This window comes from Saccopteryx leptura, chromosome 6 (assembly GCF_036850995.1).
Source record: "Saccopteryx leptura isolate mSacLep1 chromosome 6, mSacLep1_pri_phased_curated, whole genome shotgun sequence".
Taxonomy (NCBI): Eukaryota; Metazoa; Chordata; class Mammalia; order Chiroptera; family Emballonuridae; genus Saccopteryx; species Saccopteryx leptura.
Window position 1 is genome coordinate 18,581,689 of NC_089508.1, and position 72,089 is coordinate 18,653,777.

The 72,089-nt window shown below is 37.4% G+C and overlaps 1 non-coding gene and 1 pseudogene across 1 annotated transcript; one reads left to right on the top strand and one right to left on the bottom strand.

The window, feature by feature from the left end:
- Window positions 1-8,280: 8,280 nt before the first annotated feature.
- TRNAF-GAA (transfer RNA phenylalanine (anticodon GAA)) lies at window positions 8,281-8,356 on the top strand. The gene has a single exon. It is a non-coding gene; the product is annotated as a tRNA-Phe (tRNA).
- An 11,474-nt stretch (window positions 8,357-19,830) lies between these two features.
- On the bottom strand, window positions 19,831-39,121 carry LOC136377013 (actin, cytoplasmic 1-like; annotated as a pseudogene).
- Window positions 39,122-72,089: the final 32,968 nt, after the last annotated feature.

The following is a 72,089-nucleotide window of genomic DNA, read 5'->3' on the forward strand; positions in this document are numbered from 1 at the left end:
AAAAAGTTTCTAAAAGTGCAGGGATTTTATCAATGTCAAATGCAGCAAATAAATCATGTTATAAAAAAAAAAAAAAACCCCATAGAGGAGGACTTTGGATCTATCACTTGCAAATTAAGGATGTTTTAAAAGAAAAATTTTAGAAGAATCCTGAAAATGACATTTATGTTTCAGAGCCATTAAAGGAAAAGGAAATAAAAAGGTAGAGATGAAGTAAAGGTGAAGATAATTTTTCTTTTCTTATGACAAACAAAACAAACTCCAACAATTTGAGCCCATAGTTGAATATCTTCAGTTATTTTAAATTCAGTTGTCTGTTCTATAAATAAAAGATTTTAAAGAGCATAAGTTTACAGTTGTTTCTAGATCCAAAAATAATAATATTAACAACAGCAAGAGCAACAATAATTTCTAACTATTTATTGCCAACCACATGCCAGGGATTGCACCTAATTCTTTCCTTGTGCTATCTAGTATATATTTATATTCACATTTTAAACATGAGTCTAATAATATTTAAATTAATTGAGTTGAGTCTAATAATATTTAAATTAATTGAGTTGTCCAAAGTCACACATTTCTTATGTGAATCAATTTTGATTAGATCCTAAGCCTGTCTACTTTAAAGTCATATTTCCTTAACTGTAGGTAATGGCAGATTTGATACATGCCATATATACATTCCATTTTTATCTTGACCATATATTTGAAATATGATATCCTTGCTCATATGTTCTCAAAATAATATTTATAATATTAATAGGTGATTAAGCAAGTGTTTTAAAAGCTTTTCGATCAATAAGAAACTAGAAAGAGACTCTAACATTTGACTCTGCTTTATTCAAATTTAAGTTTGTGACTTTGATGAACATAGGGAAGCATCCTTGTCTTTGTGAGAGAAACGATATATTTAGGTTGAGACTTGGTGAGGGTATGCAGGTAGAGAACAAAGGAGACTGGCTTTATTAATGTTTCTGCCAGAGAGTTAACTGATGGTGAGCTCAGAACAGCCCAAAGAGTCATGTTAACTAATGCATGGGTAGAACCTGAGAAAAGAGTACTTACAGTCTCACTGATTATAGTCTGAAATGACTAAACAACAACTGAATTTAGTACAGGGCCATACATTTTAATAGTAACACTAAAAACCCGTGCGTTGTTCCAGAAAGAATGACCAGAATCATCTAGGCACTGGAAGCCACATCAAATAGAACAAGACTAAAGACACTAAGTATATTTCATTTGGCCAAGATGAAACTCAATGAATTGTAAAGATTTGAAGGACTAACTAAATAAATATCTTCCTTCACTGAAATGAAGCATTGCACTCAGTAATTTTCAAGTTTAGTCTTTAATTTTTTCCTCTGCTGTTAAATAGAATAAATCAAACGTGTAAGTAACAGCTATCAATGGAAATAAACTGTCATTAAAATAACCAAAGTGTTTAGAGTATTTTATACATAAGATGGCTATTTTTTTTCTTTTCAAAAACTGGGTCAATTTGGAGAATAAAAATGGTGTTATTAATAATTATCCCGAGAATATAGCGAGAACATCTCAGGTAAACAAAATTTTTCAATTTTACTGAAGTTTCCTACTGACTTTATGTAGTACATATAATTATAATTCTCAACCTTTCTTTTTACAAACAAGGAATTTGAAGTTTAAGGGTGTGCCCCAAATCACACTATTAGTACGAGACAGAGTTCAAATCTCATTCCAAAGCCCAGGCTGTGCTAGTCTCATGTTATTGCCTTCTTCGTAATACATACTCATTCTGAGAAATTATTTTCCTAAAGAGTGGAAATCACTTTTTCTAGAAAAAAATGTCACAAGGATGTTCACATTCTGCTGAAAAGTTAGCTTAAACAATGCTACTTTTTTTGATATATTATCTAAAATGGGATTGTCTCATTTTAAAGGATCCCGTGGCTGGGCTATACTTTTTTTTTTTTTTTGTACTTTTCCGAAGCTGGAAACGGGGAGGCAGTCAGACAGACTCCCGCATGCGTCCGACTGGAATCCACCCAGCGCCCAACAGGGGGCGAGGCTCTGCCCATTTGGGGCGTTGCTCTGTCGCGACCAGAGCCATTCTAGTGCCTGGGGCAGAGGCCAAGGAGCCATTCCCAATGCCCCGGCTATCTTTTGCTCCAATGGAGCCTCGGCTGCGGGAGGGGAAGAGAGAGACAGAGAGGAAGGAGAGGGGGAGGGGTGGAGAAGCAGATGGGCGCCTCTCCTGTGTGCCCTGGCCGGAAATCGAACCCGGGACTTCCACACACCAGGCCGACGCTCTACCACTGAGCCAACCGGCCAGGGCTATACTTTCTATATATTTAATTATACATTAATCCAAGTGTTGCTGTGAAAGTACTTTATAGATGTGACTAAAGTTTATAATCAGTTGACTCTAAGAGAGGTTATATTAGATAAACTGGGTGAATCTGATTCAAACAGTTGGAAGGCGTTACTTAGAGCAAAACTGAAATTTTTGAGACTGAAGTTTCAGCTCATTCCATGAGTTTAGTCTGCTCTTCTTGAAGTTCTGCCTTCCCTATTTCAGACCTCCCTAGTTAGTACTCTCCATCACATAGCCAGTTCCTTACAATACTCTTAATATTTATCTTTCACTGGTTCTGTTCTCTGGTTGAACTCTGACTGACACAGGAGCCATCTACCTGTACTAGTAGAAGAGGTGAAATAGCAGAAACAGAAGGCACCCTATCAGCAAAGTTTCTTCCAGGTAAGAAAGTGAAATGATCAAAGACATGACCATTGGTGGTCAAGGTTCACCAGTTAGGGTGGAGGGACAACCTCTAGTCTCCAGAGAGAAAACATAAGAATACGAAGAAGATGGTTTCTAAATCCTAGAAAAATCTTCGTGAAGATGAACTAAAAGGTTCATGAGCAAGGCCCATGTATGTTTTATTCACCATTGACTATATCAGGCAATCGTATGTGCTCAATAAACATGTTTTGTAGGAGTAAAACATCACATAGGAACATAAAATTTACTTCTTGCACACTTGAATCCATTGGAAAGCCTTCTTTCCAGGGAAAGAACCATTGCTTCATTTTCATTAACTTGTCATGACTCACTTTTAATAATTTTATTGCTCATCTCTAATTCCTTTATGCTTTCTTCTATGACTTTTACACAGTAGTCTACAGGGTCTGTCATTATTCTGAGTTTATATCCATTCTCTGGCTCTTAAAGGATGTCTCACTATAGTCAATTTAATTACTCTGTCTGAGCTTCAGTTTACTCATTCATAAAAAGAACTATAGTAATGTAGTACCTACTTTTCAGAGCTGTTATGAGAAATAAATTGCTTAGCATATCATCTAGTACAAAGTAAGCTCTCAATACATGTTAACTACTCTTATTACACATATCTACATCTTCATTCTAAATTTTGTTTATGTACTTTCCCACTTAAATAAAATAGGTTCAAATTTCTAGGAAGTATGAGACATATGACTCTAGGCAGATAAAGAGATTATTGAACCCCTTCTTTTCACCTAGAAGATGTAAAGGAGCAGTGTGCCATTTCGATGTTAGATGTGAGCAGAGGCTGACTCACCACTGAATTGATCTTAGAGCCAGGCTCTTACTGCCAATGCCTTCTAAGTCAGATACGCTGTTTCTCAAGAATTCTTTTGTGGCTGAAAAAAAATGTTCACAAACTGAGAAGGGAATAAATGTTTCCTTGTTTGAAATCATGAGCAGGTATAATTAGGGAAATTTCTGGGGAAATTAGGAGTTGAGCAGGCCTTGAAGGTGGATAAAATTTGTATTGACAGAGAGGAGAAACTGAAATTTCCAGTGTTCTTTACAAACCGAGTGATTTGAATACTGGCAATAGCAAAGAGCCGGTGGTATCTCTTATCTCCTTCTCTCTATATACTCCTTCAGATTCTTCTTGATTCTACGATCAGTCTCTCACATGAAGTTCTCTAACCCAGGGGACATCTATATAGGTATATGTTATTTGAATATTTAAAAAAATTTTACTATGTACTAAATATAAGAACAAATATTGAAACTACACTACAAAATAGTTAACAAGGAATAAGATAAAATATCAACAGAGTATTTTCTTTTCTTTTTTAATATTAAGTGACAGGTGGGGAGGCAGAAACAGATACTCACATGTACCCCGACCAAGATCTACCCAGCAAGTCCCCTACAAGGCAATGCTCTGCCCATCTTGGCCACTGCTCTGTTGCTCATTAACCAAACTATTTTAGTGCCTGAGACAAGGCCCTCAGCATTTGGGGCCAACTTGCTCAAACCCTTCAAGCTATGGCTGTGGGAGAGGAAAAGAAAGGAGGCGGGCAGTGCAGAAGCAAATAGTTGCTTCTCTTGTGTGCCCTTACTGGAATCTAACTTGGGACTTCACACACTGGGCTGACACTTTATTGCTGAGTATTTTCACTTTATTGATTTTTCATTTAACTTGACTAACACTTTAGGATTGCTCTTCATTTAGGGATTGGATTTCAAGGTTAGAGATACCTCTTCCAGCATAAACCAACTCCTAATCCTGGAGTTAATTATCTGGTTTGTAACCTTTTATGTAATTGTTACCAAACATGATTTGAGTGTTTATTTTATTGAATTAAGTGTTGATATTTTTCATTTTTGTCTTTATAGCTTCAAAACCTGAACTTATGCAATTGTATTGTATTTTATCTTAAGCACTGAGCTATCAGCAAGTTCTCTTTATGTATAAATAATCGGAAAAGGAGAAGATTTGCTTCCCTGGATATCCTGGGTAATATTTTCATCTGTGCCTTCAAGATCCAGTTCATCGGCTTATAATTAAACTAAACTGAGTTACAATAGATTTTCTTGTTTTCATTACTTTTTCTGACAATTCTTCAAAAGTTTATAGGACCTATAAATAATATTCTTCCGTAAGTCTATTTCTTCATTACACACTTTATTTGTATTATTAAATTTTTGCTTACTGATTTTAGAGAAAGAGAGGAAGATAGAGAGAGAAAGACAGGAGAGAGAGGAAACATCAATTTGTTGGTCCACTTATTTATGAATTTGTTTATTGATTCCTGTATGTGCCCTGACTGGGGATTGAACTTTGCAACCCTGGTGTATCAGGAAAACACTCTAACCAACTCAGCAACCTGGCCAAGTCTTCTTGATTATGATTCAGCTGTGCTTATTAATTTGCATCTCTTTTCAAATTTGCATTAATTTGCATCAGTAAGTAAAAATTTATATTTTTACTTTATTTTTTTAAAGAAATTTTAATGGAAATTACTCATTGATGACAGGTCCCTAAGCCTCAGCTGATAATTTATAATGATGGAAATTTCTCCAGGGACCTCAACCCCCCCATTCCCTGGGGCTAAAATAAACTCAGGACTCAGCTGACAGGATCATAATTTCAATCACACATCGTTCTACAAACTACAGCACATTGGCTGCATCCCACATGCCTTATGTGTTCTTAGGGACAGTGATCTAAGAATGCTTTTTACATATTCACACAGATTAGCTATGAAAGGAGATTAATGTTTCATTTCACATGAAAATTATACAATGCCCAGATTTCAGTGTCCACATATAACACTTTAGAGTAGGACATAGCTACGCCCATTCATGTGTGCATTGTCTGTGGCTGCTTTTTGTGCAGCAACAGGAAAGCTGAGTAGTTGCAACAGAGAACATATGACTCACAAAGCCAAAAACATTTACTATCTGGCCCTTTACAGAAAAAGCTTGCAGATCCCGTTGTAACGTAAAGGACACTGAATTTGAACTGAACTCAGGACCTCTTGGACCTCATCCTTGATCTGTTTCATGCTAGACATGTAGCTTTGGTGAAAATAATTACTTAACCTTAGTGAAACTCAGAATTCTTATTCATAACATGAGATAAATAGCAAATAGAAAATGTAAGAAGAAGACTGATGAATTTGCAAAGAAATGTCAAATGGAAGACAATCACATTTAATTTGACATACGCATCCCTTTGTGCCAGGCAATTCAAACAGTGACAATTTGGCCAAGGTTTTCCCCTAAAGATATGTATTTAAATTTAGAAAAGCAATTTGGGTGCAAGGGAAGAAAATGAGAAGATAATTCTTGCAGATTACCAAGTTCAACTCTCTAGTTCATCTACAGAACCAACCTTGTCATTTTCTTGATCTGGCCAAGGAATCTGCAGTCAACTTATTATAAAGTGAAATAAATGTGTGTAAAGGTTATCTTTACCTTTTCACTCCGGATATGACAACAGATATATGTGTACACATAGCCAGTGTGCATGGACTTTCTTTTTAAATATATGCAGATAAATCTGCAAGAAGAAGAGTGCCAAAGGGACCCACTTGTCCTTGATACCTTCACTGTCCTTGTAAGAAAAAAATCCCTCTAATGAATAAAACTGTCAGTTCAAAAGCGACCAAGCTGGAAATAAATCACAGGAAGACTCACTCTTCAGCAGAGGCTGAGGGCCGGTGTGTGTGTTTCAGTGGGCACTAAAGTCCATGCGAAGACAATTGAAGGAAGCTCCAGGAAGCCTGGCTGCAGGCCCTCGGGCGGCCCTCTGGCAAGAGTCAGACAGACAGCCAGGCATTCCTCACAACAATCACAGCCTTTCCGGTGACATTCTCCTTTACAGAATGATGCCACTTCTGTCAAAGAGCCAAGTTCCCGGCTCACGAGCACCAGTGTGCGCCGAACAAAGCAGAGCACCCATGGCAGGCGTGTTTAGATAGCCGGCCCGGCTCCTGGGATGGCTTGGGTCCAGGGAGGATGTGGACCACAATGCTTTCACTTGGATCTTGGGGGCGTCATAAAGGTTGAAAAAGATAGAGACAAGAGAAACAGTATCTCTTGGGTTAGCTATTAAACTCAAGGCAAAATTGCAGGATTAAAGACTCATCAGTGGGTCAGAAGTGACCCCTAGTGGGGTCTGCAGCTTTATTCTGTTCTGTTAAAAATAATCTCAGCCATAATATATCTCATAAGGTACTGCTTGATGAAGGGGATAAAAGGGAGGGGTAGGGAGAAAGAGAAATAAATTTAGAAATCAACAACATAAGACAGAAAAACAGAAGAAGAAAAGTGAAAGATAAGGAGAAAGAATACAAAAGAGAAAGTAAAAATGCAAAATAAAAAAAGAGAAAGGATGAGACAAGGCATACTGCCTGTCTGAGAACTTATCTGCCGTGGTGAAAGAGGCATTGATTACAATCACTGAAATAAATAAGATTGTGCCATTCTCCAATTTCAAATCCCCAAATCCCTGCCATTGGACGTGAAAGTAGAATGTGAGCTCCTTTGCAAAGCCTCCTGGGCCCTGTGTGGTCAAGTCACTTTTGTCAGCCCAACCCTGTCAGACGTGTGTCTTTCTTGGTTACTGATGACACCGCCTCTTTTTAAGTTCCTCTTACAGGTAAGCTTCTTCTTTCTGCCCTAAGACCTTTGCACTCACTGCCCCTGCAGCCTGGAGTCATCCTAGGCTGGCTCCCTCTTGATATTTATATCATAAATAGAACTAAGCAATTTACATTTGCCTACTACTCTCCTGTGGATGGAGTAATCCTTCCCTAGAATGAAAACCATATGAGAATAGGGTCCTGGAAATGGGCTCATCTTATAGCAGGTGCTCTGTATTCATTAGCTGAATGGGGAAATAAATAACTTGCTCATGCAGACTCTTTAAAAAGTTGGAATTAGATGTGACCTGAAGGTATTTTGATCCAATCCTTTCTAGGTATATTTTGCTGTTGAAGAAATGACAGCCCTTTGAATTTAAGTGACTTATACAAGATCATACATTTTGTTTGTGGGAAAGATAGGTAGAACTACCAAATTCATAACATTTGTCTGATTATGTACTGAGTTTCTAGTTGTAGCAGTAACACCATCTGAGTGACTTTTTACAAAGAGACATGCCAAGGTGTAAGGATAAGGGTCAAGAAAGCCTTTATACCACTTTGTGTCCTAGTCTAGACAGAATATGAAAGAAAAGGAAGGAGATCTAACTAAATACATAACCAAGAGTTACAATTCTTTATTTCAGACCAGATTTGGTGACTGTAGAAGGCTGGAAATGATGGATGGCATGCTTCTAAAATCAATGAGTTTCTGGGGAATGGGTTCTACCTTACACAGTCAGGAGGCATGACACCTCCGCATATCTAGGCAGATTTATTTGCAAATAAGTCCACATTCCAAGGTACTGGGCATTAGGATTTCAGTGTAAAAATTGGGAGGAGTCACAATTCTACCATGAAAACAAGGTTGGGGCCCTGGCAGGTTGGCTCAGTGGTAGAGCGTCAGCCTGAAGTGCAGGAGTCCCGGGTTCAATTCCCAGCCAGAGCACACAGGAGAAGCGCCCATCTACTTCTCCACCCCTCCCCCTCTCCTTCCTCTCTGTCTCTCTCTTCCCCTCCCGCATCCAAGGCTCCATTGGAGCAAAGTTTGCCCGGGTGCTGAGGATGGCTCTGTGGCCTCTGCCTCAGGCGCTAGAATGGCTCTGATTGCGGTGGAGCGATGCCCCAGATGGGCAGAGCATCGCCCCCTGGTGGGCGTGCCAGGTGGTTCCCGGTCGGGCGCATGCGGGAGTCTGTCTGATTGCCTCCCTGTTTCCAGCTTTGGAAAAAAAAATAAATAAATAAAAAAAATGAAAAAGAAAAAAAAACAAGGTTGGTTTGAACCACTCTAGGGACCAAGTACCACAGAAGGACAATTTTACTACAAAGTTTTATCTATGTAGAATTTGGGGGGTAGTAGTTTCAAAGACTCCCTTTTATACTGATTTTAATTCCAACAAGAACTTTTCTACTATACATTATTGTCCTTATGTTGTAGAAAACAATTCAGTCAAATAATGTTACTGAGACCCTGCTTATGGCCAGACACTGTTCTTAAGCACTAGAAACCTATCCAAGGAACAAAAATAATTTCTAATTTAGTTGGAAGCAAGATGCTCTCCAGCTCCTTGCCTCTAGCTAAATATTTAAATTCAATCAATACTTTTTTGGGGGGGCTATGATGACAATATGAACAATGAGGTTTTCCTAATGAAAGTGGATGTTGGTAAATGTTCAGAGAGAAAAGAATGTACGAGCTGAATATTTGAGTACCAAAAAGCATTTAGAATGCTCCTTTGTCTAATTTTTGTGTTGATTGAGAAATACGTTTTTAGTAATCACCAAAAGCATAACCTATCATGTATGAAATAGAGTGATCTTTAGGGTTTCAACCCCTTGAAGAGTAACTTTGAAATGATGCTGCATTTGAAAACCACGCGTTGCGTTTGCACCGTTCCCTGAGGCTGGAAGAGGCCCTGTGCACCCCCGTGAAGCGGCTGCTGGCTGGGTTTTGTTATATCACTAAACCTGCTGTGCTCCTGAGCACAAAAAACCTTTTCAACTCTTACTGTACATGTCTATCTAAAACTCTCCTCTTTCTAGTGAAAATGGCAGAGTGTAATCCTGAAGGAAGATTGTTTGTGCAGGTTTAACCTGGATCGAAAACATGTTTTATCTGGTCTCATGAGCCATTTGTCTCCCTGGGCTCCTCAGAGGACTGAAGTAATAAGCCATCACTGGGTCACCCAGCAATAAAGAACGCACCTCCCAGGGATTTAAAGATGTGTTTCAAAACCCTCAAGGCACAAGTGAGTGTGGTGTACTTACCAGATCCCTGCAGAAAGCCTGCCAGACGCTTTGTAAGTACAGAGAATGTCAGAGTTGAGTATACACAAGAAACAGCTCATACTGAGTTCCTTGAATCCTTGTAGAGGCAGAAATGGGGACAAGAGAGGGTTCTAAGTTGGGAGAGAGAATCCTTGCACGGTTGGTTGTTGCTGTTATGGCCTCTGCAGCCAGTCATTTCATAACTCCAGCTACAGCTGTTCTTATCAATGAATGGCAAGTGTGAGCTAGATACACTTTTCAAAAGATCCCACCATCCACAACCACATATATTATTTCCGACTCCCACCCAGGAAGTATCAAAACTAGAAAAAAAAATTTGCTGAATTATAAATAAATATGTATTTATTGATTGAGATTTAAGTCATGTTTCAGTTTTATTTAAATAATAATCAGAAAGCATATGGCTACCAGTCAGAACTGTTTGTTGAGCAAAATATTATAGGTATAAGAAGCATTACCATACGAAGTTCTGAAATTTTAAAATAAAGTAAAGGCTTTTTGTTAGCTTATATCACTAACAGGGTTTTTGAAACACGGCAAAGTTTTATAAGTCACCAAGGTTTCCAAGGGGAAGGGAGGCATCCCTGGGAAATGAGCTCTGCGGTTCTTTCCCTGGTGCCCAGAGATTCTGAAGTTGTTCACATGCTCCCAGTAAAGGAACCAAGAGGAAAAGTAGCAGTACATGTCAACTATTGCCTTGAGAAATAGGTCACTTCGAACACCCACCCTGGATACATGAACGAATGAAATCATCTAGACCTTCTTACTACTCGAACCTGCTCTACATTAGGGCAGGGGGAGGTCACCTACATGGCTTATTTGGAGAAATTATAATCAAATCATTACATTCAGAAAAATCTCCATCCCCCAACATGGTAGAGAACACTCAGGACCCCTCTTTTCCAAGGCCAATGCTTTAGAGTGCAGCCCGTAACACGTGCATCCGTCCTGGATCATCCTTTCCATATACAAATTTGTTACTTTGCATAACATATGACTACTTACAAATCTGAAAAGCAATTGTAAGAATCTTTTGGGGCCCTGGCCGGTTGGCTCAGCGGTAGAGCGTTGGCCTGGTGTGCGGGGGACCCGGGTTCGATTCCCAGCCAGGGCACATAAGAGAAGCGCCCATTTGCTTCTCCACCCCCCCCCTCCTTCCTCTCTGTCTCTCTCTTCCCCTCCCGCAGCCAAGGCTCCATTGGAGCAAAGATGGCCCAGGCGCTGGGGATGGCTCCTTGGCCTCTGCCCCAGGCGCTAGAGTGGCTCTGGTCTCGGCAGAGCGACACCCCGGAGAGGCAGAGCATTGCCCCCTGGTGGGCAGAGCATCGCCCCTGGTGGGCATGCCAGGTGGATCCCGGTCGGGCGCATGCGGGAGTCTGTCTGACTGTCTCTCCCCTTTTCCAGCTTCAGAAAAATAAAAAATAAAAAAAAGAATCTTTTGGGGACCAGATTCTGCATTGGTACCAGAAACAAAAATGTCTTTATCCCTGTCTCTGGGAAGTTTAACGTCTAGACAACTCTACTTCACCCAAGTGAAAAGGAATTGAGAATTAAAACCAATGAGAATGTGGAGGAGAAAGAATTAAAGTTCAAGGTAAGGAATAGCTGTGATGAGAAGTAGAGTAAGAATGGGGTAGAGTGAACAGGAAGTATGCCAAGAAAAAGAAGATAAAAGAGTAAGGGAAACAACAGGGCTGGAAACAATTCTACATGATCCGTTCCTTTCGTATCCCTTTGGAAGATGCTTAACTATTACCTTACTCTCCCATGCTGGGTCATGACTATCCCCTGAGTGTCAGCACAGTGAAAATGCCACAGATGCACTAGCTGTTTGAAGTGCACACTGCTGAGAGAGTAATTCAATTAGGGAAATAAATTCAGGTGTTTAATGAAATAAATATTCGTTCACTGTAATTTATTCAACGCACACTCACGGAGTTGGGTCCCCTGGAAATTTTATCCACCTTATAGTTTCTACCACAGCACCTAGATGTTTGTGTTATAAATCTAGCAAAGACAGGCGACAAATTGCCTCATTTTCTCCTCCACTGGCCATATTTTAAAATAACTCACACTCTAGAAAATGAAGAGGCAACGTCGTTCAGTGAGGGGGAAAGAAAGTTTCGGATGAAAGTGGAAATATCTCGACCCCGGTCGTGCCTCTGTCAGCAGGATGTTTATAAAAGTTCTTAAAAAGTGAGTTAGCATTTGTGCCCTAAGTTTGTTTTCTGAAAAGTGACTGCTGAGGTCTGATTTTGAAAGCTCCATCTAATTCTCTCCTTCTGTGACTCAGGTTATCTAAACTTGTAGTACTCAGCTAGGAATATTCCTAAGCATTTATCGAGGGCCTCTCCATACATGGAAGTATGCTAAGAATGATATCAAGACAATCAGATAGAAAAATTTTAAATCCTTGCTTCCTCGCATTCTTGGAGTGTAATCTATATTGGCAGCATCTACCAAAATATATATATATATATATATATATATATATATATATATATATATATATATATATATATATATGCAGCAAGTTGAGATAATTATAGAGTGCACAATGATTTAATTCACCTGACTATGAATCATTACAATCCACATGATGTAAGTCCAAAGGTGTATGAGTTAGGATAGTGGAAATGTTTCCTGAAATGATGTGTGAGGACAAGGTGGAAATTGAGCAAAATTAATCTTTTTATCCAGTCACTCTGAGAGAAATGGTATGAAGAGATGAACATTCCAAAGCTTCTTTCATGAAAGTAGGTTTTACCAGTAACGGAAGAGCTTTCACTAGGACAGTGTAAGACCCTTGGAGGTGATGAAGTCAAGTGACATCAAGAAAGTCTTTCCAACAGGAATGGATAAGTCCTGGCATGAAATAAAATAAAGAGAGATAGAAATGATCACTCCCAACTTTGGCACTGCATTAGGAACTGGAACTAAGAAAGTTATTGTATTCAAATGATCCTTAATGTCAGATTTCAAAGTGATTTGGATAAATTCCAAGAGAAACCACTTACTGAACAATTGTTTCAACATAATACCTGATCTATAATATAAAAAGTAAATTTATTAATTAAATATTTAAATTCAGGCAACAGAATAGTACTACAAAGAAGAAAACAAACGTTTTAAAACAATTCTTTTACTGACTTTACTAAAACCTTTTCTATCTGAAATCAACAAACAGAAAATAGAAAACCTAAAAATTTAATGTTGTGGTATATAAAGTATAGGTAACCCTGAAAACTAACTCATCTACTCACCTGTAACACAGAAGATATGATGTTACATATATTTCTGTATGTTATGTGTATAAATATATATGTATGAACATATAAATATACATATATACATACACACACACACACACACACACACACATATATATATATATATATATATATATATATATAATGTTGTTATGCATAGCACAAGTCATGGCATTACAGTTTTAATAGAAAACTAAATAATCTGGGAAAAGTATGGCCCATAAAAATGAGAGATAGTCATATTAATCATAAGGACAATTTCATGGATTAAGAAAAATCCTAAAGGAAAAGAAAATAAATGGTTTTCTTGAGAAACCTTTCACCTTGATTAAATAATTTAACTTGTTTCAATAATTAAATCCTCATGAATACAAACAAAAGGACTTGGAAAAAAGGTTTGGAAGAAGGACCAGAGGAGAAAATGTGACTGAATTGAAATAAAAGAATTTTGAACAGAGGAGTATTATATATTGAAATTACTACTCTGTTGAAGTTGTAGTTTTCTCTTCCAGGGTATGTGGCAAGAACATTTGTTAGTTCATCTGATCAGAACTCTTCCTTCTTGGGGAACAGAAGTCTCTTGATTTTGAAGAAGTTCTCCCAATTCTAAATATGAGAGTGGAGGGGGTGCCCACCAACACATTATATACCATGCACTGAAGTGGCTTTTTGAGTGAAGGTTGGCCAATCAGAATTTGTTTTAAGAATTTTCTTAGCTGAAATTAAACAAATATAAACTTTTAAACAGACTCCACAACTACGTGACTTTCTGATGATTTTTAATGGGATACTGCCCAGATTCAATTTAAAAATTATTAATATTTTATTTAATGTTCTTTTTTCTCTTAGGCCATGTGGGACTCATAGCCTATCCTCTCCCATCCCTTCCAGTTGTAAGACAGGTGATGAAGAATTGGAGAATAAGACAAATGCCTGTTTCATTAATTGGTGCCATTGTCAGTTGTCTTGGTTGAGAGCACTGTAAGTTAAAGGAGCATTCTTCTAGGGCACATACATGTATGGGTTGTGCTCAGGCCTCTGCACATTGGAGTTTATTGACCTGTGAAAGTCTGAGAGGTTACTGCCTCTCTTTCTGTATCTATATCTTCTTTTCACAGATCCAGCAGCCTATGAAACTTTGGTTTTATAGGTGAGGTACTAGAATCTTTGCTCCAGCCATTTTTTCCTTTCACAGAGATAAAGATTGTGCATCTCCCCCGTGTTACACTGTGATAGTAAGGGACCCACTCCCACAATTATCCCTGTCCTCATTCCACCACAGTCACGCCAGCCAGTCTGCTCTTGCCAAGGAAATAGCCCTTGGTTGGTTTACATACAAAACTTCTCGGTATGTATAAATATATCAAATTCTCCTACAAAGCCTCCTTCTAAACTCATGGCGGGAGCAAAAGGTAGGTCTCCAGGTTTCTCAATTCAGCAAGCACACAGCTGAAAAGAGAAGCCAACTCCACAGTCAGGACACTTCTCCTGCCACTCATCAAGTTCCACGAGGATGTGTGTAGTGACTCTCAGCCTTGAGGATTCAGCAGGGAATCTGAGAAAATGGAAGTCCATCTGCAGAAGGAGAAAATGAAACCAAAGCACAGGAAAAAGCAGGGTGGAAAGAAAGAACGGAATTTTTGTTAGGTTCTTGTGTCTTTTTCTGATTGGTTAGAATCAGTTTTGTCTCCGAATTCCCCTGGCGTAGTTACACAAAGCAATAGTTTTACTTTTACTTAAGTAAGCTTGTAACTTTTAAAATAGTTGAATGTTTCTTCCTGGGAACTTGTTTACGTGCGACTCTGTCCATAATAAAACCAACTGTAGACAAACATTAGAATTGAAAGAGAGAGAGAGAGAAAGAGAGAGAAAGAGAGGGAGAGAAAGAAAGCACACCAGCAGGGATACTATCTCAGGTATAGGTAGGTATAAATAGATTTTAAAAAATGATTTCAAGTGAGGATGGGGGCTTTGTATCTACTCTTTTAAAAGTTTTTTATATATATATAAAGTGTAGAAAGACTCAAAGGATATTTTAACTTAACAAATTCATTTTTGACAATAAGTGTATTCACAGCAATTTATTAATTTTCAAGATAAAAAATATAATGCATTTTATACAAATATCGACACGAGCTATAATCTGTAAGCTGTCATTTTGTTTTAAAATACACACACAACCTGACCTGTGGTGGCGCAGTGGATACAGCGTCGACCTGGAAATGCTGAGGTCGCCGGTTCGAAACCCTGGGCTTGCCTGGTCAAGGCACATATGGGAGTTGATGCTTCCAGCTCCTCCCCCCTTCTCTCTCTCTCTCTCCCTCTCCTTTCTAAAATGAATAAAAAAAATTTAAAATACACACACATGCACGCAGAAATCAAATTCATCCACCTGGAGGTCAGAAAGGATATAAGGATATTCTTGGCTATTAAAACCATTATGGGATAAAATATATTTCAATGCCCTTAAAACATTCGGGGTAGTTATTTATCTAGTCTGGCCTTGGGAGTCTCCAGAGATCAGACTCCTGCTGCTGCGTTTTCCATAAACTATATCAGAGAGTTTGCATTCATTTTGGCAGTAGAGGAGGTGGAGCAGGAAAGAAGAAAAAAGTGCTTTTCTCCTTATAATGTGGACATCACTTTGTTCCAGTAAATACAGGTATTATTTTGAAAGCCTAACCCATTACAGTTTGCTCAGTTTCACTCACTTCCTAAATGCTGAGCGACAGGGCAGGTGGTTCAAGAGTGCTGACAGTTAGCTTGTGAACACTGAAGTCATATCAAATTCTGTAGGACTCCCATGGTTAAGGTGTTCACATATTTTTTTTCCTAAAATATTTACTCAGATTTAAGTAGAGTAAATAAATGTAGTAAACAGAAATGCTTTATAAACAGAACAAAATGTAGTTTTAAGTAAAAGGACTACAGGTCTGACGAGAAGCTCTTTCTTTAAGTATATATGGGCATTCAACAACAGCTTTTGTTCCCCTCTGATGCGGAATGAGCCATGGACAGGTCCCCCATTGGATTATCCATGCCCAGTCACATTGTGTTTGACTCTGTGAGCTTGATGCCGGGAGTCACCCAGGAAGTCCAAAGGGAGACTCAACCCAATCCAGATTCTGTCACAGAACAAGAAGGAATTTCAGAGCACGACAGAAAGATTTAGCAAAGCACAATAAATGTATTAAAATGCTAGGACGTACTTGAGAAGTGACAGCGGAAACCTTGAACAATGAGAGGCATGGATGGGGGGGGGGGTCTGGGTGGAAGGTGCTCATTAAGTTAAACATGGACAAGGGAGGTATTCTGGAGGGGAACTGCCGTGTGGCTCATCCTTGTGTCTTCTCTCCAGATAGTGATTTCTTTTTGGTCCTTTCAATTACAAGAAAACGGGAATGGGGTAGGGGGGAGCAGGTGGTCTGCAAAGGTAAAGTCTGCGATGTCCCAGCCCAGATGTTAAAGGGGAGGGCTAGAGCTTGAGGCCCTTGGTCCTATCCCACCTTTCCTTCCTCAAGCCCACTCGGGTATGAACGGTAAGTGCTCTGTTTCTTCCTTCAGACCCTTTCGTGCTTATCCACCAACACAGACAAGAATTTATTAGTTTTATTTAAAAAATCAGGCCCAAAATGGCATCACTTATGCTGAAAGCTCATGATAACAAACCTAGATTTAAGACTTGCTCTAATTGCAGTGTCAGTTTCTCTTGGGAGCATAATCTGAATCCATTACCATGGAATTTTCTGGGCAAGCACCTGTAAGGTAATCTGTCATGTGGTTCCACTCCATCCTCCATAGAAAAACAAGGCAGTTTGTATGATAAAAACTGTTTCCCATCTCTTAAAAAAGAGAGAAAGAAAGAAGAAAGAAGAAAGAAAGAAAGAGAGGGAGGGAGGGAGGGAAGGAGGGAGGGAGGAAGGAAGGAAGGAAGGAAGGAAGGAAGGAAGGAAGGAAGGAAGGAAGGAAGGAAGGAAGGAAGGAAGGAAGGAAGGAAGATGAAAAAAGAAAGAAAGAAAGAAAGAAAGAAAGAAAGAAAGAAAGAAAGAAAGAAAGAGAAAAAGAAAGAAAGAAACATGGAAAAACAAAAGAGAAAGAAAAATGATACGGGTCTGAAAATAATTTTTTGTGAGTGTGACAGAGACAGAGAGAGGGACGGACAGGGACAGACAGACAAAGGAGAGAGACGAGAAGCATCAATTCCTCCTGACTCCTTCGTCTCCTTAGTTGTTCAGTGATTGCTCTCCCACACATGCCTTGACAGGAAGTGGGAGTGGGGTGCACCAGCGCAAGTGACCCCTTGCTCAAACCAGCAACCTTGTGCTTCAGCCAGCAACCTTGGGCTTCAAGCCAGAGAACTTTGGGCTCAAGACGGTGACCTCGGGGTTTTGAACCTGGGTCCTCCATGTCCCAGTCTGACGCTCCATCCACTGTGCCACCATCTCGTCAGGCTCTTTTCTTTTTTTTAATAGCTCTTTTACACTACCCTTTTCTCTGTAAAAACCTTTCATTTTTGTACATCCCCTAGGTGGAGAGCCCTTCTAGTTGGTAGATGGAATGCTGTCTGAATCATGAACAACATAGTAAGGCCAATTAGATCTTCAAATTTATTCAGTTGACTATTGTTTTAATAATAATTTTAAAGTAAATACTTCTTACCCTAAAGAGGATTATGTTTTCTGCTACCAAAATCTGTGCCACAGAATTCTTGCTTCTCGAAGCAAATCGAATTACCTTCATTTCCAATTTGCACTATACTGATAGAGAATCCTAACTCTTTGAGGTTAAATCTTAAAAAATAACATGATATTCTCACGATGAAGAATATGACTAGATTTGCAATTTGGATGAACCCGATATCAGGTCGTAATAAAACCCAAACTTTACAACAATCCCAGGATTTAGAAAAAACACTCTTTTCTTATTTCTTTGTATTAAAACATTAAGCTTAAGCACATAAAAGTATTCCCATGGTTGATGGAGAGGCTTGAATTCAGAGGGCATGTCTGGTTCCATGAAAGATGGGAAGTTAAAGTAAATAATACATGTAGAACTTCAGTACCTAAAAGCTTTCTCATGGAAATGTAAAGTAACATGTGCTCTGGGTCAGAATGCTTTCTTTAATGGATCTTTTAGATAGTAAGACAAGAAATACATTGTTACTGGATGAGGTACAAAATTTGTAAAAAAAAAAAAAAAAGTCTAGAGGAGCAAAATAATTTGCATTTTATTTGATTCTCTAATCAAAGGATGTTAATGATGGAAAAGGCCCTTAAAATGACCAAGTCTGACACCTTCCTTCTTCAAATTTTGAAAGTATACCCAGAAAGGGGAGCTGTCCATCTATAAGATCTGTGAACAAGTTGGACCTATTAAACTAGAGAACTTGTTTTTTTCTTAAGACATTGTATTTCTTAAGACACACAATGACACCTACCAAGTGCATTATCTTGATCAGATATTACAGTATCCTAAGAACAAGAAAAGTGTTTATGTAACAGGCTAACAAGAATTAATTAACTTTTTCAACTGGTTTCTCCAAATTTCATAGGAACTTAGATATGCTAATGATATATTATTGATTATTTATCTATAGAAATCATAAGTAAATTTTAAAAAAAATGTAGACCAAAGTTAGATTTTTGATTTAAATAAGACTTAAGTTTCCAAAGATCCAATTAAGATCATCAAAACAATTAGTTGGAATTTTTCTTTTCTCTTATTTCTCTTCATCTTTTCTTTTTTTGAACAATTTTTATTCAATGCCACTGGGTCTGACCAGTCGAGGAAGACATAGAAGAGTGCAGTGACACTATGATGGCCCAAAATGGAACATAATGTCCAATGTGAGTGAGAAGGGTTTCCACTTGGGGCTGGTGTCAGCCTAGCACATGGGTGTGTTGGAGCCATCTGCGGTGGAGAAGACAGCCACATAGGACGGCAGCCTGACAATGAGTAGTAAGAGACCACGCAAAGTGACCAGAGTGTCTATGTGTGTATGAGGGGGTAGCAGCCGTGACCTGGTCCACAGTGGCAGACTCCGAGTAGAAAGAGGAGTTTGTGCTCAAAGACGGGTGTTCTGAGGAATCTTGTGCCCAAATGTGTGAGAAAAGCATCCCCACAGAAGAGTAGTCTAGTGTGGGAAAAGAGAAAGGCTTAAGGCAGGGGTCTCCAAACTACGGCCCGCGGGCCACATGCGGCCCCTTGAGGCCATTTATCCGGCCCTGCCACACTTCCAGAAGGGGCACCACCATCTCATTAGCCAAAAGCAGGCCCATAGTTCCCATTGAAATACTGGTCAGTTTGTTGATTTAAATTTACTTGTTCTTTATTTTAAATATTGTATTTGTTCCTGTTTTGTTTTTTTTACTTTAAAATAAGGTATGTGCAGTGTGCATAGGGATTTGTTCATAGGTTTTTTTTATAGTCCGGCCCTCCAATGGTCTGAGGGACAGTGAACTGGCCCCCTGTGTAAAAAGTTTGGGGACCCCTGGCTTAAGGGATCTTGTGGTGTTGGACTGGAGTTGGAGTCATATTACTCAAGATATTTAGCTCTACCATATCGCATAAAGATAACCCAATACATAGTTTAGAAGAATCAGACTTTTACTAGATCATGGCTGTTCTCTGAAGCTTCTAGCTTGAAGGAGAAAAGTTCTAGAGTACATCAACGAGCAACGCTAATTTTTCTTGTGTTGCTCGTTCTTCCCTTGGTGGCCAATGAGAACACAGGCCAGCCCACTGATGATGTGCTATTTGCAGATAGTATATATAAATGTTTCCCAGTGACTTTACGCACAGACAGCCTCAGTTCTGTAATTAGTACTGTATGTTTCGCTCAGGGTTATAAAAACGATTCTGAACCTCATGCAGAATCAACACTCTGCCCGGTGGCTTCTACCCTCTCCTGGCCAATCCTTTCCAAAGCTGCTGCTCGCACAGGTAGGAGCCGTGCAGTCGGACAGGGGGGAGGGATCAGCAGCTTCCTCTGCTTTTCACCATGCTGGCTGCCCCCCACCTCGCGTACAAGTGCTTCCCTCCTGATCAACAGCTGTGTTCCGCCCATGACATGGGAAGAGGCACGGATTGTGCAGAAAAAGAGCTGAAGAGAAGAAAACGGATTTACTTCACACTTTTGCGAGCCTGGAGATCTCCGGGCTAGACAGTTTTGAAGCTGGTCCATTTCTGTGGCGTGCTTCGCGGCTTCCACGGAGCTCCTCCCGTTTCTGGAAAACTCTCTGCAGATGGGACGCACTCTGGTGCTCAGGGCAGTCCCTGTCGCTTTCTCCTCAGACCACTTCCACGGAGCCTTGCTCTCCTGAGGCCCTGTACCCTCCCAGGCAGCTTGCTTCTGCAGAGGCACTTGAAGAAGACTCTAGAATGACTCAGTTGCGCTTGCACTCCCCTTCCTCGATTTCCGTCTTTCTGTTTCTCTCTCGATCTCTCTCTGTCTGCCTATCTTCTCTCTTCCCACGGGAAATGTTTATATTGACCCATAATTGAAATAATTGCCACTTACTTTGTAAATGAAGCTGCAGATTGCTCGGGGGTGACTCAGCTGGTCCCCAATTCTAGAGGATACAATCCAAGCTCTGTAATTGGTCCCTGAGATTTTAGGTGGAGAAAGTGAGCATCTCTGACCTTTCTCCACGGAAGAGGGGAAAGAAAATGGTTAGTATATCACAAATTTCTTTTCTAAGGGTGTTCTCATTTCTCTGACCATTATAATCACACACTTTTAGATCACTGAGTATGTGAAGGGTCAAGGATTTAAAACGGCGTTTCAAGCTTCCTGTCTGTCGGGACAATTACTATAGTTTGGACAGTCTTTCGTTTCTCTAACTTATTCTGCTCCTCCAACTTCCTTGCATGGTTCTCTCTGCTCCAGCCCTTTCCACACATGTGGCAAGGTTGTCCTGGTTACTGGAAAGGGGGTTTGGCCTTGTGGTCTCTGCCTTGGGCCAGCAATAATGTGTGGGTCTTTGTGCAGAGAAGATTTCACAACACAAGTCCAGGTGATGTTGAGAGGAACTTTATTAAAGCTGGGGACAGGGAAACACAGAAGGGCCTAGAATACAGTAGAAGAAGTGGCAGGAGAACCTAGGGCCTTGGAGACAGGTTCAGGGGTTAGTCCTGGATGAGTTGCTGCCTATGGCTCCCTTGGGGTCAATCTCCTGGAGTCCCTTAGAATTCAGGAGAGGAACCCCTGCAGGAGAGGAAAGGAGGGTGGGAAAGACACAGGTGCACGCTGAGAAACCCATCAGGGTCTCTTCCTCTCTGAAGTGACAACCTGCAGTGTTCTGGATAAAAGCAGGGCCGCCAGCCCGGGTCTCAGAGTAGAGATGCTGAAGGAGAGGTCTCAGCCCGCTTTTGGCTGCTCACAGCTTGAGTGAGAAACTAGCCTTGTAGTTGCCACTTGGCGGGAGGGTCACTCTTTACTGCAGCATACCTTAATAAACCTTGCTGATTTAGAATTTTGCCCAGGAATGTGGGCACTCTTGTACTCATTTTATTTTATTCTTTTACTGTGGAGATCTCTGCTGAAACTGAAGCAGAGTCCATATAACATTGTTCAACACTGATCTTTGCGGTGGACCACAAGGTGACAACTGAAGACACAGTGCTGGCTTCCAATCTCCAGCACATTCCTTACGGCTGTGTGTCCTTGGGTAAGTTTCTTGACTACTCTTTGTCTCAGTTGTATCATCTGAAAAACATTGGTAATTATAGTATCTATCTCATAGATTGTTATGAAGATGCTTATAGTGTGTATATATATATATTTTGTATTTTTCTGAAGCTGGAAACGGGGAGAGACAGTCAGACTCCCGCATGCACCCCCCGACCGGGATCCACCCGGCATGCCCTCCAGGGCATCGCTCTGTCGTGACCAGAGCCAGTCCAGTGCCTGGGGCAGAGGCCAAGGAGCCATCCCCAGTGCCCGGGCCATCTTTGCTCCAATGGAGCCTTGGCTGCGGGAGGGAAAGAGAGAGACAGAGAGGAAGGGGGGGGTGGAGAAGCAGATGGGAGCTTCTATGTGCCCTGGCCGGGAATCGAACCTGGGTCCCCCGCACGCCAGGGCGACGCTCTACCGCTGAGCCAACCGCCCAGGGCCTAGTGTATATTTTTAGTGAGCTTGGATTAGTGCCTGCCATATAGCAAATCATTAGTAAGACTGGTGAAGTTTTTAACTTCCCTTTCTTTCTCACCAGCTGGGTACCGCAGAAAGGCCCCCAGCTTGCTGCCGTTCTATCTTCTGCTCACTGCTTTGCTGAGTTGCTCAAGTCTGGCTCTGACTGTCTGTACAAAAGAGCCATGTCCTTTAGTCAGAGCTGTTATTACTACCTGTAGACAGTTCTTCATTTCTTTATCCAACAACTATTCACAGTTTCAACCTCAAATAGTTCTCAGTTCTCATCACATCTATTTCTAGAATTCTTGCCACTATAATTTCTGTTTAGACAGATCTGTACAAGGCAGAGGGATAGAAAGCTTCCTTGTGGTGTGACCTGAAAAACGCCAGAGAGAGGTGCTTTATTATGGGAATTGAACACGCTTTTAAAACTGTGTTGCTGTATCTATAATCCATCCTTGTTGTGAACACAGGAGGGGATAAATTGCTCCAAAATTTGGGGGGTCAGGTTAGTGTTGGAGCAAATTTCTGAATTGTTATGATGATCTGAATAAAGTGTTTTTATATTTCTATGCAGTGTAATCAAACATACATTCTTGATGCATCTGACTGGTGATGTGCCTATCTAACAATTTCCTAACCTCTCCTGTATGCAATGTAGGTGTGCTTCCAGTTAGGTGGGGTTCATTCAGTGCCATGGGAATTGGCAGGGAATTAACTAACAAGAAAATGGTAAGTCTCATCATGGATATTGGGCTTCTGTTTAGGATCTATTGTGCTATTTGTTGTTTTTATCCATTTCCCAATTTCCCTTCTACTGCAAAGACCCTTAGAATCTCATGATTAGTATATTATACTTGAAAAAAAAAAACTTCTTGGCGATATTACAGTAATTTAAGAGGAATAATTTTTTTTCTGTGAAAAGTTAAAACATCTTTCTCTTTCTCCACTTTTAATGGAGGAATTTAATGAGACTGTTCCTATGAAATCTGAGATAACCTTGGAATGAGTCTACTCTCTTAGAGTATATGTTCTCCTTGGACATTTATTAGGACTCTAACCTTTTATTCTGCTGTAAATTGTAGTTGCTATCCCAGTCTTTACAACCAACTTTTCAAGGTTTAATGTCAATTCCTAATTTGACTTTAAACTTGGCAAGTTTTTGAGTGCATGTGATATAACATGAGCTTCAACTTCCCTTGTTAATCTCTCCAGCTTTTGTGGAATTGCTTTGAGAAGCAACAAAGACATGGTGTGTTGACATCTATTGTAATTGTTATTTGTGGAAAGGAGAATTGCTCTGAGTCTTGCCAAAAGCCAATACTTTATAGTCCTAGGTGAGGAACAGGACAGAAAAATCTGTGTGTGTTGGAGGTAAACCTCAACAGTTTGTTCAAGTCAATGGTTTGTATGCTTTCTGAATAAGAGAGTTCATTTTATTTAGTATTATCTTCTATATGCAAGCAAAGAAAAGTTAGGTGACAGGGCTAAGTTTTACGAAAATATTTCAGTAGGAAATTTAGATTATCAAAGATAATACTGAGGCTTCTGAAATAAGTAAGATGTCTTGTCTGCTTTTGGTTGAATGCCTGAAATTTGCAATAGGTCAGAATCACCTAACCCAGTGGTCCCCAAATCCTGGGCCGTGGACCGGTACCGGTCCATGGGCCATTTGGTACCGGTCCGCAGAGAAAGAATAAATAATTTACATTATTTCTGTTTTATTTTTATTTAAGTCTGAACAATGTTTTATTTTTAAAAAATGACCAGAGTCCCTCTGTTAAATCATCTAAGACTTACTTTTGATGCTTGTCTTGGTCACATGATACATTTATCCATCCCACCCTAAAGGCTGGTCCGTGAAAATATTTTCTGACATTAAACTGGTCCGTGGCCCAAAAAAGCTTGGGTAACACTGATCTAACCTATACCTGGGATTCCCTTTAGAAATAACTTTACATTTTAACAGAAACAGGAATAAAGTAGTATTCAGCATAGAATTAACACAAGTAGCATATTTAAAACAAAATCAAATGTTTATATTGTATAGCAATTATATCATGTGAAAAGAAGCTATTAAACAAAATACAGGTTTTTAGCAACCATAAACCATCTCCCCCCCCCCTCTTTTAAATTTAAGTGAGAGAAGAAGAGATAGAGAGACAGACTCCTGAATGAACCATGCCAGGATCTACTTGGTGACCCCCATCTGGGGTGGAGTCTCTGCCCATCCAGAACTCATGCTGCCAAACGAGCTCTTTTTAGCATAAGTGGTGGACGCTCCACAGAACCATCCTCAGTGCCTGGGGCCAATGCACTGGAATCAATCGAACCATGGCTGCAAGAAGGAAAATGAAAGAGAGAAAGGGGAGGAAGAGAGAAGAAGACACAGATTGTTGCTTCTCTAGTGTGCCCTGACAGGAAATTTAACCCGGGACTTCCACATGTCAGGTCGATGTTCTACCACTGAGCCAACTGGCCAGGGCCATAAACTATATTCTAATGTGAGAGTGTATTATAGTTTAGGATGAAAAGATCTTATATTATTTCTTTATAAATCTGGCTTCAATTTCATCATAGTAAATCAGAGAAATTCTTCAATCAGGGTTTAAGAATTTCAGAAAAGATTTTTTTTTTTTTTTTGAGAGAGAAAGATTTTGATCAATCTCCTTGGCAAAAGTTGGGAAGACTGAAGAGCATAAAACAATGGTCCAATTTGATTCCTTTCTGAGTTACTATATATTAATCTTTAGAAACCAATGTGTGTCTTCCTAAAGACCATCAACTTAATCTGCCACCTCCCGTGTTCTTGACTTCATATCCTACTTGTTTTAGTATTATTACTAATATTTATTAAGACCTTAATTCTGTGCCAGATAATTTAAGTCACTGAACATTTCTTCTGAGACTCTGAGGTAGGTATTATCATTATCATTATTTTACCAATGGGGACCATTATCTTTGAGTCTCTACACAACATTTCTAAAATCTCAAAGCCAATGATGAAGCTTATGCTCAAGTTCAGGTACACTTGCTGCTGAAACTTATTTTAATGCACTATTTGTATAAAATCTGAGAACTCTGGAATGTCCAAATAAGATAACCTGGTCTTTTAATATGTTTTAAATTATATGCCACGTTAATGAAAATGTCATTGTCCTCTCTCTCCAACTGGCTTACTTGATAGTTTCTCCTTCTTGCACATTTGGCTTTTCTTGAGACTTACATAGGACTGTATCCTCTAAACCTCATAAACTAATTTCTTATATGTAAGGTTTGGTGAAGCCGTGTGTAAGCTCTAGCCTGGCTATCCAGGTCTGCTGCAGAAACCTGGGGTCTAGGACAGAAACAGGGAAGAAAGTGCCTCTGAGTCTAGTGTGGGGGTAGCTCTCTGTGCCTAGTGATGGTCTTTAAGTGGCAGCTGAACCTTAGAGAAAATATCTGGCTTGTAAATTCTATCATCTCACTGTCTGAGTGGAGAGTCTTTGTACCCACCTGTGGGTATAAAGGTGGGAGGTGATTATTATCCCTATCCCTATTTTTCACATGAAGAAATTCAGGCTCAGGTAACTATTGAGCTCATATAAGGTCACTTGGGTGGTCTATGGCAAAGCTGAGTTTCTGTACCATTTGCTGATGAATTTTAACAAAGACATTAAAATGAGCAACTCAAGATTCAGAGAACATAAAAGAGATTGTAGAAACTATCCCTACACTCCTAGGATACACCACCAAACCTAGGAAGAGGGAATGGATGATAAAAAAAAACTCTCACCTACACCTGAACAGTCACATGCTTATATTTACTTTATGCATTGTTCTTATACTGTTTATATTTACCTTAATGCAGTAATTCATTATAGCCTTATTCTTGTTAAATCACTACAGAAGACAGCAAGGATACTAATGGCATTATTAATTATTCATCTGGGGGGAAAAAGGCTAAATTCAATCCAATTACAGATGGAAACAAATGATTTTCTAGAAAGTCTGGAACTGCTTTTTTAAACTTAAAATCCAAGCTGTTTTGGCCTTTACCATTACTTATATGAGTTTCTATTTGTTTATTCATAAAACAGCTATTCATGTGAAATCTACATCCTGTGGAGTGACTGCAGGTGCTTAATTGCTTGCCCGCCAGCAAACCATTACTGCACCATAACTCCATTATAGTACACAGAGAAAATGCTATGAGTAGAAATAGCTTTTAAGTAAAGTTTTACATCCTTTTTCTTTTGCAACCAATTCCCCTTCTATAGTAAATAAGCTTATTTTATCTAACATTGCTATTTTCTCAAAAGACCAGTAGATACTGTATAACCCAGTTACTGTACTGGAGTTATCATGCGTGGTTAAAAATGGGGGGGAAAAAGGAGCCCATTTTTACACATAGGAGTGCAGAATAAGCTCATGAATACTTAAACAGACTGGCTGTGAGCATGAGTCATACAGATGTCATTAAATATCAGGTAATACTTAGGGTGGTGCTATACTATTGCCTGAAATGTCAATATGTTTGTGGTCTCTAACTTCATTCATCATATTCTTTCTGCTCAAAATAGTCAGCTGCTATCATTTCCTTAAGTTCTCCTGTAAAGTATTCATGCTTCAATGTCTCTTTCTATCATTTTATCTTGGAATCAGTAACAGGGAATAACTATTTTCAGATAATCATCGAAAATCAATTTTATACATAAATACATTTTTTCTTATCATCTGAGTGTTATGATTGAAGATAAAAAAGGGGAAAAAGTGAAAGAGACTCAGAAGCAGGTAATATCTAAATTTTCTGTTTTTACTTATTCTTCCCAAGGAAGTTACAGCAATACCCTCCTGCCAAAGGAATTCTAAAATGTTTATCTTCTTGAGGCCAAGGTGGTTGTTAACTAGGGCCTGTGGGCTGCATGTGGCCCCCTGAGGCCATTTATCCGCCCCCGCTGCACTTCCGGAAGGGGCACCTCTTTCATTGGTGGTCAGCGAGAGGAGCATAGTTCTCATTGAAATACTGGTCAGTTTGTTGATTTAAATTTACTTGTTCTTTATTTTAAATTTTGTATTTGTTCCCGTTTTGTTTTTTTACTTTAAAATAAGATATGTGCAGTGTGCATAGGGATTTGTTCATAGTTTTTTTTATAGTCTAGACCTCCAATGGGTCTGAGGGACAGTGAACTGGCCTCCTGTGTAAAAAGTTTGAGGACCCCTGTTGTAGACTAAAATGAGAGTCCAACTGCATCAAATTTAGATCTTTCACTTTCCTTGTTGCTTATTAAGCAATTTTTAATGAGCCAGGACTAAATAAAATAAGACAAAAATAAATTTGGCAGTATGATTGTTTTCCTAAGTGATCCAAGTTTTAAAAAAAAACAACAACAGGGAGTGATGTCAGAGAAATGACGCCATGAGGGGTGCTCCTGATATCTCCCCTTGAAATTTCAAGAAATTCAACCACTAAAGACAGAGAAAAAAATATCTCAGAAGCATCTGAAATATACACACACCAGACAAAGGTATGATTGGGCAAAAAGGTGGTTGAATATTTAATCCATTTTGAAGGAAATAAGATGAAGAATGGGGTATTTCACTTTTCTCACTGATCTAAGGAAGGAACACTTTTGTCTGAAGTTGAGAAGCAGAGGGTCTGGGGCAGAGAAATGGAACTGGGATAGGATGGATGATCAAGCAGAAGAAAGACCACACTAGCTCTGCCGAAGATTGCAGATGAGGGGCACAAATGGGCAACAAGCTCTGACAAAGTAACCAGTGTGGGGTGCTTGTGGGGGCTGGCACTGGCATCAGCAATTGTGTGTGCTCCCGGCTTCATGTGGGTGTGGCTCCACCTGACACCGCTGGTGTGGGTGCATGCACTCTTGGTGGGCTGCAGAGCTTAGCCTGAGATTATCAGCGATAGACATCTGCATGGGCTGTTGCCAGCATCTTTATGCATTCTTAGCTCTAGCACCAGCATGGGATATGCACAAATGCCGCTGGGCCTGAGACTGTCTGGGCAAGGTGCCTCCGTGAGCCTGCATTCTAAGCTCCTACTGAGATCATAGGCGCTGTCTACATAAGTGGGCAGATACAGGCCTCATGTGCACTGCTGAAGTCATGGGGTCCGGGCACACGTGGCTTCCTGTGGGCTATCAAACAGTGCACAAGGGAGAGGACTGTGGAGATTAGACCCATGGAGCGCTGAATCATATTAGACATGCCCAGGGGCCCAGAAAGGCACTAGATTGGCAATCAGCTCCTAGCCCTGACTGCTCTTGCTGGTGGCTCTGGTTGGCACAGCCTTACCCAGAACTGTGCTTTGAGTGGTACTGAAGGAAGAACCTGGCTTCTCTTAAAGCCTCCTACTCTTCAAACAGCAGCTGGGGTGAACCTCACAGCTAAGTCCCCAGGCTGCTATCTGAGGTAAAAGAGATGTGGGGAGAGGCACCTGGAAAACAGAGTCTCCCATTGTCAAAGTCTCCAAGCAACACAACAGCAAACATTTGCCTGAGAGCCCATGGGGCAAAACATGTAGTACAGCACCACCTGCTGAAAAAAAGAAAGAAGATACCTATCAAAATCAGGAAAAAATTACATTTTTATAACTTTTTTTTTTCTTTTGGTCATTTTACCTTATTTCCTTTTTGTTCTTCCTTTTCCTTTTGAAGTTTATCATTTATAGCTGTTACATTTTTCGTTATAGTTTTTTATGAGGGTTTCATTTCAAAAACCTTTACTTTTTTTTCTTTTCTTCTTTTTCTCCTACTCCATCATAATTTATCAACAAATTATTATATTTTGGATTCATATTTTTCTTTGTGGCATTTGTGTGGTTTTTACTTCATTTTTTAAATCTCTTTTTTCATTTTTCCTCAGTCCCTGCTTCTTGTTCTCTGTAGTTTTTGTTCCACTTATCATTATAGAATTTTCAATTTTTCACCATATCTTTTCAATTTATATTTTATTTTTTAATTATATCATATTAGTGTTATTAACAATACCACTCTTAAATGCCATTAAGAAAAAAGAAATCAAAATTATGGATACAAAAGACAAAGATGTAGCTCAGATAGATGAAAAATCTCTAGAACAAAATTTCAATTGCTTGGAAACCTTAAAGTTAAAAAACAGAGAATTAAAAATCGAAGTCTTAAAAATACTCAGGGAAATACAGGAAAACATGAAAAGAGAATTCAGAGAGCTCCAAAAAAATTAATGAACAAAAAGAATACTTCACCAAGGAAATTGAAACTATAAAAAGGAACCAAACAGAGAGGAAAAACTGAAATACATGAACTGAAAAACAAGGAAACAAGCTTAGCTAATAGAACAGGCCAAAAAGAGGAGAGAATTAGTGACATAGAAGACAGGTAACTAGAGATACTACAGAGAGAAGAAAAGAGAGACTCAAGAATTTAAAAAAAAATGAGGAAGCCCTACAGGAATTATATGGCTCCATCAGAAAGAGCAGCATAAAAATAATGGGTATATCAGAAGGAGAAGAGAGAGAAAATGAAATGGATGACATATTCAAACAAATAATCAATGAGAACTTCCCATGCCTATGGAAAGAATTAGAGCCTCAAATCCAAGAAGAAAACAGAACACCAAGTGACCTTAACCCAAATAGACTTACTTTAAGTCACATCATAATAAAATTATCACAAACCAATGACAAAAAAAAAAAAATCCTCAAGGCAACCAGGGAAAATAAGAATACAACATATAAAGAAAGACCCATTAGACTATCATCAGATTTCTCAGAAGAAACTCTACAACCCAGAAGAGAGTGGACCCTAATATTTAAAATACTGAAAGAGAGGAACTTCCAGCCAAGAATACTATATTCATCAAAGCTATCCTTCAAATACAAAGGGGAAGTAAAAACATTCACAGATATAGAAAAAATGATGGAATTTATCAACAGAAAACCCCACTTCAGGATATATTAAAGGCAGTTATCCGACTAGATACAAAGAACAAAGCAAAACAAAATCACAAATAAAAACTCCAACAAGATCACAATAAAAACAAGATTAATCTTTGACAACAAAAACAAAAATGGGGAGACGACAAAGATTAACAGTAGAAAAGAAGAATGGAGTGAAGAAGCACTTATAAGATAATATACTAAAATGAATATGATATATATCCTTTTTATTACCTAATGGTAACCATCCCTGAAAATACCACTATAGAAACAAATGGTTTTAAAAAAGAAGAAATAGAGGAAAGAAGTATGGAATACAACCAAACAAACAAATGACAGAAAAACAAAAGAGATGAGCCAAACAAGATACAGAGCTATCAGAAAGAAATATATAAAATAGCAATAGGAAACCTTCAAGTGTCAATAATTACATTAAATGTAAATGGATTGAACTCACCAATAGAAAGATACAAAGTAGCAGAGTGGATCAAAAAAGAAAATCCAATTGTATACTGCCTTCAAGAAACACATCTAAGCTACAAGGATAAAAACAAATTCAATGTGAAAGGTTGGAAAACAATTCTCCAAGCAAATACTATACAAAGAAGAGCAGTTGTAGCCATATTCATATCTAACAATGCTGACTAAAAGACAGCAAAGGTAACCAGAAACTAAGATGGTCATTTCATAATGATAATAAGAGACATTGAATCAAGAAGACATAACACTTCTTAATATATATTCACCAAACCAAAGAGCACCAAAATATATAAGACATCTACTAACTGATCTAAAAATAAAAAACGACAGAAATACAGTCATACTTGGAAACTTCAGTACACCGCTGACAGCACTAGATCATTCATCCAAGCAGAAAATCAATCAATAAATATTGGCCTTAAACTAAACACTAGAATAATTGGATGTAACAGACATCTACAGGACATTTCATCCCAAAACGCCAGACTATACATTTTCCTCCAGTGTACATGGAACATTCTTAAGAATTGACCATATGTTGGGCCACAAAACTAATAACAAATTCAGAAAGATTGAAATTATACCAAGCATATTCTCTGACTGCAAAGCTTTGAAACTAGAATTCAACTGCAAAAAAGAAGTAAACCCACAAAAATGTAGAAATTAAACAACATACTTCTAAAAACTGAGTGGATCAAAGAAGAAATAAAAGCAGAGATCAAAAGACATATACAGAAAAAGAAAAATGACAGTACGACATATCAGAATCGCTGGGATGCAGCAAAAGCATTAATAAGAGGAAAGTTCATATCACTACACCCTTATATAAACAAACAAGAGAGAGCCCAAGTAAAGAACTTAACATCACATTTTAAGGAACTATAAAAAAACAAAAACAAAGGTAACTCAAAAGCAGCAGAAGGAAGAAAATAATAAAAATTAGAGCAGAAATAAATGAAATAGAGAACAGAAAAACTATAGAAAAAAATCAATAAAACAAGGAGCTGGTTCTTTGAAATGATCAACAAAATTGACAAATTCTTGGCAAGACTCAGGAAAAAAGAGAAAGGACTCATATAAACAAAATTCAAAATGAAAGAGGAGAAATCACCACAGATATCTTAAATATACAAAGAATTATTGTAGAATACTATAAAAAACTATATGCCACCAAATATAACAATCTAGAAAAAATGAATAAATTCCTAGAACAATACAATCTTCCTAGACTGAGTCACAAAGAAGCAGATAGCCTAAACAGACCCATAAGCAGGGAGGAAATAGAAACAACTATCAAAAACCTCCTCCAAAATAAAAGTCCAGGGCTAGACAGCTATTCTTGTGAATTCTATCAAACATTCAAAGAATATTTGGTTCCTATATTTACTCAAAGTCTTCCAAAAAATTGAAGAAGAAGCAATACTTCCAAACATTTTATGAAGCCAACATAACCCTCATACCAAAACCTGGCAAGGACAACACCGAAAAAGAAAACTATAGGCCAATATCTCTAATGAATACAGATGTTAAATCCTAAACAAAATACTAGCAAATTGAATACAACAACACATTAAAAAGTAATTAATCATGATCAAATGGGATTTATCCTGGGATCACAAGGATGGTTCAACGTATGTAAAATGGTTAACATAACACACCATATCAACAAAACAAAGAATAAAAACCATAAGATACTATTAAAAGATGCAGAAAAGACATTTGATAAAATACAACATCATTTGATGTTTAAAACATTCAACAAAATGAATATAGAAGAAAAATATCTCAACATAATAAAGGTTATTTAGGACAAACCATCAGCTAACATCATATTAAATGGCAAAAAACTGAAAACTTATCCTCTAAACTCAGGAACAAGACAAATCGCTCTACTCTCTCCACTCTTATTCAACATAGTACTGGAAGATTTTGCCAGAGCAATCAGACGAGAGAAAGAAATAAAAGGCATTTATAATGGGAAAGAAAAAGTAAAGGTTTCACTTTTTGCAGATGATATGATCCTGTACATTGAAAACCCCAAAGACTCCAGAAAAAGACTATTAGAAGCAATAAACCAATACAGTAAGGTTGCAGAACACAAAATTAATATCAGAAGTCTATTGCCTTTTTATATGCCAACAATAAAACTTCAGAAAATGAAATCAGTAAAATAATCCCTTTTATAGTTGCAACAAAAAAATAAAATAAAATACTTAGAACATAACAAAGAATGTAAATGACCTATATAACCTATATAATGAAAAGTACAAAGCATTGTTAAGGGAAATAAAAAAAGATATAATGAAATGGAAAGATATACCTTGTTCTTGGATAGGAAGAATGAATATAGTTAAAATGATGATATTACCCAAAGCAATATACAGATTTAATGCAATTCCCATCAAAATTTCAATGTCATTTTTTAAAGAAATAGAACAAAAAATCATCAGGTTTATATGGAACTATAAAAATCCCGAATAGCCAAAGTAATCCTAAGGAAAAAGAACAAAGCTGGGGCCATTATAATACCTAACTTCAAATTATATTACAGAGCCATGACAATCAAAACTGCATGGTATTGGCAAAAAAAATAAACACTTAGACTAATGAAACAGAATAGAGAGCCCAGAAATAAAACCAATGTATATGGTCAAATCATCTTGATAAAGGAGCCAAAAACACACAATAGAGAAAAGAAAGCCTCTTCAATAAATAGTGCTGGGAAAACTGGAGAGTTACATGCAAAAGAATGAAACTCAACTACAGTTTGTCCCCTTGTACCAAAATTAATTAAAAATGGATCAAAGACATAAATATAGGATCTGAAACAAATTACATAGAGGAAAACATAGGTACTAAACTCATGGACCTTGGCCATAAAAAATATTTTATGAATTTAACTCCAAAGGCAAGGAAAGTGAAGGCAAAAATAAATGAATGGGACTACATCTGACTAAGAAGCTTTTGCACAAAAAAAGAACAACAACAACAATATTTAAACACAAACATGACAACAAAACTAACAGACAGCCAGCTAAATGGGAGATGATATTTTCAAACAACAGCTCAGATAAGGGCCTAATATCCAAAATATACAAAAAACTCACAAAACTAAAAAAAAAACAAGAAAACAATCTAATAAAAAAAGTGGGAAGAGGACATGAACAGACACTTCTCCCAGGAAGAAATACAAATAACCAATAGATATATGAAAAGATGCTCATCTTCACTAGTTATTAGAGAAATGCAAATCAAAACTATGAGATACCACCTCACACCTGTTAGATTAGCTATTATCAACAAGATAGGTAAAAGCAAATGTTGGAGAGGCCGTGGAGAAAAAGGAACCCTCATTCACTGTTGGTGGAAATGTAAAGTAATACAACTATTATGGAAGAAAGTGTGGTAGGTTCTCAAAAAATTAAGAATAGAACTACCTTATGACCCTGCAATTCCTCTACTGGGTATATACCCCCCATACTCAAAAACATTGGTACATAAAGACACATGCAAACCCCATGTTAACTGCAGCATTGTTCACAGTTTCCAAGACATGGAAACAACCAAAAAGCCCTTCAATAGATGATTGGATAAAGAAGTGGTACATATATACTGTGGAATATTACTCAGCCATAAGAAATGTTGACATAAGATCACTTACAACAACATGTATGGACCTTGATAACATTATACTAAGTGAAATAAGTAAATCAGAAAAAACTAAGAACCGTATGATTCCGTACATAGGTGGAATACATAATTGAGATTCATGGACATAAAAAATAGTGCAGTGGTTACCAGGGGGAGGGGAAGGGAGGAGAGAGAAGGGGTGGGGGAAGAGGAGAGGCATAAAGAAAACCAAATAAAAGATGACAGAGGGCAATTTGACTCTGGGGGATGGCTATGCAACATAATCAAATGTCAAAATAATCTGGAAATGTTCTTTCTGAATCTATGTACTCTAATTGATCAATGTCATCCCGTTAGAATTAATTGCCTAAATAAATTTTTTTTAAAAAAGAAAAGAAAATGAAAAGAAAAAATCATGGACAGCAAAAGTAACTGGGTTAACACGTTTTCCATCATTATTATTATTATTATTATTATTATTATTATTATTATTATTGAGTGAGATGTAGGGAGGCAGAGACAAGACTCCTGCATTTATCCCAACCGAGATCCACTTGGCAAGCTTCGTATCAGGCGATGCTCTACCCATCTGGGCTCCAGTGTTCCATTGCTCAGCAATTGAGCTACTTTTGCACCTGAGAAGCCATTCTCAGTGTCTAGGGCCAACTTGCTCAAACCCATTCGAGCCATGGCTGTGGGAAGGGAAGAGAGAGAGAGAGAAGAAGGAGGAAGAGAAGTGGAGAAGTAGATGGTCAATTCTCCTGTGTGCCCTAACCAGAAATCAAACCTGGAACTTCCGTAAGCTTGGCCAACACTCTATCATTGAGCCAACTGGCCAGGGTGGGCTAACATTTCTAAAGAGACAAGTATTTAGTTTGGGAATTGTTTCTTTACTGTCTCCCACCTCTCCAATTTTTTACTCATCTACAACCTCTGGCAAGTTTCTAGCAACCACTGCCTTCACTCAGGAATTCATCAGCATCGAATAGCCTTTTAAGTATTCCTGAGTTCCTTTTACTGGAACTCTCAGTCCCTGCCAACCCATTATAGGACCCACTAAACTGTGTTATATCTTTACCACATCAAGAACCCCAATACTATGTAATTGAAACTTTAAAAAGTTGATGGAAATAAATCACAGATATAAATAATAATAAAAGAATCAATAAAATTTTAAAAAGTATGCCTTCATAGTATTAAAAGGTACACTTAGTAGTCCTGATAATTTAATGATGACAGTCCTGATAATTTAATAATGAACAGTTGTGATATAACCATTTTCATGGCTGTGAGAATTGGTATAATCATTCAATAACTCAATTTTCAGATGTTCTAATACAGGAATCCTAGTTCCTAAAAAGTAATGCAAAGAACAAGCTATTACATTCATTATGTCGTTTCTATAAAAATAGTTGAAAAAATATATAATGAAAGAAAAAAAATACACAATGACAATGTTTGCATGAGTTTTGAGGCATCAACTTGGTTATATATTATACATTTTACCACATGGAAATAAAGTTTACTTAGAATTGTAGGTTTAAAGATAAATTTAAATACTTATTTGATAAGCTGTATGCTAAATAATTCATTTTTATATTCTTATGTAGTCATTAAAATAGCCATATGAAATAAAAATTTCCCAAACTAGAATATTCACTAAATTTTATTTTCTACTATGGCAAAGGTTATGTACCTATTTGTTTGTAAAAGAGAGAGAAAAGCAATCTAGGTAAATACAACTAACTTTGTTCTGTGATACTAAAAATGTGATTTTGTTGTATTTTTTTTCCTCTCAAAATTTCCTTTGTTATAATTCTACCTTTAGATTATAAGGGAAAAAATAGAACTAGAAAAGTATAAACCTTTCAAAAATACTACTATTTTAAGGTCTAAAATAACAATTGAATAGTGTTGGTAATGACAGCAGACATGAATACCTAAACCAAAAATAATAAAAAAACTTTCTGTTTTAGAGAAAATAACATAGCTTGGTTAGAGAGTCATCTTATACAATATTGATAAATATAAACAACCACTTAAAGATTTCTTTCTGCAACATGCTTGAGAGCTTGATCTTGTTTTGTTATCCGTTGAAACAATCAGAAAAAAAACAACCCCTGAAAATTTCAAATATCACAAGAACTTTTGCCTTCACAAAAAACTGGAACAACTCACCTGTCATAAGCATATCTCCAACTTTAGTTATTTGCTTGGTTTCTGTGTAATATAGTTTCTTAATTTAATTTCTAACCTAAGCTGCTGGGTTCAGTGGAATAAAAGAAAATTTGCTCTTTGGATTTTAAGAGAATGTTCTGTTTGGCATACAGTGGAACTTCAGCTTTTGAGGTCAAAATCTTGTTTCTCATCTGGACCTTAAATGAGGCAAAACATCACCATATATGTCAAAACCTGGCCGTGGCAATGGCCAAAATGGAAATCAACTATGGAAGTAATTTGAGGAGAATGCCAGGTGTTAGAAAATAAGAACCACCTTGTAATCACAGAGGAAAAATTAGAAACGAAAGCCTATTTTTACAGATTGCTCAGTTGTAGTTGAGATCAGTAGAAAAAGAAAATGTGAACAGGGTGTTGATTTTAATACATAGCACTTTCTTATTCTTGATAATTGTCTTAGAAAGTGCATTCTTCCTCTTAAATGAATAAACAAAAAATAGGAATAGCCTTTTTTTTTTTTTTTTTTTTTTTTTACAGAGACAGAGAGAGAGTCAGAGAGAGGGATAGACTGGGACAGACAGACAGGAATGGAGAGATGAGAAGCATCAATCATTAGTTTTTCGTTGCGCATTGCAACACCTTAATTGTTCATTGATTGCATTCTCATACATGCCTTGACCACGGGACTTCAGCAGACTGAGTAACCCCTTGCTCGAGCCAGTGACCTTGGGCTCAAGCTGGTGAGCTTTTGCTCAAACCAGATGAGCCCTCTCTCAAGCTGGTGACCTTGGGGTCTTGAACCTGGGTCTTCCACATCCCAGTCCAATACTCTATCCACTGCACCACAAGAAACAACCAATGAATGCATAAATAAGTGGAACAACAAATCAGTGTTTCTCTCTCTCTTTCCTTTTCTCTCTCTCTCTCAAAAAGCAATAAATTACAAAAAGAAGAAAAAAGAAAAGAGATTACTGATTGGCTAGTATTGCTCAAAGGAAAATCTATACTGTTGGGAGGGAAGAAGGTATTGGGTTTCAAAGAAATAAAGTGTGAGTCCAGTAACAACAGTACCAGCCTGAGCAGTGGTCATTCAGAACTTCTGGAGAGACAGACAAAATAAGGAGGAAGAAACTGAAGAATGTTTACCATCTTCCAAGACACCGAGCAAGGGCCACTAAAAGCAGAGTTGAATTTTGACATCAAGTAAAAGTTTTGATAGAGATGAGACTGTACATTCCCACCCATATCCCTCTGGTAATGAGGTTGCTTCCAAAGTGCTAAAATGACTAGATCTACATTAAATGAAGTGAATACTATTTTAAAGCAGAGCCAATGGAGCCATGGAGATTCTTTTTGATAACAATTCCGGGGAATAGTTTACATTTTTTTTTCCTTTAAGCAGTGCGCTTTATTGGACTGGTCTCAAGTTCATGTACAGGTAAGCCTTGGCTGACTCCACACCTCAAACTAATCCGCAGTGGACCAAAAACATTCATACATCTCAAGTTGGGGACACAAAAGAGGGCCATGATGGCTGACAATTCAAAATAAAACAAACATCAAGAGCAAGTATTAAGGCAAAAATTTTAAACTTTGGATTGCATAATTTACACCAAGTAAGGCAATGCTATCCTCCTTCTCTGCGTGGGCAGCTTTTAGATAGGCAAGGGACTTTCTTTAACAATGCATCCGGTAAATTTTAGAATGGCTATTGAAAAGAAAGAACGATGTGCAATCAGAGTACTCAGCCACATTGTACAACTTTGGGGATGCTCGCTCCAACCAACTGCTATCCCCTTCACCAGTCAAGTTTTTAAATCCTGAGTCAAGCGCAAAAATAAATAAATAAATAAATAAATAAATAAATAAATAAATAAATAAATAGATAGATAGATAGATAAATAAATAAATAAATCAGTAAATCGGTAAATAAATAAATAAATAAATAAATATAAAGTCATGCCAATCTCATCTCATTTTCTGCGCAAGTCAGATTTCTCAAGTAGGGTGTAACCAACTACATAAGTAACAGCCCACCAAGACTTTTTGCAGTTTACAATGGAAGAGAGACTTTAGACAATGGACCCACTCATTGCCCGTGATGACAACCTGATGTTCAGGCAGCTCCTAGCTCTTTTCCAGGGAGAAACCTGAGGTTGCAGAGGCTATTTCTTGCTCAAAACCTAGGGCGACATAGTAGGAGATTTGCACTAGGCTGTGGTGGTGGAACTGTAGCCATGCTCTGTGAGACTCTTCACGAGGTAATCCGTCAGTTCCCAGCCAGCCAGGTTCAGAAGCAAGATGGCATGAGGAAAGGCATTCCTATCACAGATGGGCACAATGGGAGTGACCCCACCACCAGCCTCCATTACAATGCCAGTGGTACAGCAGAGGCGTGCAGGGTCAGCACAGCCTGGATGGTCACGTTCATGGCTGGGGTGTTGAAAGTCTTAAACATGATCTGAGTCAATTTCTCCCAGTTGGCTTTGGTGTTCAGGGGGGCCTTGGTAAGCAGGACAGGGTGCTGCTCAGGGGTCACGGTGGCTCAATGTAAAAGATGTGATACCAGATCTTCTTGTCATCTCAGTTGGTGACGATGTCTGCTCCATGGGGAACTTCAGGGTCAGGATGCTTCTCTTGCTCTGGGTCTCATTGTCCACACAGGGGTTCTTCTGGTCAATGCCCATCATCATGCTCTGGAGTGGGGGATGCTCCACACGGACAGAAAGATGGCCTTGGGGGCATTGTCATCAGGGAAGCCAGCCCTCCGCATTCTGGAGACTTTGTGGACCAGAGCACAGCGATATTATCATCCATGGTGAGCTGAAGGCATGCAGATGGGAAGGCAATGTAGACCCATGAAGGTAGAGGAACAGGGAAGGGGAGAAGCCTGTGCTGGCGGTGGACATGATCTCAGCCTGGGAGATTGCCTTGTGAGAATCTGGGTAAAAGTTCATTTGTGATTTTAAGAATTTCTGGGTTCAATCAATAGCCCATTTGACCTTACCCTCAGTCCATGCAATGAACAATTTCTGTAACTAAGACCTGCCTGTGCTGTCTCACTTTGTCTACTTATAGACATCACCACCTGGAAACTATGACAGACTGTTCGAAAAAGTAGGCCTGACCTGACAGATGTAACAAAACAAAATTATAAAAGAAATATATTCTGCACAATATTCACATAAACAATGAATATATTTGTAATATATGTATGTTCTTAATATAGCATGGAATGCATTTACACTAAAAACCAATTTCATTGTTTATCTGAAATACTGTTTTAACTTGGTGTCTCTGTGCCATCTGCCCACCTTCAAAAGGACATGTAGAAAATGGCCTTGGTCCAGGAATCCAGGTACCCAGCTTGCCCTGACAGTAGCTGCGGGTTCAGGGGTTCTGGTGTTTACACACCAGGAACTGGGGCAAAGCAAAGTTAACAGATCATCTGAGAGAGAGCACTCAAGCATTAACGAAATGAAAAAATCCCCAAGGTCCCTCCCATGAAAGGTGTGTCTTTAAGAGATTCTGATTTGATGAGTCTGGGGCAGATCTGGCATCTGTATTTTCATTAGCACTGCAATTAAATCTATTACAGAACATTTCAGCCTATGTTTTGAAAAAAAAAACTAATTCAACTTTTCTTTTTTAAAAAAATTATAACAATAAAAAATTTTCCCAAAGAAATAAAATTATGCTACTCACAAAAAATAAAGGGGTATTTAAAAATGAATAAAAAGGGCCCTGGCCGGTTGGCTCAGTGGTAGAGCGTCGGCCTGGCGTGCAGAAGTCCCGGGTTTGATTCCCGGCCAGGGCACACAGGAGAAGCGCCCAAATGCTTCTCCAAACCTCCTCCTCTCCTTCCTCTCTGTCTCTCTCTTCCCCTCCAGCAGCCGAGGCTCCACTGCAGCAAGGATGGCCCGGGCGCTGGGGATGGCTCCTTGGCCTCTGCCCCAGGTGCTGGAGTGGCTCTGGTCGCAACAGAGCGACGCCCCGGAGGGGCAGAGCATCGCCCCCTGGTGGGCAGAGCGTTGCCCCTGGTGGGCGTGCCGGGTGGATCCCGGTCGGGCGCATGTGGGAGTCTGTCTGACTGTCTCTCCCCGTTTCCAGCTTCAGAAAAATACAGAAAAAAAAAAAATGAATAAAAAGGATAAAAAAAGAAGTATTTGATTTTTTTTTTATTAAACAAGAACATCAAAAAAGCAAACGATGAGTCAGAGAAAGTTGTTTGATTATGTAAATGAGATCCCAAAGCAACTTTTATTTCATTGGTGCAAATGCACTATACAAAAGGCTGAAAGTACCGGAGTATCTGCACGTTCCCTGATTCCATAATTTCTGTGAGCAGTGTACTTATTGTATTATACTGCAAAACAGAAAAAAGTTATTTAATGATGTATTTGAGATAGCAAAAAGGCCACTGATGTAAAATAATGCATATATTTAATCTAATAACTGTACTTCCCAAAATTAAAAAAGTAATTTTGTATGAAAAGTTGATTCATAGTTTTTGTTTTCATTTTTGCAAATTTCTTTAATGCATATATTTCAATAAAGGCAACTCTATTGCCATATCTTTTTCTGCATTTAATGTTTTAATGTTGTTTTGGTCAAGATATATGAAGAGAATTTGGCATACAAGGAAGTAGTTAAAAAAAGGGGGGGAAGACAGTTTAAAGCCCTTTTCAGTTAATAGTGGATATTCTCTTTAAGAAAACTAAGTGGGCAGCAACCTTTCTAGTAACTCTACAATAACTCTGTTTTATCATGATTTTCTTCCAGGTGACCAATTTTAATGTAAAATGTGGGAAAATGTTAAACAATGCAATATCATTTTATAAACTTTTGCCTAGGACTTAAAAAGAATAAAAGGTGTAAATGTTTAATGGGACATATTAACAGCAAAGTATCGTTAGATTTTACTGATCTAATATTCAAGTGTTGATTGCTCAGATAGATTACCCAACTGTTGCAAAAATAATGCTGTAAACAAGTATAACTTGCCTATAATGAAATATTAATATATATGTGTATATATATAAGACTTGCAGAGATGCAAGTCTTTCTTGAATGCATATATGGGTATATAGTTTTAATATTTTATATATATGTGTGTATATATATATATTGTGTGCATGTATTTGTTTAAATTAAAACAAGTTTTTTATGTTCCTTTTTTTCTATTCCCCAAAGAAGTAGATTCTTATTCTTCAAACCAGATTCTTTCTAGATATAAGATAAAAAGTAGTAAATTTATAGGAAAGAAACACTTAAAAAACAACCTATCATTTTATACCACAATACTTAAAATGTTGTAAACATGTTCTATATATGATGTTTCTGTTCTATCATTTTATAAAGGAAAAACAAAAGAGCCCAGATGCTGGAAACTATATAGAGAATATAAAGTTCAAGAGCTGATTCCTCAGATATATTACCCTATCATTGCAAAAATTATGCTGTAAAATACTGATGAGTTGGTCGTTTCTTTGCACTGGGAGAAATGAGGCTTGGCGAGAGAGAGGAAAGAATTATGAAAATCACTCAGAACGAGTTGTGATAGATAATTATGCCCTATCCTCTGTTTCCTAATCCATACTGGTCTTTCTAGGACCGTGACGGGGAACCTTTTTATAAAAACAGCCCACTTTTACAGTGTTGGTCAATCTGGTCCCTCCTGCCCACTAGTGGGCATTCCAGCTTTCATGGTGGGTGGTAGTGGAGCAACCAAATAGCCCCACAATTGGCCTACTGTGAAAGCTGGAATGCCCATTAGCGGGCGGGAGGAACCAGGTTGACCAGCACCGCAAAAGTGGGCGGTTTTTATAAAAAAGTTCACCATCACGGTTCTAGGAGGAGAAGAAAGACAGGTAAGGGCAAATTTGTCACCAAGAAATATCTAAAAGCATCTTACAGAGCACAGTGTCCTTCTTCTTATTCATCCCTTCTCTTTCCATCTGCTATACTTTGTTCCCTATTTTGGTCCTTTTTTATTTTCTTACACCATTCTTGTATATAATTCTGTTCTTCATCTATCTATCTATCTATCTATCTATCTATCTATCTATCTATCATCTATCTATCTTCTTCTTCATCATCATCTCTACCTACCTACCTAGGTATATATGTTTTTTTCCAGCTCTCTTTTGCCTTGGGTCCAGTTGTGTTAGTGTTCACGTATAATGGGACTTAAGTCTGTCTCACCTATAGTAGGTACATGTGACCAGTAAAGATTACATATGGAAGGTGAGCATCATAAACATATAGCCACCCACACAATCACCTGATTTTCATGCATGTATGTGCTATCTATGTCAGCAAATACTGTGAGTACTCAATAAATACACAGGTTGTCTTAATGTACCAATTTTAAAACATGTGTCTTTAATTTTAATCATAACCAGAGAGTCTAGAAAATTTTTAACCGCCAAAAATTTTTTGGGAATCAAAAATATCATGAACGGATAGTTATGCATATGAATATGTGTATTTGTTGTAATATACTTATATTCTTTATATCAGCACTGCACAAAAAATAACAACTGGTCTTACAAGCTTGATTGAGGTTTACATACAAAGAAAATGCTAGATTGTTCACAATAGCGAAGATCTGGAAACAGCCCAAGTGTCCGTCAGAGGATGAGTGGATTAAAAAGCTTTGGTACATATATACTATGGAATAGTACTCAGCCATAAGAAATGATGACATTAGATCATTTACAATAACATGGGTGGACCTTGATAACATTATACAGAGTGAAATAAGTAAACCAGAAAAAACTCAGAACTATATGAACCCATACATAGATGGGACATAAAAATGAGACTCAGAGACATGGACAAGAATGTGATGGTAATGGAGGCGCGGTTGGGAGAGGGCGAGGAAGGAGAGAGAGGGAGTGGGGGGAGGGGAGGGGCACAAAGAAAACCAGATAGAAGGTGACAGGTGACGGAAGACAATTTGACTTTGGGTGAGAGATATGCAGCATAATCAAATGTCAAAATAATCTGGAGATGTTTTTTTGGAACATATGTACCCTGATTTATCAATGTCACTGCATTAAAATTAATAAAAATAAGATAAAAAAAAGAATGAAAATGCTAGAAACTGTATTCAACTAGTTCAAAGAAATGGATAGGAATCTTGATTCATAACTTTGAAAACTGCTGTTTACATTAACCACGTACATCCTTAAGAAAATCAGTTTAAACAAACATTCTGAAGAGTGGTTGGGAAATATGTATTAAGAGTACAAAAGGTGTCAGTTTTCTTTGACTCAATTAAATCTATTTTTAAAAATTTTCCAATAGCAATATTAAAAGTTGGCAGATTTCTGTATGGGGATATGAATTATAGCATTTATTGTAGTAGTAGAAAAAAGAATAATTGTAAACAACTTAGTAAACAAATAATGATAAAGTATGGAATATCCATTTGATTGCACATTATGCTGGTTTTCAAAGATAATTAAGAATTAAAAATAAATAAATATACAGCTATGTGTATAAATATATATTTATATGTATTAGAATGTATATAATAATAAAAATATCATTATTTTTTGCTCCATAAAATACACCTGACCATAAGACACACCTAGGGTTTATTTATTTATTTATTTATTTATTTTATTTATTCATTTTAGAGAGGAGAGGGAGAGACAGAGAGAGAGAGAGGAGAGACAGAGAGAGAGAAGGGGGGAAGGAGCTGGAAGCATCAACTCCCATATGTGCCTTGACCAGGCAAGCCCAGGGTTTCGAACTGACGACCTCAGCATTTCTAGGTCGACGCTTTATCCACTGTGCCACCACAGGTCAGGCTACACACCTAGGGTTTTAAGGAGGAAATTAAGAAAAAAATATTCTGAACCAAATGGTGTGTTAAAATATTTAATAAAATACCATATTTTCTGCTTTATAAGACACATGGACATTTCCCCTCCACTTTTTGGGGAAAAAAAGTGCGTCTAATAGAGCAAAAAATATGGTATATATGTTTGGTTAAAGTACATATTACTTAACAATGTAATTTTTTACAGACAAGTTGTGTATGTAGACACAATTTTGCATGAAAATAAGGCTGACAAAAATACACCAAAATGTATGTCTGGGTAACCTTCTGGGTGTCTAAGTTCGTATATTTTCACACTCTAAATTCTTTATGTAGATCTACTACTGTCTTATCATGAAAAAGTAAAATTGCCCTTAGAAAAGCCTCATAACTACGGCAATTATATTCCCAAACTCCATTGCTAGTTTTTATCAGTGATTTCTGATCTCAGTGCAGATCAGAAAATGAGTGAGAATGTAAAGGCCACTTTCAAAGTCACCCTTTCAGCTACATCTCTAGGGATTTAAAAAGGTGATGAATAACTTTGGCCAAAGCTACTGGTCAGCAACATTCTCAGCAAAATCTAATGATATTGTTACTTTTGTTTGTTTAGGCACATGAAGCAGAGGCTCCATGTGTTACCCCACACTGCCCCCCCCATTGTTCATCCTCATACTAAGAGTGGGTTTTTAAATGAGCTCAGGAGTGTTTTAATAACCTAGGGATTGGGCACTCTTTTGCACCCTTCCCAAATCCAGCATGTTGCTATATATCTTGGCAGAGGCCAGCTTGTTTCTGAAGAAAGAGAACTATTTCCATTTTTTAATAAGTCATTCCAAGTTTCCTGTAATGTAATAAATAATTGAGCAAACAGCCGGTTTTATTCTGCTTAATTTGACATAGCAGATATCAAATGTTGAAACGTTCACTCTCAACATAAGCCAAGCAACTGGACTCTGACCAATATTCTCCTTCCTGATGGGCTAACCTCGATCATCAAGTCCACTCAGAGAGGCGGCCGAGGTCTTGCCTGGTCTTCCAGGTGCTGGCTGCTAGAGAAGTCTGCATTGGTTGGGTGTGCAGCAAGCATGAGGTCAACCCTTCCTGACTGTTCCCTGGGGGGCAGACAACTAGCCTGACCAACCTAGATAAAACACTTCTCATTCAAGGGCGGGAAGAAGGAGACCAGAAAAGTAATGTGAAATTAACCTGTGAGTTATTGAAACTCAATATTAATTCCAGGGAAACATCTCTATTGAAGAGACATATTTCAGTCTCTCTAAAACATTTTGTGTCAAATGTTCTTTCAAAACCAAGATCAAGGTCTGATTTACATTTTGGAAGTCTGCAGTGAACTAAATTCTGGGAGAACAAATTAAGGTCACCTGACAACAGTGCTGAAAGATAAAACTACCATAAATTCTGATGATTGGCTGAGATTTTAAATCTGTTAAAAGAGCGGAAAGGGCATTTTGCCAATTAGTCTGACTTTTAGTAGGATGTTTTTGTTGTTTTTATTCCTTTGCTCTGTATTTGCGAATCAAACTTACACTGATGAAATAGCTCAAATGTGGTTTGCATTGGTTCAGAAATGAGTTATTTATTTAAACAGAAAAAATTATTAAACTTGACTTAATGAGCTTGGATACTAAGCACTTTCCTTTAATAATGCATTTGTTTAAAGTATACTGTTCAGAGCTCAACAGGTCTTAGTGTTTAGATTTGTATTTTATCCAAATCTGATCTTTTCTTTCCAGTTCCTCATTGTTATTAAAGCTGTTCATGTTCCAATTAAAATCATTTTAGGAAATGTTTTCTGGAAATTAATGTGTTGAGCTGATTAGGATTGGCTGAAACCAAATGTGAGTTGAGAGATCAGGTTTTTAAATTCAGTCAGTGTTTAGATTGTATGCATTTGCAATTTTCTTAAAAGCCATAAAAAGGAAAAAGAAAAAAAGAGAGTGAAAGAAAAGAAAAACATGAAACTTGTAGTTTGTAAAAATACAAAAGAAACTTCCAAAGCTTCACTTGCATATCTACTCGGCTTAACAAATACTGCTTCTGCTTTGAGAAATAGGCTATAAATATTGTGTGATAATCCTGCCCTTGGCAGAGACAACCACCGAGAGAGGTTGTACAGAGCTATGGAGAGGCAGGACAATCCCTTAGGATTAAGGACTCCAGCCTTGTTGTCACACAGCTCTTTTATCCATGCTTTCTTTTTGTCACAGAGGGACTCTGAGTCTTACCTTTTTAAATGGCTTGCCAGGCAGGAGCCACATCACCACCATCCCTGCCTGATGCATTGCAAACTGGCATGCATTACGCAGCTGTCACTTCTTCATTTTGCTTTCCTCTCCTGCCTGGTTGTTTCTCCTTCACACCCTCTCACTCTCATCATTGTCCTTTGAATGGTTAAGGAGTGTATCAGCTTCCTACAGCTGCTGTAACAAAGTGACACAAACTGGGTTGTTTGAAAGAGCCGAAATTTACTGTCTGACCATTCTAGAGGCTGGAAGTCTAGTGTCACGCCTTAGCGGGGCTGTGATTCATCTGAAAGCCCAGGAGAATTATTCTGCTTTCTCCTAGCTCCTGGTGGGTTGCTGGCAATCTTGCTATACCTTGACTTACAGCTGCATAACTTCGATCTCTGTGTTCCTTGTCACATGACATTCTCTATGTGTGTCTCTGTCTTCACGTGGTGATCTACTTATAAGGATACAAGGGATCATCTTATTGCAGTAAACCTCATCATAACTAATCACATCTGCAACAACCTAATTCCCAAATAAGACCACATTCTCTAGTACTGAGGGCGAGAACTTCAACATATTTTTTAGTAGAGAAATACCATTTAAACCATAACAGAGAGTGGCCAGTCAGTATGTATAACTGCATATAGTGTTGTTTTACAAAGAATTGATCAATAAATATTCATTGATAAAATTAATAACTATATATTGATATATTGTCCTTTTAAAAATCTTAAACAACAATAATTATTTGCCATAATTCTATAGGGTTATTAATAATATTGAACACATCCTAAAGATTTATTCTTGAGATTTCTTTTTTCACAATACATTCTAACTTTTATACTTCCTCAAACTATAGGAAATCAGAGAAAAAGTCATATTATATAAGGCTCTCAGACTTGGAATCAGTTGAGAAGCCATTGTTTAAGGAGTTCCATGTCAAGTTTAATTGGATGTGATTTACTGCAGTATTTAAATAGAGACATTGTTGATCTGAACAGATCTAATGGCAGATAAAGGCAAATACAGGGTGAGACAAAAGTAAGCTTATAGTTGTTTGCATGGAAAATAATAAAATTATTAATAAATAATACTACAAGAATAAACTATGTGTTTGGTGTACTTACAACTGTAAACCTACTTTTACTTCACCCTGTATAATAGAGATATCAGGTGCTTCTCTGAAATAAGATAGACCATTAGACATTTATGTGTCTTAAGAAGGGGAAAGGTGGAATACAATTTATACAAAGAAATATTACTTTTCTGAATTTCTGGGACATTTTTTTCTCATTTTTATGTAGGTAATCCACTGATATAGTGGTAAGTTGTCATAATTTTTATTAGTCTAATTGTGAGAGAATTTGCTTAAATTGTTTAAGTCCTCAGGCAACTCTATGGTGCTCTGAACACTTTTTAAATAAAATAGATCATATAAGAGAATATATTTTCTTTTATACATAACTGCTTAGCAATTTCAAAAAAGTTCAAGAAATTTTGGACTCTCTCCACTTATTAAGTTTAACCAAAATTTCTTAACTCTATTATAGTCAAGTCATTGTTTGAGACTGGTATTATAAAAAAATAGAATGAAACATTGCCTTAAATTCTATAAATTGTAATTTTATAGATACATGTAAAAAAATCCCTCTTTAAATAGCCTGCAATAGATGTTTTACACATAACACAAATGCAGTAATACTGAACAAAGACATAGGGAACTTAATTTGCACTGGATGGATCAGAGAATCCAGAGTTGCATAAGTGAAGATGGGTTAGACTAGTCTACCATGACATTCAAAATCTCAGTAGTTTAACATATCACACACACACACACACACACAGATAATTGTTTCTCATTCATGATACATTTTCACTGTGGCTCAGCCTTGGAGTAGGGGGCAGCCTCTTCTCATTATAATACTTAAGGAGTCTTGCTTCAGAGCTTCCATGATCACCAAGATACACAATGAAGAAACATGAAAAATCACTTCCTGGTTTTTCAAACTTTAATCCAGAAGGACCCAAGTCACTTCTGCTCAAATATCTCTGGCCAAATCAACTAATGAGTTGATTCAGTCCATGACAAAATTTAAAGTGTGTGAGTGGGAAAAGGTGGAGATGTAAGGGGAACAATCTTATACTGTGCACAGAAGTTGTTGAATACTGGGATATTTGAACACACCTAAAGGGATCTCACTGTTGTCATTGGCAAGATAAGGGATAGAATTTTAGAAAGTAGAAATTCTGGCAGCATAGGAACATCAGAATAGTGGGAAAAAAGACTGGCAAACAGTTGATAGAAATTTTGCTTGATAAGTGGCAACATTTGTGCATGACCAAGAGTTAGGGAATGAGGATAATTGCAATGAGAAAAAAAAAATATGACAAGAAAAAATTGTCACTGGGTCACCAAGGATCTTGGGTTAGTTTGGGCTCTCCCACAGCTGATCTTGAGACTGGAAATGGGTAAAAAGTAGTTTATTTGTAAAGTTTGATGGCTCTCTTGAGGTGTCAGATTGGCTAGACTGGAGTTCCTACTGGTTCAACCAAAGGCTAATCTAGGTGATTGTAAAATAATTTTGCAGATGCAATTAAAGCTCTTAATCAATTGACTTCATGTAGGGAAGACTTTACTGAATAATCTGTGTAGACCTGACTAAATTTTTTTGCAAGATTTGAAAAACAGGACTGAGATTTCCCAGAAAGAGAAGAAATTCCACCTCTAGACAACAGCTCTGGCTTGCCTGTGCCCACGGAGTTCCAGCTTGCTCACCACTGTCCTTGCCTCGCTGACCACCCTGTGGTCTTGTGCCTTGAGCTAGCATCTGCATTTTCAAAGTCCACTTCTGTTGGGCAAATGAGTTTGTAAAATTTGTATTTTTTGAGTTCGCTCACTTTTATTGTTAAAAAAATGGTGCTGGGCAGCCACGTGTGTGCTTTCCCTAAGAGCAGGGCACTTGATTGCAAACTGTGAATTGCAATCCTGCTTGGGAGGGGCTGTTGTTTTGCTAACGTTTTCTGTTAGAGGGGTCTTTGAGGGCCCAGGCAGTTTTGCAGAGAGAGCAGAAACAATGCAGAGTGTTGAAGAGGAAGCAAGTTTTGCAGAAGAGAAGAAGGGGTGCAGATGTGGAGCCAGAGCAGAGGGGCTTTCCAAGCTCTGCTGAGACTGGTGGCGTCTTTGATTCCAGGAGGAACTAATGAAGATTCTCCTGGTTGTGGAAACAGAGAATGTGTCAGAGCTTTGGGAGCCCTGAATGAAAAGGGAAGTGTTTTCCTTGTGTGTTTGTTGACCATTGCGAGACTTTAATAAAGGAATGGCCCACTATTTTTTGGATTCACTGTTTCTTTACCATCGGCCTGAATCCAATGTGAATCTGCATGGTCATGACGGCAGCAGCCTCTGGCCTTACAACTTCCTTTTAATGTCTTAAATACATAGCCCCCTGCTAAGCTGCTACCTTCCCTTTCTTGTGACCCACAAGCTCCCACAGGAAGAGATTGGGAAGATTGCATAGCTGGTGTGTGAGGACTTGGGCTGCAAATGTCTGAAATGAGTTTACTTGAAAGACATTGGCTTTGATTTTGAAATTGCCAAGGAGGCAAAAACACTTTCTTGAAAGAAGAAGAGTATTTATAATGTAATCACTACCTACTTAGAGCCTTAGGTAATTGTGAATGGAGGTGAATAATTATGAACAAAGTAGTTGAGGCACCAAGAAACTTCAAAGTCACGAAAATATTTGCATTAAAATTTCACAGGACTTCTAGTAAACTTGTACACCTGGTGGTGAGTGGAGGGGTTAGGCTGCCTGCCTAAGAATGTGTAGAGACTAAGGAAAGATAATGATACCAAGCAAGCACGAGCAAGGTGACTCTTCCAGGTCATTCCTTGAGTACCACATTCAATTTTGCATGCCACCTTTCAGTGAGGACAGGGACAAAGTGGAGAATGTAAGAGAAAGAACAAAAGAATACCGCAGAGTCAGAGAGTTGCACGAGGAATTGCAATTTTTAGTGTGCCTGCAAGGAGAATTCTGGTAAGGGAAGCCTGGACTGTGTTCTGAAATGGATTTTCCCCCTTTAAGATGTTTCCTTTTCCTCCATTATCTTTGGGTCTATGATTTTTAGAAAAATAAAAAATCTCAATGTCAGCCTCTGTTTCTCTACTTGGTTTGGAACTGATTCCTACCTGAACCACATTATTGAATTTTATGCCCGGACTTTGCATTTCAGGTTGGTATGAGGGGGAACCAAACAGTTTACCTCTGCATCTGAGCTCCCTCATTCTAGTCTATTCTTAGACACCGCCAGTGGTCAAATCAGCCTGACGCCAATAAGCCCTTACCTAGAATCAGTTGGAGGAAGGGACCAGAGCCCAGAAGTCTCCATAAAACCCAGCTTCCCTGTGTCCAGAGGAACAACGTCCCTGTGCACAGCCCAGGCACATGGCAGCTGCATGCTGGATGGAGGCACAGGTTTCATGTCCAGCCCCGTGAAAAATTAAGAAACATAAATTCAAGAAACACTCTTTTATTTTCTCAGCAGTCTGACCTAATTATTACCAGCCGGTAGAGTCAGCCCAAAAAAAAAAAAAAAAAAAAAAAATTCATTCTTTTCCCTCTTTGGCTTGTAAGTAAAAGGCATAAGTCTCTCAATTGTTTGCTTTATTTTTATTTGAATACTGCTAAAATATTCATGCCAGCTCTTCCTCATGCTTCCTTTCCCATTTTATAAGCTTTGATTCTCCTGTAAAACACATTTATATAAAAGCCACAGAGAGAACAGCGGCCATCAGAAGCCCACGTGCAGGAGAGCAGCCCCATTGTTAGCCATCCAGAGAGGGCCTCGTGCTCACAGCAGGTGTGGTTGGCAGCTCCTGTCCCCACTCTTTTCTTCTCCAACCATTCTGCTCCCAAGCCTGGCAGGGTCAGGACAGCTGAATGCATTATTTTTTCATAATCACTTGACAGTGTTTTCTTGAAACATCCACATTTTACAAACAAGGTGATGACCCCAGAGATTTGTCCTGGCAACTCAAAGGTGGGAGCATGTTGTGTCTGAAGGGGTCAGAGAATGCAGGAAAAATGCAGTCAAAAGGCATCATGCAAATGAACCCATGCACGCTCACGCACATCCCTTTGCCTTTTGCCTCTAGATAAGCCACATTGATCTTTTGTTTTGTTTTGTTTTATTTTTCCTTTGACCGTTTATGTGATGCACAGGGAAACACTGAGAGGGAAGAGGTAGAAAAATGTAGGGCCAACATATATTAGCCTTCTAGTTTTTGATAGAAAATTCTTAAGGAAGAGTATGCTGGTGTTCTTAGTAAGGTATTTTCTACTGAGGAAACCAGCCATCTTAGGGGTCAGAGTTCTGTGATTGAGGGAGGAGCACTGTCCCTTCTGAAATGCTTAGTTTTACTTATTTATTTTTAGCAGCTGATAATGCTACCTTTTTTTAAAACTTATAATATATTTCCTTTCTAATTTCTAGAGCTGATTGCTATGTAAAGGCTAAATTGACTGCCTTAGTATCTTCTTTGATTCTGGCTAAGAGACATTGGTGGAAAGTGTCTACAATTTCCTTACTTTCGTGGGTGCTAGAATCTCATTTAAGCTAGGCAACCAGAAACATTTTCTTGTGGTGGGCTCGATTGTCTTAAGTGTGGCAGCATATGCACAGTACAGATCCTAACAGTCCTGTTAGGGCTTGAGGCTTTACTGATAAAGGGAATTCTGAGCTTTCTAATTCTATAGGTTACTTGGGAAAAAAGGATTTAAATTATTTCCTAGTATTTAAACCAAAAATTTAACATCACAGGGCTATGAAATAGCAAATAAAAAGGAGAATTAACAAAAGGATTTTGAAATAACAAATACATTTCTAACATAGAAAATACTTTTCACACAACAGGGGTCCTTGGTACAATAAGGAAGTCTTTGGATTTGGCAGACTATACAATTCTATATGCCTTATCATTAGTACAATTTTAGTAAAATTTATAATAAGAGGATTGTAAATTACTATCCTCAATGAACCACTGATTTACTGAGAAAAATAAGGAATGGTAAAAATGCACTTTAGCCAGCTGGCAAAAGAAGATGCTAACCCTCTTCTTGGCCCACAGTGCTTTACAGTATTAAGTTAATATATGGAAATCAGTCAGGGTGTCTGGGATTTCAGGTGCCAGAGGGTGAGCAGGCACTGGGAGCTGTGAGAGGAGCCTGCCCCTTTTACTTTGTTTTCTTTTCTCCACCATTTTTCAGGCAGCCATTAACAAAACAACGGCTGCTCCCAAGCAGGAACACAATCCAATCCACCACCTGCAACAAACTGCCCTACTCTGAACAGCTGCTCAGTGCCATTTTCCACAACAAAAGCAGAAAACCAAAATAATATAAATTTTACAAATTAACCTTCCCAACAGTGGGCTACTCTAGCCTACATGAAGTTTTCAATGTCTCCAGGGACACAGCAACTCTGCAATTCCCTGAGAACCTTCTTTTACAATTTTCTTTTATTATGGCTAAAGCAGTGGGTCTCCCTCGTGAATCCCATGACTTCATGTCAGACAACAATCATGCCACACAAAGGAACTGGGGAAGGGTACGGGAAACTTGGAGGGTACCCAATACCCACCTCGGCCTCATCAGTCTTCAAGGTTCCAAACCTTAGAACTTTCCTTGGCTTTTGCCCTCTTGTTTTAAACCAGAAATTTCCAATTTTTGCATGCAAGAACTTAATTCAAGCCTTAAAAACAGACACATTTAGACATTAAACAAAGACTTCACATACAATCTCACAAATCAAGAAATTTAAATGAGCACACTGTACTTATTCTAATCAAAATTACACCAGAGATTTTCCTGACAAAGAGAACTTACAAAACAGACAATTTACTATTTTACATTTACACTTGACTTTTTGGCACACAGTTCAACAGACAAAGGAAGTGATTCCCCATCAGGGGCCTCTCAGGTGCTCGCCTATCCGTGTCCCTTCGGAACTTAGACTCAGGCACCAGAGATCCCCACTCACACACCAATCACTCAGGGGTTTTAGACAGAAACATTAAAAGCAAAGAATGAGATCCCGACAAGCACAAAGGTGTCCCTGGAAAGTCTGAGGCAGGACTGATTAACTCAGTCCCTACTCAGGTCTTTTCCTGAGAGCACCACCAAATGTTGTAAAGTAGCATTCCATGGGTTTACATAGAGATACCAAGGCAGGATACAAAAGAAGTTTTAGAAAGAGATTTTGATGGGATGCACAGTCATGGCACTGCGCAAGGGGAAGGAAAAGAGGGAAAAGAAGAGAGTTCCTCAAGGGGGTCAGTGAAGGAGAAAAGATCAGGAGTGGGGGGTTTAGCTGAGATTTCTCTGGCTAAAAGGACCTGCGCTGTAGAGCAGGCAGCTCAGAGATAAGGACAGGAGTGCAAATACCAGAGGCCCTGAATGTAAGGGATTTCCAACCATTTCCCAGTTCTTTGGCATTAGTTCCACAAATCAGTGAGGGAGTTAAAATTGAAAGTCTCTTCAGGAGGCCATCTGGTTTGATCATTTAATGGGTACTGTGGCCCAGCCACAGTGGAGAAGAAGATCAGTTTCTTCTTTAGGGAGGGATCAATGTTTGAGAGATTTCGGATAAGGCACCCCAGGGGTGTCTTTGAGCCAGATTTAGATTCCTGTACCCCCATGGCTGCCCTCAGCCTCGAGGTGATCAGAGATGAGAATTGGCATCCTACAACTCAATCTCTGGCCACAGGATGGTCAGGTAGAGTGGGAGTGTCCTGGCCATCTATCTCCACAGGTACATACACACTTGGAACGAGTAGGAGGTTCCTGACGCAGCTGTGATTACAGACAGGAGTCTCGGAGTAGGAAAGAATTGAGAGGAGGCTGGCTGGAGGCAGGGGACTTACCGCTTCATGTGCCAAAGTGGATGGGAGGTCAGAGGTCCAGGTCTTCCTTGGAAAGGAAGGGGAGAGGAGCAGCCCTTGCAGGCTTTAAGCTCCTCCGGAGTTGTGGCACCAAACGTAAGGTATTTTCTGATGAGGAAAAAAGAAGGACCTAGCCGCCAAGTGTGGACAAGCAAAAGCTTTATTGAGAGTGCATCCCAGGCGAAGTTCACTGATCCTCAAGACAGGGGCCAGGGAAGTTGTGTAGCTTCCCTGCCCGGAGTAATTTATAGTGTCAGTAGGGTGGTGGCAGGTTGATTAGTCATGGCAAAATTTCATTGGCTGACAGAGTTTTTCAGTGTTCCTGGGCTGATTCTTTTGGTGGTCATGAGTGTGGGTGGTTTCCGCCAAAGTCCCTGGACCTGGTTTCTCATGTGATCTTCCCCCATTGTCAACCAACCTCACACTAGAATCTCAGAAAATGGAATGGTAAGGTTTTCAAAAAATCTAAAGCAATCTTGGTAAATGGCAAAGGTAAGCTCTTCAAAATGTTAGTCATTTCAAACTTTCAAAATGGTCAGATTTCCCCTGTATCTCACATTTTTATAGTAAAATATATGACCATTTATAAATGTGTTGGTATTATTGATATTCCAGGGAAGTTCTTTGAAAAAGGACATAGGATATAAAGCTGGGTCTTCTATACTTGTTTTCTAGAGAATCAATTCTGTGAGATGTTGTCAGGCTCTCTGTTAGAAGAGGACTTATTATAAATTGTTTGACAATTTTATGTTTTAGTTTTCTTGTTTCTTTTTTCCTGCAAGATTTATTAAGGCTTTAAGGTACAATGCATAGTAATATCCCAAGGATCTGGAATTCACCAGAACAGAGATTGGAAAACATTTTTGGAAAGTAAGAAACACTTGTCATCTTCAAAGGCTTTTACATTTTTAACTCCAGCTCTGACCTCTGAGCAAAACTCCAGATGTATATAATCGACTGCTCATTAGACATCTCTCAACAGGGGACCTTGGTCTTGGTCAGCACCTACTTCAGTGCATAACACAGTGACTAGCACACCATTTATACATAGATTTTGAATGATTTATTAAATCTCTGGAGACGTGAAAATAAGTGTTGGTCTCTTTTATCTTCTTATTCAAAGCTGACTGAAAAATCCATAACTTAGTAGACACAGTGACTAATTAGGTTAGATGAAAATTAATGAACATAAAAATTTACTATTTTATTAACAGAGAAAAGCCAAACATTCTAATGGATGCACTTTATGCAAGTAATCAGATGGGGCCAATTGTTTTGGTCCACTGAAACACTAATATGCATCAAAACTAAATTCATGACAATAATTGATAAACATGCTTTCAGTGATTCACAGCTCTAGAATACCATGGTACTTCCCATTCTATTAAGGAATCAAGTTAACTAGAATGATTGAGAAAGCCTTGCTACATGTCATTCTGAGTCTTTTATTTGGCAGGTGGCAAGTCATCTAAATACATCAAGACATATTTAGTTAAATTTTAATTAGAGCCATGGTTTCTTCTAGAGGTTGGGTAGATGGGAGGCAAAGCTTTTACTGTTAGACATATTTCAACTTCTATATACATGTTTACCACAACCTCCATGGCAACTGAAAAGGAAGTGTAAACAAGAGGATATAAATGGTAGTTTGTTTCTTGTTTATTTATTTTTAATTTCTTTTTTGGTTCATACATTTTAGAGAGAGAGAGACAGAGACAGAGAAGGGGGGCAGAGCAGGAAGCATCAATTCCATATGTGCCTTGACCAGGCAAGTCCAGGGTTTCAAATCAGCAACCTCAACATTTCATGTTGAGGCTTTATCTACTGTGCCACCACAGGTCAGGCTGTGTTGCTTAATTTTATTCAATGATAAATATGAGGAAATATCTGAAGTGTCAGACTACTGGCTAGATTTGAGAGCAATATTTTTCTTTTCTTTTTCAGAGATCATAAGTAATGCTAGTAGCTGAAAGTTTTAGGAGTATAGATTTCAACTGATAACAAAAAATTTAGAACAACCAAAGCTATCCTTAAATACAATAATATCTCAATAAAATAACAAAAATAACATTTCAATAAAGTAGTAGTATTTCTATTGTTCAATTTCATATAGAAGCTGACTGTCCATCTGTTTTAAATTGTTGCATAGGAAAAGAAGATGGAGAAGGTCATGCCTAAGATCTTTCTACAGGTTCTCTTGCCCACAAGATGCTTGTGATTCTTTCACTGGTCTAGCTCGTTCAAGCAGTATGATGCGATATTGTTTATAACACTTAAAGCAGGCAATATGGTGGTCTGCTTAGGAAGTATTTGCTGATCACACTCTGTTTCAACATCTCTGTTTAACAAGCAGAAAATAAAAACAGAAAAAAAGGAGGGAGAGGTGGTAGAGAGAGGGAAGAGGGAAGGAAGGTAGGAAAGAGAGAGCGAGAGAAGAAATAAAGAAGAAAATCTGTAAACACAACAGATATAAAAGGGAATAAAATGGTATGATAAAAAAAAAATCACTGAACTGCCATGGCCAGTTGACTCTGTAGTAAAGCTTTGTCCCAGCATGTGGAAATGCCAGGTTCAATTCCTAGTCAGAGTACACAAAAGAAGCGTCCATCTGCTTCTTTAACCTCTCCCCCTCTCACTTCTCTCTTTCTTTCTCATAAACTCCCCTCCTGCAGCCATGGCTCGATTAGAGCAAGTTGGCACCTGGCACTGATGATGGCTCCATGGCCTCCGCTTCAGGAGCTAAAAAAGAAAAAAAATGGCTCTGGTTACAATAGAGCAAAGGCCCCAAATGATCAGAGCATTGCCCTCTACTGGGCTTGCTAAGTGGATCCTAGTCGGGGTGCATGCAGGAGTCTCTCTCTGCCTCCCCTCCCCTCACTGAAAAAAAAATCATTGAACTGTCATTCATAACATGTAAAATTTGAAAAATAAATGCCCATAATATTTTAGGCTGTTTGTAATTGGAACATCTGTCACCTCTCCGACCATGTTTTCCACTACATTTCTTCTTTTTCCTTAGCTCCCACCACACTTTTTGTTTGTTTGTTCATTTGTTTGTTTTTAGTTTTGGCTGCTGGTGTTTGAATATATTATTGCTCTTTATTCCTGGGGCCTTTGTCATAAGGACAATAATGAAGAGGAGAGGGTGTCTTTTCATTTAAGCTCTAAGCAAAATACATAGTAGTAAGTATTATAAAGAAGGAAAGAAGTAGCTTGTAGTATGTATACCCATAATATTCTAGACAGGAGAATAAAGTTTGGCTTGATTAAGGACTCCAGATGGAACAGAGTTGACAGATCAGAGGTAAGAAAGCTTTTGAAGGAGGTATGTGGAATTATGTAAGAGACAGTACAGTGTATGCAAATCTTTGGGTCTTATCGTAATAGCCTTCAGAGCTCGTCCACAGCGGCAGTACACTCAAAAGCCAGCTGAACAGGATGACTACAGAAGAGATAAATCATCCTCTGTCCTTGGTATCATGAATCCCAGCTATTGGGGACAGACACAAAATAGCTATGACATCAATAATAAAAATGCATCAGCTGAAAACATGGATTGCTGTCATTGAGTGGAGCCAAGCCTCTAGGACTGCCGATTTTGTCACCTGGCAGCAGCAGAAGCCAAAACACTTGATAAGATAGCATTGCATAGAGTTTAATCAGCCAGTTAATAGCAGGTTGATTACATTGCACACTTTCTATCCAGTAATTTGTCAGTACCAGAACCAATATCGATCAGATGTGTGTCAGAATTGATACCTATCTGGACACGTGTCAGGACCACTGTCTGGCAGCTTATTAAATTTTACATTTTCTATACATCTTTTCTCAGACCATGTGGCCATTTTATAGCATAACAGACATGGAAAAATGTAGTTTCTCATTGGATCCACTGCTCCTACTATATACCATATTACCCAGAAGCTGCAAACCAAATAGAATGATGGAATAACGATCAGATAAATTGCTAACTCCAGGACAACTGCCTGCGTAATTGAAGCAGTACCAAGAGTGTACTGGTAAAAGCCGAACAACTGCCTTTCCAGTGGATTAATGAATGAATGAGTAATTAGGCGTTGATGTGTACATTTGCCAATTTTCATGGTGTAAATACTCCCATCAGGGCTGATTTCAAGCCACTAAAATTATGTCAATGAAAGTCAGCAGCTGGAAAAATATTAGGGGAATCAAGAGAGACACATATAAGATGGTTTTTCATGATTCCAAGAAAGCCCTGAGCACTATCCTCTGGGGTGCAGAATGTGACTTATGTTCCTGTGTCTTTAATAACTAAAATACACAGGTCCAAAAACCAAAAGTTTAAAGTAGGACTGGATATTTTCACCATAACCCTCTGTGTTTCAGTTCTAGAATTTGGACTGCTGATCCTCATGACCTTGAAATAAACTGAATTTGAAAACCTGGTTCCCACAGAGAAAATATTATCAAGAAGTAACATTGGAAAGATTCCACTGAATTTGCAAGTAAGATTGCCATTTGGTGATTTGGGTCTCTTCATGTCAGTTCAGTGACAGGAAAACAGAAGGAAGAATGATCCCTGAGTAACTGGAACTCTTGAGATTCACTATGCATCTTATTGCTTCAATGCCCTGAAATAACTAAGCAATCAACCACAAGCTGCCTAACAGCAAAGCAGCTGAGGACTTGCAATGCTTGATGATGCAAATCTGGGGTCACTCCAATAGATATGTGGGGGCTGCTGGAGTAGTGAAAGGATGACTACCAACTATGGCTTCATGCCAGCTGCAGCTGGCGTATGAGCTTGTTTCAGTAACCCTATATTAATTCTTTGGTGGTGTGTACAGCCAATCATCACTGTAACGTCTCTGTGAAAGATTGAACTTAATGGAGGGTAAAAATGGATTCAAGTTATAGAGGATCGACTGTGTTGAACACATCCCTGGCCTATTTATATCTTCTCAGCCTAACTTACTCCTGCAATTGCTGCTTCAGACAACCAGAGGCATACATTTTACATTATATTCTTTTGGATTAAAGTAATCTTATTTATTTACTTAACTTCCACATGCTTTTCTTTGGAAAAATGTCAACATAATGAGTTGGAAAAAAATAAAACCTCCTCTAGATAATCTCACTATGTAATCTTCTATAATAAGCACTTTTTACCTTGTCCTGATTCTGTTCAAAGTTCCTTTGATAAGCAGGCAGATAATTCAAAATTTAAAATATCATAATTTATCCTGGGGGGATTTTTCTACAAATATTTTGTTACTGTTGATTATTTTATGATACAAATAAAATTTATTTGTCAATTGTTACTATAATCATCAATTATCAGGGATCCTCTTTTCCACTTTCCTAAATGCAAGTTGTCTTATGCTATGCGTTTTGGAAATGAGAAACTGAGGAATGTGAGACATACCTTCAGGGAACTTAATTTACTTGAAGAAACACATCCAATTCATATCACAATAACACATTTTGTGTGACTAATTGATTGTCAGACTATTAATGTATGAACAGCACGAATGTGTAGAGAAATTAAAATGGCAAACCAACTAAAGATGGTGAATCGAATTACCGGGGGTCAGAACAAATAAATGAGTGTAGCTGTCAATGGAACACAATGAGACTAAAGTAGAGATACAGTTTTGAGAATACAAAAAATTAGAATGGTCAGGTAAAATGTGTCTATATTATAAGGCACAGAAACATATGGTCAGGAGATTTTAAAATTAATGTCTTTGGTAATTGGTGTCTGTCATAGATTTTTATTAAGTAGTGAAACAATGTAAGGAATGCAAAATTCAATAATAACAATCTACAAGTCAGAGGGAAAAAAAAAAGCTTCAATCATGTAGGCCAGCAAAAAAAAGCTTTTGGAGATAAGTCCAATCTGGGAAAAGGTAAAAACAAAACAAAATTCAAATACATTTTTTATCCAAGTTATAGAAACCAGCTTGAGACTTCAAAGATAGCAGATAGTTTTTTACTGACACTTTTTTTTAGTTATTTTGATAAACTATCTATTACTCTAGTCATTTGGTGACATCTTTTTCTGAGAAATATTAGAATTAAGTTTTGTGTATCCATAGAGCTTTCAATTTTTATTTAGAATGTACTGTTTAGTGTAGCTTAAAAAATTAAAATAAAGCAACACATTTTTCTTTTACCCTTCTTTTTTATGAAAAGAACAATAGGATTAAGAACACTAAAAGTAGAATCCCTTCATTATAGTATGAAGCCTAAAACTTGCCGAAGTAAGAATGCTTTAATGTGTGGAAGATTGCTGGATAGATATTGACAATATTGTGCATTGCAAGAGGACTTTCATGTCCTGTGAAGTATTTATATTGATGCTCATGCTGTTCTCCTAAGACTGGTTTCTTGGCACTCAGAGCTGTTTATAATGAATGCCAAGTGCAAGGTGACATGTACATTTAAAAGGAGACCACAGCATTTCTTTGGCTTTTGAGCTTAGGCAGCATGTCTCATAGACTTTGCTCACGTACTTTTTCATCATATCTTTGGTGTTCTAAAAGACAGACTAGGTAAGGAAAGGACATAGGAGGATTAAGTGGATTAGGTTGTTTATTTCAAACAACAAATTCAGAATTTTGATGGGGTGAGCCATGAACCAGGCAAATGCATTGGAATGATTCTTGTCCAAGCTCTGCAACCAGACCCAAGGAAAATGGCCAACGTCAATTCCTGTCTTGCCTGCCAAGGACAATCTGATGTCTGCGGTAGCACACTGCTATCACATTCCACGGACCACCCAGGCCAAAAGGCTACAGTCAGATGTTGAGAACTTAGTCTCATTAAAATGCAAAAGATGCCCTCAGAAATTTTTTATACCATGAAATAACAAATAAAATGTCCCAAGCAAAATAAATATTAATCAAAACATCTCCACACAAACAATAAACTAAAACTAAAATTATTTATCTGCTTGCTTTAAAATTGATGTTAACTCCCAATCTAAACTCTTCTGGAAAGAGACTGGGAAGCCATCTTTCAGAACTCATGGTGTATGTATTTAGTTAACCAAGATATATCTTCAAAAGAGTAACCTGTATGACAGGACCCACAGCTATTAGTTTCATTTGCCTGTGGGATGTAACAGAAAAGAAAACATTTTAATTATAGAGCAGGTTTCTTGAACAACAGTGTTATAAACCTTACAAGAAAAAATAAAATCCATATGTTAAAAGAGTTCACTGTAATAAGTCATTCAAGTATAAGAAAATATAAGCACATATGCATTAGTTATTAGGACAGCGAGAAGTTTCCTATATATAAAGTAAACAAAAACATCAAAGAAGGGTTTTTTATTTATCAATAATAAGCTATAAAAAATAGAACAGCAAGGCAAGTAAAAAATTGTAAAGAAATGATGGAATAGAGATGAACTACTATACAGACACCATTTATATATTAATATAAAGTGGTCCCTCGTCTATCATGGGGTTTAGGTTCCAGAATTCCCTGTGATAGGTGAAAATCGATGAAGTAAAGACCTTATATTTATTTTATTATTCATGTATATTTTAAAGCTTTATAAACCTTCCCCACACTCTTATAAACCTTTCTCACACTGTTATTAACCTTTCCCACACTCTTATAAACACTTTTTATATTCTTAAACACTTTCTGCACTCTTAAACATATGTACAATAATTTTACATATTTTACTTTTATTTAATATTCTTTTAATTAATATTTTATACACTGTTTTCAATTTTTTAGACAAGAAAATGCTTATTTTACTTCAAAAATACTTAAAATAATAAATATATAAAATACCTATATACTGCAAAATCCCACAATATTGTGAAAAATCTGTGATACAAAATTAGATATATACAATTTAAATATCTGCAATACAGTGAGACCACAAAAAGTGAACCACAATATGGCGAGGAATGACAGCATACTGAAACCATTACTTCTAGGGGAAATGAAAAATTAGGTTTCTGTAAAGTTCTGGTTATATTTCATCAACCTATTAATATATTACCTTTTAGAAATGTGTGTTTTCTTTTTAAAGACAATGTATTTAATGCATATTATTGATTCATTAACATTAAAGTTATTGCTACACCCAACTCATGAATGAAGGAAGATTATTTAACAAATATATCATACTTTCTCTATAAGGCATCACAACTTTCTTGAGCTGAGGAAAATTAGATACCAATTCAGCATGATTCTCGGGGGTCATTTTGAACGGCAAAAATCACAAAAATGCCCAAAGGTTTGCACTAAACTGTGAAAAAGAACTCTTTTTACAGTCGGAGAACTAAAACAAGAAGGCAGAGTGTCTCCTTACTTAACTTCAACTGGAATGAATGTGTAGGATGACTCAAATCTTTCAACTGTGAATGACTGCAAATACTCTGCAAGTATTATTTCAAAATTACAGATGCATTTTAGCAACTAGGCAAATTTGCAAACACAGAACTTGTGAATAATGGGGTTTGATTGTATGTATGTATGAATCAGAGTGGGGCCAGGGAAGGGGAGGAGAGAAGAGAATAAGAACAGCAGTAACTTTGTGGAAAAGACAAGTTACAGAAGTTTGGTACTAAATAAAAAATAATATTCAGCATTAGGAAATGTTAATTAAGACAAGTTTTCAAAATTGATCTAATTATTTATATTAAAAAATCTCTAAAATTTCCAATTCTTTGAAAATTATCTACTTATTTAAAATAAGATTTATTTTATTATTATAATATTTTATGTTATTGCAGTGTTACTCAAAGCCCTTGTGGTTATTTAGAAACTGTTATTAAATAAAAGAGTCTCATTAATTGTTACTATAGTTACAATGACAAACATAGTAGAATAAATCTTAATATGGAATGGTCTAATTATAGCCTGTATAAGTGAAAAATTATGCTGACATTAAAATCACAATATAGAAGATTATTTAATAATCTAAATAAATGTTTAATATCAAGTAAAAAATCAAAAGGTCTCATATAGACATATGTGTATCTTTTATATCTTTTTCTATATCTAAATAACTATCACTCATATTTTACTTTATCCTGGGTTGTTTAGTCATGATGTTTTTTATTAATTCCTTTCTAAAGTTTACAAATATTCTGTATTAACCGTTTTCTATAATTTGCAAATATTTTGCAGTGATCTATTGTTATGATTATATAAAGATATTGTTTTACTTTAAAGCTAATAAAACATTAAAAAATAATATATAAATACGAAAAGATGAGTAACATCCACTAGTGGCTATCGTGCAAGAGTAATTTCCATCCAGTATCAGTGAATGGTAGACTATATATACATGCTTTCTTTGTTTTCTTCTTCTTTTTTAATTGCATCTTTTTAGTGCAGATATTTGGCTTATTGACCTATCCTTCTCCCCTGGGGTCTCTGTCCTCGCAGTGATGGTTTTAGATCATTGTGGTAAGGAAAACGGGATGTCCGCACATTTATTTTATTTTTAAGTAAATATCGATAGAATCCATAACCTAGAATAAAATAGGTCTTCAGTGAACAAGATGTTGGCTAACAGATTCAGTATCCTTCATGGAATCCTAAACATGTCCCTGTGACTGTAACCTTCTCCCACACCACTTACTGGGCAGCCACCAGTCCTAGGTGTAGACCATTCTCACTCTCAGTGGACTTGTTACCTCACTTTGGGCCATTTGATATCTCCATAGTCCTCCCATGCTAGAACTAGCTCTTACTCCTAATTACTTCGTATGTCCTTAGATATGATTTATTATATAGGTCAGATTACAGTCAATCTTAGTTAATGTTACATAGATGTGTTAATTAGAACTTTGCTATTTACAAGTGAGATTGTGTTCTTTTTATATAATTAATGATAATTTGATGTTTCAAACATTGTTGCATTATCATAAGTAACTTGTATTTCTCATTTTTCTTGCTTTAAAAAATTCTATTGACTTTAGTTTTCTTACTCTCTGCTATATAGATATATATATAACATACATCCAAACATATATACATATATAGGTACAGATATAAATATTTACTATCTAATTTTTAGTATATACATATGTATGCATGTGTTTATATTATATATAATACACATATATATCATATATAACATACACATATATTATATATAATATATATTTTATATTTGTTACTATTTATTATATACACCTTTAAAATGTTCCCCTAAATTTGTTTAACACCTTCTTCAATTTCTGATTTAGTTGTTCTCTGGTACACTTAAATACACACATATATGCTTGCACACACACACGCGCACACTCTTTTTTGTTCAACATTCATAATTATGATTGATCAGTGAAAGACTGAGACCAGTTGCCTCACCATTACTTAAAATTTTACTTATAGGTTTGACTTTTATACATGCCCTGTATTTCCTTAAGGAAAAAAATGGTAACAATCCAAGTTGCAGTTATGCAAATCTCATAAAAGCTCAAGCTTGTTTTTTTGAAATCAATATATTCTTAGAGTAAAAAGACAATACACATTTGACAACTTGTTAAGCTGACCTACATGCAAATGGCACTCGACTGAGGAACAAGAGTGCTTGTTATTTAAATTGGTATATGTTTTCAAAGCGATATTTTGTGAAAATATATAACTCACTTGGTGTTTTATAACTTAAACCACCAGGACTTTATATTTCTTTATTTTTCCTTTTGTATTTATTTTTTTTCTTCTTATTAAATTGCATTCAGTAAAATAAGCCTATTTTGATTTGAAATTTATGTGTTTATGAAAATGCAACTACAATTAAGATATAAATTATTTTAATTACCAAAAAAAATTCCCTTGTGCTTTATTCTGAGATAATACTCTCCTCCGTCCTGCCCTGGTAACACACTAGTAATCACTGTCACTGAGGAGTAATTTGACTTTTCTAGTGTGTTATACAAATGAAAAGGAATCACGTGTTGTGAATATAGAGTCTTTTAGCATTTTCACTCAAATGTTTAACTTTTCCACTCTCTTTGTCTTTCACATTTTTAATTTAAGTTTACCTGGATTTATCTTCTACTGTAACCTCCTGAAAACAAACAAACAGACTATCACTATAACCTGAAATATTTTTAATATACAGTGATAAATTTTCAAAGCATATTTATATTATATATTGATAAAAATTTAAGAAAAAATTAAAAGTTATAAATTACAAGGTGCAAAGTGAGTATGATATTTATTTTATCAGTAAGAAATAGTCAAGGAGGAAATAATGGAAGAGATTTTATTAGATTGTTTTGTTTTTCTTCAGACTTGTTATCCTATATTACAAAAACAAAATTTGCTTTCTTGCGGGATTCATTTTACATTAAGAGGTGACCATTTATTTTTTAAGATTCAGATTCCTTAGGTATAAGTGATTTCAGAAAAAGAGCAATGGAAGTAGCTATTGTGAAAAAAAATGAAAATGTCCACTCAGAAGAGAGCAGTGATGCTATCTCATTAGGTATAATGCACATTTTCATTTACATTATGGGATCAGAAATAGAGGGAAAAAGGAAAATAAAAATTAAGATTTTTGTATAGATGAATTTACCCTCTGATGATAAAAATTCACTGGCCTAAATTTACCTCTTGTGAGGATGTTTTTCCCAGTTAAATTGAAATTTAGTTGTTGGATTCCAGATAATCAGTACAAAGCCTCCTGTTCAATATGACTTTGATTAGGTTATAACACAGTTTAATTTAGGATTAAATTAGCATACTCATTTGTTCCTTGCATTACCTAAGTCTTCTTACTTAGCTATTATCAGAAATAATGGGCAAGTTTTTTTTTCTAAGATTTTATTTATTCATTATAGAGAGGGAAGAGAGAGAGAGAGAGAGAGAGAGAGAGAAGGGGGGAGGAGCTGGAAGCATCAACTCCCATATGTGCCTTGACCAGGCAAGCCCAGGGTTTTGAACTGGCAACCTCAGCGTTTCCAGGTTGACGCTTTATTCACTGCGCCACCACAGGTCAGGCATGGGCAAGTTTTGATTCTCCATCTACCTCTTATTTCTCAGTTCCTAGAGAAATTGGGCAGGGTTTTTATCTCAATATATCTGAGGTATAAAACTTTATATCTAAGAGTGTCTCTAAGAGATAATCCTCAATATAAAGAAAATAATTTTTTTTATGAGAATAGAAATAGTTTCTCCAAATTGGAGAGAGAAAAAAGAGGAGAGTTTAAGGAAGATATCACTGAGTTTAATACACTGTCAAGGTGCATGCTCCCAGGGATGTAGAAGACATCTCAGAGCAGAGAAGTAGAATGAAATCAATCCTATTCTTTAAGATTAGGGACAGGGAGGTAAGAAGATGACACAGAGAGAATAAATCTCCAGTGTTACTAGAAAGATGGAGTCTTCCATAGCCTTGCAGAAATCATTATGCCACAGCCTAGCAAAAATGCATTAGAGATATTCTTCTGCCCCTTTTAAGAATGTTAAGGGTGCAGTAGAAAGGCCTATCAGATTGCAGGGGGTCAAATAGCTGGAAAAGAACCACAAGTCAGTGATGGTCCATCATGCTTTAGATCAAAGACCAGGTGTAGAGAAGAGAAGTTCTAAGAGCAACCTGGAGGTCATTCAAGGATCACACTACAAAACACTCCACCTCCTACAAGTACCTTAAATCTATAAAAGATTTTGAAACTTAAACAAAATTCTTGACAAATGTGCAGTATATTATGATTTTCTGAATTGGATAAAAATAAATTTCTTCTAACCTTTATGATTTAAGAGCTGAATACAGGAATTAAAGGACATAAATATTTTCCCAACATACCTGAATTTTATGTAATTAAATTTTATTAGTTAATAATTCTGGTTGAAACACTCCACTGTAGATCCCATTGATTTCATCATCAGCTGATGCCCTTAGGTCTTTGCCTCATAGGCAATTAATAAATAATATTTCCCACATCCTGTACCCATGATGATTCTTTAAAAACCATTCAGGATTATTATATTTATCACAATGTTCATTCTGTGCAACAATCTATGTCTAATTTCTTAGTATTGGCTAAATTGAAAAGTTGATAATAATATACTTTCTCAGTGTCTCATTGAGTATACAACCATTTGTTCAGAAAAGCAGTTCATCAGGAAGAACTCGAGAGAAGGTGAATGTGGAATTAAATTAGGAGTCAACTTATTTTATGCTCTTGCTACAGTTGCCATTGATTTTAGTTCTTTTATGGTGGGAATTAGGAGCAAGAGGAGTAGATGATTTACAATGGCCAAGTAAAATCACATTAATGGTATCCTCTTCGTTTTTAGATAATAAAAGCCTTTAGAGAAATAGAGCATTTTAGAGTCACACATATCTTTTGATACAAGAAAGTGGTTGAGTAAATGAGGTACAAAAGTTGAACTTATTAAAGCATTTGTTCAACAGCGAGGAGCTATTTAGTAAAAGATATGCCTAGAAATGTTTTAACATAATAAAGTATTCTTTTAATAACTGTTAATTTTTCTGGTTCTATAAAGATTAAATCTAATGGCTTTTTAAGCTATAGCATCCAAAGGCCATTTAAATGTTCACTAAAAACCTTCCCTTTCCCAGAATAAATATTTGCTAGTTCTTAAATTTTACCCTTAAGAGATCATTTCCAGATCATTCACTCTTCTGATTGCCTTTTTCTGGATGTTCTCCAATTGGTGCCAACCCAACTGAAATGCATGACATATTTGAAAGCAGAATATTTAGTGCTCAACATATAACTTTTTAAAAAATAGGAGCAGGCTAGTCTAGCATATAAGTAGTAGATTTAATTCTTGTTGTGTAAAATGCAGAATCCTATGCTTATTTTTTTTAACCTGCTCAAATTAGTGTTTCAAATAACAATAAAATGCATTCATTTTAAAATTATACTACTGAATATGGATTACAAGATTTGACCTAAACATGCTAAAAAAAAATTGCCCTGCTAGGAAAATATGACGCCCAATCTGTGGCAGATTTTATCTAACTTGGACCTTATTTGCTAAGATCAGTTCTATAAAATGATATGTTTGCAAATGACATCAATGGAGTCTATTAAGGGATTTTATAATAAAAGCCATACTAATGTAATAACCGTGGCTAAGTATCACTAAAACAGCCTCCAAGCCTCTAAGAATTTGTAAAATTTTTTTCTGAAATACAATTTGTCATATAATCCAGACTCACATTTTGCTTTCTTTTTTTTTTTAAAAAATATACCTTATGATCATATATGGCTACAATTGATCAGAGATGTGTAAATGTGATAAGGTTGCAAAACCACAAAGTTGCACGTTTATTAGTGACAAGAAACATGTATTGTTTGCAAGAGCATAGAGCCCACATGGGATCCATTTAAGTTCTCAGTAGCATGGAAATACAGACTTGGCAGCTGCATGTATCTAGATATGAATCCAATCTTGGAGATGTGCATTTAAACACAGTACTTTTCCAATTGTCAGTTTTATCTTTTTAAAATAGAAATTATATCTATCTCATCAAATTGTTTTGTTTATTGTATTAGATGGTAAAGTTGATATTCTTAGGAATATCTCTGGCAAAACAAGACAAATATAAATTTAGCTTTTCCTATGTCCCAATGTTCTAAGCACTTTATGTGAATTAACTCAATTTTAATTCTTAAAACAACCTTAAGATGGGATTGTGGTTATCTTATTTTACAGATAAGAATGTTGAAGTAAAGAAATTTTAAGCAATGTATCAGCAGTTGTTCAGATTCCACCCAAGCTTCCTGACTCTATTTTATTACTTCTGAAATAAGTTCTTAAATTCCTAGCTCTTAGCTACTGTTATAATAATGGCAGTAATGATGAAGTTTAGGGGGATGACAGGTCAACTGAAGAAAAATGACAAATTAAAAAATATATTTTAAGAAAAGAGCAGCAAGCTTTGTTTTAAACATAAGTAATCATAAAAAAAAGTTAATTCCAAGTATTCTACACTTGATCCTAGCTAAAAAGTTGAGAAGCAATCCAAGTTTTCTTTGAAAACTGGAAAAATTCTGTCATATAGGCAGAAATAGCAATTGGAATCAGGAATGAAATAATCTGGCATATGAAAAACATTGTTAAGGGTAGTGTACTATTCAAATAAAAAAAGTTACTATAAAAGAAATGACTTATAAATACTGTTAAACATCACCTATGAGATGAGTTAATGGTTAAGGTCATAATAGTAACAGCAGCATAGGGAGTCTAGAAAGTTATGGCACTGATCTGATCTATTGGTAGGACATCAAAGAGTGAATAAATTTAGTAAGGATGAAAGACTTAGTAACTATTTCCTCAGAATTTCCCATGAGTCTGTTGAATTGTTAGTGCTTAGATTTCTTTATGAATTTAAGAATGTTGGCTTAGTAAGTGTGTATTACATTTTTTTTTGTTGTTGTTTGTATTTTTCTGAAGCTGGAAACGGGAGAGACAGACAGATTCCCGCATGAGTCCGACCGGGATCCACCCGGCACGCCCACCAGGCGGCAACGCTCTGCCCACCAGGGGGTGATGCTCTGCCCCTCCGGGGCGTCGCTCTGTTGCGACCAGAGCCACTCCAGCGCCTGGGGCAGAGGCCAAGGAGCCATCCCCAGCACCCGGGCCATCTTTGCTCCAATGGAGCCTCGGCTGCGGGAGGGGAAGAGAGAGACAGAGAGGAAGGAGAGGTGGAGGGGTGGAGAAGCAGATGGGCGCTTCTCCTGTGTGCCCTGGCCAGGAATTGAACCTGGGACTTCTGCACTCCAGGCTGACGCTCTACCACTGAGCCAACCGGCCAGGGCCTACATTTTTTTCAAGTTAGCCATTTTTACATTCATTATTATTTTTTCTTTTATGTGGACTACATGAACTCACAAATTACTCCACTGTTTAAACTGACAACTTTTAGATTGAATAATGTACATCTGTACCTTTAGGGAACTTTGGTAAAACAATAATCTGCTGTATTATTTACTTAAAATTCATCTTCCAATATATGTGTACATTTCACTTTTTTTAATTGAAGTAGCCTGAGGAATTATTTTTCTTACATGAAAAAAGCGGAGGCAGAGACAGGCTCCCACAAGGACCCCAACCAGGATCTATCCAGCAAGCCCACTATGGGGTGATGCTCTGTCCCTCTGGGGCCATTGATCTGTTTCTTGGCAACTGAGGTATTTTAGTGCCTGATGACAGGCCATGGAGCCATCCTCAGCACCTGGGGCCAACTTGCTCTAATTGCACTATGGCTATGGAAAAGGAAGAGAAAGAGACAGAAAGGGGGCTGGAGAAGCAGATAGTCACTTCTCCTGTGTGCCCTGACCAGGAACCAAATATGGAATATCCACATGCTGGGCTCTACCACTGAGTCTACCTGCTAGCACCCTCAGGGTTTTAACATGAGCACTTATTTTTTTTCTTCATGAATTGTAATAATTATATCAGAACAACTTTTGAATTCCTCTTAGGTTTATTTAAAAAGAGACCCAGGAACTCCAAATATAGCATTGCTGTCCTAAACATGCTTTAAAAAATGGTTACTTTCTCTTGTATTTATTTGCAAACGACCTGGGAAAAATCCTTCTTGTCTCGAGGTTAAATACATTTTACTATTTGGGTCATGTAATTTCAATGGTTTTACATGATAAGAAATCTAAAGTTTTCATAAACAATTTATGATCCATGGTTTATTAATTTTTAGGGAGGACAAGGGTCCTCTTTAATAGAAAAGGCAAGAAATCTCTTAGTGTAATTGTTTTAGTTGGAATTATTTTAGATCAGTGGATATAGATATTTCATTCCATAAGAAATATATCTTGAGATCATAAGTCACTTTAAATAGCTCAGAGAGCCTTGAAGCTGACTGGCATCCAAAAGAAAAATTAATATGATGGACCAATTAATATCATTGGTTAAAAACAGTTATGGTCTCCTGGTTAGACAAGGTGCATATATATTCATTAAGATACTTAAATACTAGGTGTGTTTACACAATTATGACTATATTGAAGGGTGTTAAATTTCTAGGAATTACAGTTTTTAATAATATGCCCAAAATATCACAAATATTTTAGTGGCAAAGATGAAAAAGAACAGACTTCAATCCCAAACCTGTAATAATAAAATAGTATTTTTTCCATGAGCTTATACCAGAATCCCACCTTGGCACACACAGGCACTCTAATCGTAGACCTCTCTTGGTGAGTGTTTCTGTTTCCAGGCAGCAGGTAAGATGGTATCATGTTGTGTCTGTTTATAGGGCAGTACCCAGTCTGTCTTAAGTGTAACAGGTGGCAATTTCCTAAGAAAGGGGTAACTGATTTTTACTCATTTTTTTCTTTTAAATTACAAATGTGATGACATACAAGTTAGTTTTTCTAAAATTGCTTCCTTTATGCTATTTTATATGAAAGTTGTGTGAATTTGTGTTATACAGAATACATATTGACCTTCAAATGAAAATTGAAATTGATTAAAAATATGAATCAGATTTTTAATGGTCAAGAATAAGGTTTTTTTTCTTCTTTTCCAAGTGAGGAGAGGGGAGATTAAGAGACTGACTCCTGCATCCCCAATCTGGGGCCATGCTCCCAACTGAGCTATTTCAGCACTGTGGCAAAGCTCCACAGAGACATCTTCAACACCTGGGAAGATGTGCTTGAATCAATTGAGGCATGACTGTGGGAGGGAAAGAGAAAGAGAGAAAGAGAGAAAGAGAGAGAGAGAGTGATAAAAGGGGGGGGGGTAGAGAAGCAGAAGGGTGCTTTTCTTGTGCATCCTGATTGGGAAAAACAAAGCTGAAAA